This window comes from Camelus dromedarius, chromosome X, assembly GCF_036321535.1.
Source record: "Camelus dromedarius isolate mCamDro1 chromosome X, mCamDro1.pat, whole genome shotgun sequence".
Classification (NCBI taxonomy): domain Eukaryota; kingdom Metazoa; phylum Chordata; class Mammalia; order Artiodactyla; family Camelidae; genus Camelus; species Camelus dromedarius.
The window spans coordinates 91,748,603-91,805,896 of NC_087472.1; the positions used below are offsets into that span (position 1 = coordinate 91,748,603).

General features: G+C 38.0%; 1 protein-coding gene across 1 annotated transcript; it reads left to right on the forward strand.

Annotated features, from left to right (window-relative positions):
• Nucleotides 1-26,033: 26,033 nt before the first annotated feature.
• On the forward strand, nt 26,034-26,789 carry LOC105089302 (ferritin light chain). The gene has a single exon (XM_031445618.2). It carries the CDS (start codon nt 26,289-26,291, stop codon nt 26,748-26,750), a length of 462 nt encoding a protein of 153 aa, XP_031301478.1. The 5' UTR covers nt 26,034-26,288; the 3' UTR covers nt 26,751-26,789.
• Nucleotides 26,790-57,294: the final 30,505 nt, after the last annotated feature.

Consider the following 57,294-nt stretch of genomic DNA (forward strand, 5'->3'; position numbering starts at 1 on the left):
AGAAAACTGTATGAATTAACTATTTTTAATCTTGAAATAATTATGTAAACAGCATTTCCTACGATTCTATTTTCTACCTTGAAATAAAATAGTACTGTGGGATAGGAAATAAGTTCAGTCATAGAGAAAGCAAGTGAAATGTCCATACCTCATCTCACCACTTGGCTTTAAGACTAGAATAGTGGTAGAGACAGTCAGATATGAGCTTCCTGAGAGGGTATTTCTTGATTAATAAGTTATGCAAGCTTCCTTTTCTCCTACTTCTCCCAAAAGGCACCTCTCATCATCTGCATGCAAGAAGGATGACAGTCATCTTCCCCTGTTCACTTGCGTTGTTGATGACTTCTTATGATAAGGCAATTATAACAATGTGAAATCTCATGAGATTTTTAAGCTGTGCATCCTTACATTTCCTTATAATCAGGCAGTTCTAACACTGAATTCTACTGGGGCCTTAGCTGCCCGCCTTCACTTGTCCTTATGAAAATGCAGTTATAATGCTGTGAAACCTTGAAAATTTTTAAGTTGACATTCTCACCTACCCTCAATAAAGAGCTCAAGTGATCCATCAGGAAGATTTTCATTGTGTTGAATTTGTGATGGTTGACTTGGCATCACTGCTTCCAGGCCCTCTGAAGTCACGGAACTATGTTTCTTAGCACCACCTTCACTCTATAGACCTACGGTAGAGTTTACTAATCAAAGGAACTCTTGTGAAAATTGGGAGGTAGAAATTAAACAGAAGCCATTCTTGCTCAATACATCATGACAATCAGAGGAGCAGGTATCTAGTTCCATACCACTCTGCAAACTCTCACTTTGTGCCATTAGAAGTTTCTTGGACTTCTCCAGGATTGGCAGCTTCTACACTCACTCCATGGCTTCAGATTGATGTCACAACTGCTGTTTCTCTGACCCCTCAGCTGCATTCATCCAGACCTTCACTCCCCCTGTTCCCATATTAATCCCTAATTGATATATTAAACCTCTTATTTCCTTAATTCTTACAGTGAATTTTTAAGTTCTTAAACCATACTGATACTCAAAATTTCCAAGTAATAGCAACCCTGTTATCTCAAAAAATGTATATCAACATAAATGATGTTGACAAAAGTTATTGCAAAGATGCACTGTGAACTGTGTCACTAATTATTAAGATACCACACATGTGTTCAGCTTCTAGCCATAGTTACTGCACTAGGTTGTAAAACAAGTGAGACACATTGAAGAGGCATCCAGACATCTCTCTCCCAAATGGGAGTTTCTTTCAGATCATGATCATTTAACAACAGATGACACAGTACAGAGTTGAACCCTATGATATTGCTGGTATTTGACAATTCTGACCTAGAGAAACAAAAATGTCTTATGGTTTAACCTAAGGCTATGACGATCTCTTCATTCTAATGGAATTTCAGTGGAGAGTGTACCATTTTTTTCTCATCTAGGAATGGTGACTTCTCTTCACAGAATCTATACTTTGTAAGCAGGCAGTATTTGCTGAGAGTATGCATGAAATTATAACTCCCTGAATTCAGATGAGAAATCTATGTATTTTAACCCAAAGCAGCAGTGCCCTCAACCACAGGTGATTTCACTTTTTAAATATATATTAGCGTTCAAGGACTGATGCTGTTAGGAAAACTCATTCCTCAAAAATGCTAAGATCTCATCAGATGTCTGTCCCAGGTCAGGGTTTCTCTTCCTTGGCACCACTGACATTTTGATCCAGATAATACTTGTTGTGAATGGGGGATGGGAGGACGCAGGGTGTGGAAGCTGTCCTATGCATTGTAGGTTTAACAGTATTCAGGCATCTATCCGCAGATTGCAGTAGCATCTCTGAGTTTTGACAACCAAGAGGGGATCTGGACATTGCCAAATGCTCCCCCTGAACCAGGGGAAGGGGAGGGGGCAGGAGGGAATCATCCATGGTTTAGAAACACTCTCCCAGATAAAAGAGAAATATTATGTTGAGAAGAGTTTAAGGTCTCTCTACTATCAGCTTGTATTTCAATCTTCTACCTTACATTTGGTTTTCCTTCAGGAAAAACTGAAATCTCAACATCTCAGTAAGGATACTGAATGTTACCAAACTATGTAAGATGTGCCCCCCAAAACTATTTTAAGTGCATTGGCTATAAAGGATCAAAGGAGAGGCCACGTTTAATTGCTTAGGAGTGGCAATTTAGAGTGAGTTCACACTATACACTGCCGCTGCTATTTATTTTTCTTTTAAATTAGATACCATTTTCATCACCAGGAGATAACAGATTGGGTATCAATAAAATAGACTATACAACTGATGAGCATGTAATGATCAAAATATCTCTTTACTTTCAAATTCAGCTATAAACTACTTCTACCTTAACTCACTGAAGCATAATTTACAGGAATTCAAACCAAACACAGTGCCTAATATTGAATCACTGTGCTCCTAACTAAAACAGCATGAACTCCAACTTCTTTGTTCTCTCTCCTCTTCTCCTAAACTTTCTCTTATTTTCTGATGAATTTCAGGCTTACCATGTAAAACATGTAGCACAAGCTAACAGGGAAAACAATCACTGACCTAGCAAGAGAATAATGACACACTACTAAACGGACCCTCTAACACAAGTGGTTCCCTAATCTAGAGAAAGCAGGCCTGTGACAGCCCAGCTGGTCCTCTCATTTCAGCTGTCTCAAAAACCAATACTATTACTACAGCAGAACAGGCTGTCAGTGATTCCATCTGGAATGTACTTCAGTCTTTAACTTTCGTAAGTACTATATATTATCTCAAATAGACAAAATCTGGATTCGTGTATTTTATTTGCGACACATGTCTACCTAAAATAGTATGAACATAAAACACACACACACAAATCTTGCAAATCCAAGTGTTCAGACTACTTTAGCTAAAGGATATAATCACTCTCATGATCTCATTGCTCTTATCACCCTGAGATCTGATCACTATTCTGCAATGCCATTCTCATCATGAATCTGGCTCACCAAACTAGCTGATGAGGTTGAATGTCATTAGATTGATTAAGAAAAACAGTATCCTTTACATTCAAGTAAATCTATGGAGAGGCCTCCATGGATTTGGCAATTTTATCTGCTCAGGAATTCAGCCACAGGCATTTTCCTTGACCTTCTTACCCAACCTCAATGGCATGATGCTGACTGCCCTCTCCACACTCACCAAGGAAAACCTACTATGGGAATGTCTAGGTTGAGAGGAGCTTTATGAAGATTATACTAAACTTGAGAGTCTTTGCCATACGATGTATTATTCTAGTTTAAGGAGACCTCTGAATCAAGAATGAGAGAACAATATTTCTATTTTATAAATGGAAAAATTAAGGAACTATTTAAGGTAAAATCTTTAGCAATAACAACAAATGTACAGAAGCCTTATGAGATAAAATAGAAATAATATTTTCTACCCTAAGAATGAGAAAAAAGTGGCTGTGGGTGAATGTGGTAAATATGAACACAGTCACAATGCGAATGGGTAGGGGACAGAACTGGGGACACATACTTAGAAATTCTGGAAATGTGTCTAGTGTTATTTCCTCCACATCATGCAGCAATAAAAGTGAATGGAGAAGTATGGTGTTTTGGTAAATAAACACTGTACACCTAGCAATAAGGTTTCATACAACTCACTCACCACAGAAGAGAAAGAAACATATCCTGTCTGGATTTCCAAGGGGCATTATCTGAAAGAAAACATCAATTTCCACCTCCTTTTGTAGAGAAGAAATAATTGCATTCATGTAAGCTTAATTCCTGAGAGTCTGACAGGGTATGAAGGTCATGAACAGATCAAGAAGTCAAAAACACTGGAGGGTGATAATTGAATCAGTGGTGTACGTACACGTACACACACACACACACACACACACACACACACACACACACGTATCATTTTTCTCCTCTATCCGAAAGGGAAAAAGTCAGAGAATATTTTACTTTGGAAAGAAAATACTGAGGAAAAAAATGTCTAAAGAGCTCACTCACTTCCGGAACATGCTAAAAATCTAAATGCTGATAAACCTTTCAATCCACAGTACTGCCTTTCCCCATCAAGAGAAGATGAAACCCACAGGAAACAGGGACGTGAGTCAGCATACAGTTCTACAGGTCCTCTGTGAAAATATAAAGTACCTGTTACCTGAGTGGGATCTCTCTTTATAGAACAGTGAGTTTTTTCCGAGACCCAGACAAAACTGTTGTTTGTTGTTTTGCTCGAGGTCTGAATCCACTCAGTAATCTTCAAAATCACTAAAAATATTAACATAAGGCTTTATGCTATTATTCAATGGCGTATTCAGTGATCTGTGATACCTGGTGATCTTTGCCCCCACTCAGGAAACTAGAAAATAGAGCATTTGTCTACATCCCAAAAAGTGGATGCTGCAAGATGAGCTGAGAACTTTTAATAAGGGTATTCATGGCAGAAAGATTATATAATGGTTCAGAGCAAGGCTATCCACTCCAAGATTAGAAAAGATACTCCAGATTAATGAGACTGCAGAAAATCTCTAGAAAACATTGACTGAATATAGTCAGTGTGGATCCCTCAGAAAGGTTAGACTTGAGCCATACAGTTCTACCAAGTTCAGCCTCATCTTGAAGGTGGGGAGTGAAGGGAAATCCTGATAAATTAGAGATACAAGAACGTAAGAAACCTGGACTCCCTTTTCCTGGATACTCTGGAGACTCAGCAAGCTTAAAGAGATTTAGAAATGTCTGCACTGGGTGTCTAGGCCAATGGGACTGAGAGCTCACAGAGTAAGTGCACCCAAAGGTGGAAAAGAACAAGAAGAAAATTTCCATGCATCCACAGTGGCTTAAAAAGAACCAAACTGAAGGTGGCTTGTACTTGGGAGTAGAACTTGGCTATGACTCATGGGGATCAATGAACAGATAGGAACAAGGACAACTTGGAAGATGCCAATGTGCACAGACTACTCAGGCCAAAGTCCCTCTCCTATGTCTCAGCAATATATAATCTCCGTGTAATTAGATTAAACCCTGAAGGAAAAGCAGGGATATGGGGAAGAAAGTGAATAAATTAAGATAAATACCACTACCCAGTAGAAATAAGTAAAACAAATAGGAATAAAGTTCTTCTACCTTTCCAGCACACCTCAACAAACAGACTCAGATTTTTACCTGCCACACCAGCTCCATCGCAAAACAGATTAGTTTTGTAAAGCTGCAAAATAATAATCATCAGCTGCACATACATTCACGTCCTTATTTCTAGCCCAGAAAAGAGGTCTTTTTATATTGATATCAAATTAGGGTAACTTTATGGAAAAAAATTTTAACAATAATTTTGAAATATAAGACTTTCCTAGTTCTGTGTATTAATAATGCCAAAGTATGCACAATTAATTTACAAAGTCTGCATCTCTCAAATTATGTTGCAGCATATCTTAAAGAGATGTAGATGTAACTGCTTGGTTTCCCATTCATAGATCCAGATTTTTACAAAGAATAAGAACTTTGCTGTAGTTAGTGTGCAAAGAGTTTGCAGTTATAGTAACAGATATGGGGGTTATTACAAAAGTTTTTAGCAGATACAACTGACTGAAAGAATGACTTCAGTAGGCCTCTATTCCAATTTGGGGTGGGATTTAATATAGCCAAATTCCCAAAGACTACATTACTTTGCTCACCTCCATTTTATGTCTGCTTCCTTCATAACACACATTCAAAGAGCTGTGTCCTTTCCATCAGAGTAACTATTCAGTGAATATCTGCACCGTACACTAGGCTCTAATTCTACTGAAGCAGGAGCCTTGTCTGATTTAACTCATGCTGGTAACTCCAAGCCTAAGATAGTTAACATTTGCCAAATGAGTTGGTATATTCATTAACTGTTCATCTTACCAGTTTCCTTTTTAAGTACAGTACTCGGTAAGAAATTACTCTCCCTCCACTTGTCTCCCCATTCTCTGCTCTTCTATTCTCGTGGAACAGATGTAATGATACCAAACTAATTCCACAAACCTTTCGTTTTTCTGACTCATTTTCTTTCCTCTGGGCTAAGAAGCCAGAATAATCAGAATAAGATGAATGTCTTGTGTCTGTGTCAATGCCAGTTATAAGTCTCTGAAAGCATTCTCATCTCTGATTGCTCTCTCAGGTGTCTTATTAATACGGCCATTTGGTGATGACACCTATGATGGAGTTCTGAACTTTAATGGTCATCTCAAGGTTGTGCAGCAGGGTACACACTCGACAGCATGTCTTAGAAAAGGACAAGAGTTCCCCAGGGTCCAGATCTGATATTCAAAATTACTTCTGTCTGGCTGGCTAATGAGGTAAGAACAGATCCATCCATACTGATACACTATAACCTCTTTATGGTAGTGTGTCTACAGAAATTGCTCCCACAGTGAACTCCTTATAACAGTGCAGTGGAAGAGGCTGTGACAGCATCTATACAATGCTAAAAACAGCCGTTTGAAAAGTGTGAAACACACAGCAATATCCTGAAGAATCAAAGACACATTTCTCTGATTTCCTAAATGTAGTAATAAATAACATGGAAATACTAGAGGACCTGGATTGAGCTGGTTGGTCAGTTCAGGCATAAAACAAAACAAAAACAAAAAAACTCAATTTGGCTGTTTTGTTTTTCTTACTAAATTGCTGAAATGCGCCAGATGTCTAGGTGTCAAGTAACAATGTACTTTCTAAAAGGTTTGCAATTATATTCTAAGCCCCATTCCTCTGAGGTCTTTCTCTTTTCTTTAATGGAGTTGATCAGCTGTTTGCTGAAATGACCAAAATGACTGACTAGGTGTTGTAGAAGTGAATACACACACACACACACACACCTGAATACATATGTTAATGTTTACCTCCTCTATTTTTTATATATGTCTCTCTATATGTGTATCTACATATAATCTCCCCAGAAAAGATTTGTGATTTAATTACTAGCCCCATGCCTTCCTTGCAATTACCTCCAGGCTGCTAAAGATTCCATCAGGAATTTTTATGATCCCTGTGTGGACCATTTAGGGAACACAACTGTGGCCTTTTAAACAGCTCACTTCACTGCTCCCTAGCAACTTTAGCCTGTGCAAGGCAAAGCTTTGAAAGGCAGCTGGGCAACACCGTCTTCATTCCAAGTGTTAATGTGATATCTGCATAATTTAATCTCCTCCTTCTAAATACCAAACCCTGTTTCCAGAAGTTAATTGGTTTTCTTTCCTTTTTGCTTTTTTTTTTTTTTCCAATTTAGATATATTAACAGATTTTGTTTGCATTTTAATTTTCTGAGTTTTGGCAAGGTCCACATTTCAATTATAATTATTTGGGCTCACCATGGGATTTATATATTTTAAAGATTACATTAATTAGCTCTCAAGCAAAAAATAAATTTTATTCCTCATCAAGAGTATTATCAGCAAGCAAGCATATCCAAATGACTTTCAGGCAGCTTCAGGGCATTAGTAATTTAGAGAACAGTCACGACCATTGTGTTTTTTATTAAGGACCAATTGTATTGGTGTTAATTTACTTAATTTGTAGGACCAAAGATGATTTAGACCTAAATATGCAGATACACAGCCTCTCTATCACCTTCTCTCGACCACACACACACTTACTCTTGGGAATAATTGGTTCTAGCTCTATAATGGTTGTAAGCCATTATTTTGAAGCTAAACAGTCATTATGATAAAAATGGGATAACTCTAACCGGCTAATATAGAAAACACTTGAACTCTAGCTCTGAAGTCCTTCTCCCAACCCCATCATTTGGGGCTTTCTGGAGTAGATCTCAGGAGTATTCATAGGCATCAATGTGGTCTTCTCCATGGCAACATAGAAGTATCTTTTCCCTACAGTAATGTCTGCTGCTGAGACCTCCCAGAATGCCCTTCCCTCCCTCAGCTGCAGCTGTCCCGTGACTGTTGCCACCACCCTCCTGCTGCCAGCACCAACAGCCATGCCTTATTGTCTATGCTCTGTGTTGCCTGGCTGCCACACCTGCTAATATGCCCCTAGCCCTGGAGAAATGGTGGGGACTGTGGATACTGGGCAGTGTTGAGGTGTGACCCCACTGCTGGTGCAGGAGGGATCCTTCCCAACCTCTAACTTTGTGGCATGCTTTATTACCAAGTAGTGCGCCCTGTGCTCCGGATGTCTGAAATTTTTGTGAGAAAACTATCTTTTCAGATTTTATCAGTGGAATTTCTCTCCACTAGGGTTCCTATGTCTATTCATAGGAAGCAATATACACTGTGCTCTGACCAATACCAATACCAATACCACCTTTCACTCTAATAGTAGGAACACCTATAGTGGAGCAAGCTTCTTTTTTGCTCTCCTTAAGACCTGCTGTTTCCCATGAGGCACCTGAGTGCCTCATAGAAATAGACCTCTAAGGACCTGGATCCTGAATACCCTGATGCCATTCCAGAATGACAAAGCCAGCAGACCTGGCTCAAGGTATAACCTGTTCTGCAATAGAGAAACTGTGCAGTATGAAAACTATGTGTGTATATATGTGTGTTTATGCAACATATCAGTGTGAGAGGTAGGTACAGTATAGTGGTTCAAAGCGTGAATTCTGGAGCCAGACCACATGGACCCAAATCCTAGCTCTGTCTACGTGCTAGCTCTGTGGACCTAACTAGTCACTTAGCCTTTCTATGCCTCATGATTCTCATCTTTAAAACTGTGAATAATGAAAGTACCCTCTTTCCAGGGTTATCATGTGATTAGACAATTTAATTCACGTAAAGTCCTTAGAATAGTACTTGGCGCATAAAACAGTAATGGCTCTCTCTGAGTGGTGCAATTATTCATTTTGGCTCTCTAGGTGATGGGGATACAGCTGTGACTAAAATATACAATGACCTTGACCTCATGGGGGGACAGGACAATAAACATATATAATCGCAGGAAGGAATAAATGCAGCAAAACAAAAACTGAAGAAAGAAGAAAAAGGGTACTACGTGTTTAAGGGATAATTTTTAAGCCATTGTCAATAAGAGTGTCATATTTTTGTTTTAAAAGAAGCAACTGTTTTTGCTTCACGTTACCATTTTTAAAACTAACTGCGTTTGAAAATATAGATAAAACCTAGCTAAGAAGTAGTTTTAGTTTCGTTAGTTCATCCTAGAAAAGTACTGGTCCAGCAAACACACTGTTGTTTTCGTGTAGTTCACATAGCACAGAGAACCAGCTCGGAAATGCTCACAGTGTTTTTAGGAAGGTTGGGGATTTTTATGTGGCATTCCATATTTATTTGCTCTTTTACCTATGTTTTCTTGAAAATGTTTCTGCTTCTATTGAAGATTCAAAGCACAGGACTGAGACCAGAAACCATCTGCTTATATACTTAGACACTGAAAACTGAAACCACTTATCCCCATACAACTTACTGTCTCCATTAGGGGTCAGCAAACTACAGCCCACCAGGCCAAGTCTTGCTCCCTGTTTATTTTTGTAAATAAAGTTCGGAACACAGCCATGCTCGGTTATTTCCGTTTTATCTGTGACTCTTTTTGCACAGCAACAGAGTCGAGCCATTGCAACGGAGATCCTATGGCCCAAAGCCTAAACGTTCTCACTATCTGGCCCTCTCCAGACTTTGCCAAAAGCCTATCGAGAGGCGAAACAGCAGTTGAGAACCACTCATGTGCTTCACTAACAATCACTGGCACGCTACTTCTTAGTTGTCTACATTAGCAGAACTTTATTATTCTAGAAGACTCTTGCCTAGGCAAATAATTATATTGTTCATTACAGGACTTTCCAAAGGCCCATCAACTCTTCAATAGAAAACATGAACAATTTGTATCCTCACTTTGCTGTGCCCCCAATCTTAAACAAATATATCATGATCTTCGCTTAATCCAAAGTAAACCTCCACACCAAAAAACCATCTTAAACCGAACTTCAAATGCTTAACAAAAATCTAACGTAGTCCTTCTCTCTCTGAGATAAGATCAAGTTCTGTTAAGGCGGCGATCTCCATTACCATGGTCAGCAGTACATTTAGATCTGTCTTATCGACAGGTTGTATTTAGTGATATTTGGAGTGCCAGCATTCGATAGTATGTAGAAAGATTTCAAATTTCAATGTCTTACATATATAAAAAGGACTTTTCTTAAATTACTTGATTTCTATTCAGGCAATTATACTTAAGGCATCCTTTTCACTTACTAAACACTGTGTTGAATCTAAACTATTTCTTTCACATTTTAGATTTTTAATTACCTCTGTCCTCACTGCTTTTAGATTTAGAATAAATCTAGAAAAAAATACAGATACTATATTCCCAAATGCAATATTTTAATGTTATTGGATTTCCCCAACGAAGTATAATTAAACATATTTGAGAGTCAGTTATCAGCATATTGAATTGGCATCCACCCTAACAAAGAGGGAATTGCTGAGTTCTACTTAAGAAAACTGCCTTCTGCTTGAGTAAATAAAAAGGCAAGAAATACTTTAAGTGATTGGGAAAACTTACCATTTGCCTGAATAAAAAATAATGACTCAAACTGGCCAAACTGGATAAAAATAACTTGGTTTTTTAATCTACCTGAAGCCAAATAATAAGCCTGAGTGTTTTTCTCAGTTTCCTACCAGTTGTTGTAGATGGAGCTTTATGAAATGCATTCTATGCTTTATTCGCTGCTCAATCCTCAAAGTAAAGAATTTCTTCCACGTAGGTGTTCAATAAATGTTTGTTAAATAAAATAATAAAGTAACGTATTCTCTATATAAATGGAAATAAATGAAATCATTTCTGAGAACTTGCTTATAGGTCACAGCCCTCATCTCAACTTCAATTGCATTAACATCTAAAATCTTTAGGCTTCCTATGAAGACTGCCTGCTCTGATGGGATGTGTTCCTGACTGCTTGCTTTTCAGAAGTTTTCTTACAACTCTGCAGAGTCATCCTTTCCAGTTAACAACTTTCATTCCTTTGTCCTTAGTACCCAAACCCCAACTAGAGCTCTTGATTAGGGAGATGCATTTAGTGCCTTGATAGTGAAGAAACAGTAAGATCTCTGCTTCATCTCAGGATGCCGAAAGCCATGAAAGAACAATGATTCTACCCTAACAATGAGAAAAAGTGAATAATTTGCAAAGTCATAAATTTTTGAGCCCCTTGGAGAGTGGACAACAAGATGAACTTAATTCCAAAGGGTGGCAAACCTCTCTGAGGAGGGAAAGGGGAACCAACATTGTTCTACCTTTGACAGAACATGGGAGGAAGAGTTGGCTTTCAATAAAGCTGGTAAGAAGAAAACACGAAAGTTTAATAAATTCTTACATGCTGAGTATGTGTGAATGGGATAGGTCATAATCCTTGGGAATGGCATACACAAGGTGAGTCTGCACCCACTTGCCAACACTTTGTGAACATTCCCCAGAACGTGCAAGGAAAATCGGGGTCAGGCATGAGCTCTGTGATTCTCTTCCTGGTAGAGCCACGCAGGACCTGCCAACATTTGAAGTTTGAGCAAAAGTACCCAGAGAAGCCTATCTGTGTTCCTCCTAGGACTTGCATGCCTCTGAAGTGATGAGCAGCTGCTACTCTGTCATAGACACAAAACCTGACAAACATGCCCACACCTAGAACTCATCTCTGACAGGAAGCAAAGGCATCTGCTAATGAGAAGGGCAGGAAACCTGCCCACATCTGGAATCCGACAATACTTCATTAGGAAAGGCTACCTGCCACCAGGGAAGAAGAAGGAAAGTGTCCCACTCCACAGTGGACAAAGTTTGGCTGCTGCTGGCTGAGGAACAGAAAACCCACTCTCCCAATCGTGCACTGACACTATTCCAAAGCCACCTGCCAATGGGAGAAGGACAGGAAATCTGCTCGTGTGCAAGAATTTACACTGACAGCAGGCCACTGACTCCCACTGCTGGGAGAAGGGCAGGAAACTCATTCATGCTCAAGATGCCACAGATCTTGCCGATACAGAGCTGATGTATAGGGCATTACAGATGCTGCACTGAGTGGGGGGAAGAGATGGCCGGCCACTAGAGGAGGGCTCAAGCACAAGAAGATCCACTTCTGAAGCTGAGTTACACAGGGCATGCCTAAGACTGAGGTTGTAGAAGGAAAAAGGCAAATTCCCCTTATATTCACAAGTCTTGCACTAAGTAACAGCCTACCACTGTGGAGAGGGGCAACAGTACACAGAAACACACCCTTCTGTGTCACAAGCATGCAGAGCTAGCTGAAAGCAAAGAGGGGAGGAGACACACTGAGAGAAACCTTAGAGCAGTAAAGGCATCACACTAAGCAGAAAATGGAAGCAGTGGTCCCCTGAAGGAATAAGTGAGTTGCTTCCAAAGAATGTAAGAAGGGGAAAATACTAACGTTGCAGGGGAGAAAGCTGGCAGATCTCACCTCAACCAAGAGGTCAAGGTCAGCATCACCAGTGATGTCATGTGGAGAGCATGGAGCCCCTGATATGAAGTGATGAGAGGAGCACATACCTCTGTGGTCCTCTTCCTCCAAACCCATAACCCCGTCATTAGAGGAGAAAACTTCAGACAAACCTAAATTGCGAGATATTCAACAAAATTCTTGACCAATATCCTTTTAAAAATGTGTAGATAATGAAAAACAAGGAAAGACAGAAACTTTTATAGACATGAGGAGACTACAAAGACATGGTGACTAATGTAACACAGTCCCCTTGATTGGATCCTGGCACAGGAAAAGGACATGAGTAGAAAAATGGTGGTGTTTAGTTAATAGTCTCAATGTTAATATTTTACTTTTGACAAATGTACCATTGGTGTGTAAGATAATAACATTAGGGGAAGCTAGGTGAAGTATACACGGGAACTCTCTGCACTATATTTACAACTTTTCTATAAAGTTGTTCCCAAATAAAAAGGTTTTAATGTTAAAAATGGAAAGAAATAGAAATAAAGTAACCAAATTGAAGCACAAGGAGAAAAACAAGAAAAATACAACAGTGTGTACAAAAGCTGTGGGAAATCATCAGAAATAAAAGAGGGACAATAGAGCAGAAGAAATATTTGAAGATACAATGACTATTTCCCAAAACTGAATAAAAGACAAACCAGGGGGAGGGTATAGCTCAGTGGTAGAGTGCGTGTTTAGCATGCACGAAATCCTGAGTTCAATCCCCAGTACCTCCATCAAAAATAAATAAATAAACCTAGTTACCCCCCCCCCCAAAAGACAACAAACCACAGATTCAAGAAGCTCAGAGAATCCCAAGCATAATAAAGTTAAGGAAAACAACCTAAGCATATCAGAGTCAAACTAAAAAGCAAAAGTAAAAAAAATCTTGAAGTATTCAAAGAAAAACAGTATGTTTAGCAGGTCATAGCTAAGAATGAAAGCAGACTTCTCATCATGAAAATAACATATAATGATATCTTTAAAGTACTTAATGGAAAAAACAAACAAACAGAAACCCAAACACAGGACCTTAAAATTCTATGAATGGTGAAAACATCATTCAAAAATAAAAGTGAAATAGGTTTTTTGAGACAAAAGAAAAAGCTAAGAGATCATATTGCCAGAAGACATATGCTTCAGACATTGAACAGTAACAGGGGGTATCTGAACAACTCTATTCCAATAAATTTGACAACTTAGATAAACTGGACAAAATCACTCCAATGGCACAAAATACCATCTCTCACTGAAGAAGAAATAGATAACCTGAATAACCCTATATCTATTAAAATTGAAGTTTTAGTCAGAAACCTTTCTGCAAGAAAACTCTAGGTTCACATGGCCACACTAATGAACTCTACCAAACACTGAAGGTAAAATGTGAGGGGGAGGGCAAGGGGGAGGTGGGACCTCACTTTTGACACTAGAATTACCATGATATTAACACCTAACAAAGATGTTACAAGAAAGGAAACTGTAGACCAATACTGTTCCTAACATAAATGCAAAATCCCTAATACAATACTGGGAAATCAATTTGTACAGCATATGAAGTAGATATTATATCATGAACAAATAGGCTTTCTTCCAAGAAACTCAAGTTTCAACATTCAAAAACCAATGTATTTTGCCACATTAACAGACTAAAATGCATACCATATGAAAAATCATTTGACAAAATTCAACACTGATTCATGAGAAAATTCTCATTAATTTGAAAATAAAATGTAATTTCCTCAGCCTAACGAAGGGATTCTACAAGCATAGCTAACATCGTACGTAATAGTGAATTAGAAACAAGTCAAGAGTATATGTTCTCACCTTTTCAATTCAATATTAACTGGAATTTCTAGCTAGCACAATAAGGCAAAGGAAAAAAAGGTATTTGGATCGGAAAGTAAGAAGTATAACTGCTTTTATTATCAGATGTCATGATTATCTACAAAGACTGTCTTCAGGAATCTACCCAAAAAATGATTAGAGAAGTGAGCTTCACAAAGCCACAGGAGAAAAGGTCAGCATACAAAAGTCAAATGTATGTTTATGACCTAGGACAGCCGAAATGTTTTGTAAAATACAAAATTAGAGTACTTATGCTACCTATACAGCTATGTGTCAGTGTCACACTGACATAAGGATAAACACACAGATCAATGCAGCAGGATAGTACAGAAACAGACTCACTTATAAATGGTAAGTTTAATTTTTGACAAAGGTGCAAAAGTAATGCAATGGGGCAAGTAATTTTAAAAACTGTGTTCACTACACTTAAAATGTGTGAGTCCAATAAGAACTTAAACAATGAATCTTCTATGAGAAAACATAGGAGAGAATCTTTGACCTTGGGTTATTAAATACTTCCTAGACAAGACAAAGAACTTATAGAGATTTATCAAAAAAATGTTTAAAATCTTGTATTTCAAAACACAAGACAAAGACTAGGAGAAAATACTTGCAAAACATGTATCTGATAAAACTCTTGTATACAGAATATATAAAGAACACTTGTAGCTCAATAACAAAAAGACAAAATACTCAGTTAAAAAATAGTCAAGATATTTGAACATTTCATTAAAGGAAATATATGAATGGCCAATAAGCAAATGCAAAGATGTTCAACATACTTAGTCAACATGGAAATGTAAATTAAGACACTACTATATATCCACTAGAATGGCTAAAATTTTTATTTATTTATTTATTTATTTATTTATTATTTATTGAGTTATTTATTGAGTTATAGTCAGTTTACAATGTTGTGTCAATTTCCAGTGTAGAGCACAATTTTTCAATAGAATGGCTAAAATTTTTTTTAAATGAAAGAAAAGAAAACTAATGAGCATTGGTAAGAATGTGGGAAAACTGTAATATTGTTAGAATGCAAAATGATAAGTCTCACTAAGAAACAAAACTACCACACCAGGCCTTCGAAATAATGCACTAAAATGTGACTATGAATCTGCAGCTTGGGAAAGGAATACTTATATTTCAAGGATAAGTGCCCTTAAAGGATCAGAGAAATAAAGAACTCTGACTTTTCTCATTTTTCATTGATGTAAGTTCAAATGATTAGTCAATACATTTTGCCTAATCAATGCTCTCACAGTAATCAGGTTCCAATAAAATCGTGAAGACGAAAGGCACTGACTGTTGCACTGTCTCCCTTGATGGGTCAGCAGATTCCGAACTTTTAGATTCAGACACTTTGAAGTCTGAAAGATGAACGTCAAAACAGAAACAGAATCACAGACATAGTAAACAATCTTATGGTTACTGGGGGGAAAGGGGGTGGGAAGGGATAAATTGGGAATTTGAGATTTGTGAATACTAACTACTATATATAAAACAGATAAATGACAAGTTTCTACTGTATAGCACAGGGAACTATATTCAATACCTTGTAGTAACCTATAATGAAAAACAATATATGTACGTATATGTATGACTGAAACATTATGCTGTACACCAGAAATAACTGACACGTTGTAAACTGACTATACGTCAATAAGATGAAATAAAATAAAAAAGATGAACATCAGTAGATATGAACAGAGGCTAAGACCAAGCAGATACAAGATTATTAATCGATGTCTTCCCATTCCTCCATCCCTACTGCTGCTCATTTCCATTCCTACCATCTAGAACTGCTCATGTTTACAGATATGATTTCTTTCCCTTGCCATTATTAATTAACACATTCTGTACCTGTGTTTGCAATAGAAACCCAACTAACCAGTGGTTCCAACAATTTAAAAAAATGTGATAGTTTATACATCAACTTGGCTAGGCTATGGTAACCAGCTGTTTGATCCAACAGCAGTCTATATATTGCTATGAAGTATTTTTGCATGTGCCTAGCATTTACAATGGGCAGAATTAAATAAAGTATATTGTCCTCCATAATGTGGATGTGACCTCCACCAATCACTTGAAGGCCTTAAGAGCAAAGACATGTTTTTTAAGGAATTCTGCCTCAAGACTGCAACACAGAAACCCTACCTGAGTTTCCACCTGTTGACCTGCCCTGCAAGTTTCAAACTTGCCAGTTCCCACAATCACATGAGAGCCAATTCCTTAAAATTAATCTCACTTTCTGTCTTTATGTTTCTCTCTCTGCCTGTCTCTCTGCCTCTACCTCTTCATATGTGTGTGTATATATTTATACACATATATATTTGTGTGTGTGTGTGTGGTGTATGTTCTGTTTCTCTGGAGAACTCTAACACAGAGAATTCTTAATTTTCATAAAACAAGAAATCAGAGGTTATAAATTCAGGAACAGTTCAATGACTTCATGATGCCATCAGGCACTTCAGCTTCTAGCCTTCTGCTCCTCTATCCTTAGCTGGCAGCTTTTGTCCTTATAATTATGGTTGCAAGGTAGTTATTGCACCCTCAACATCATAACTGTGTTCCAGAAAAGAGTAAACTATTAAATACAGATTATGTAGGTGAGTTGAATCTGCCCTTTAAAAGGAATTTCCCAGAAGTCCCATGTAGCAAATTTCACTTCTAGCTTACTAGCCTTAACTATGTCACATGGCCATCATTAGCTGGAAGAGAAGCCAGAAAATACAGATCTTTTAGCTAGGCGTATTGCCCAGAGTTGGGGTTCTAGTCTAATAGAAAAGAATAGATATTGGATAAACTACAAGCAATGTCTGCCACATCCCTTCAGTTCTATGGACTGGTCCTTAAACGTACTCTGGCTCTTAGGTCCACTTATCTTCATTTTAGTACTGGAATATTATGTTCTTAGATATTGTTTTGGTCTTCCACTGTTCAAGGACTATTTGTTTTACCAAAATTATCATCATCTCATCTTCCTCCCCACTCCCTGTATCTCCTCTACTCCACACTCACCCCCATGGAACTGACCCTTTATTCAAAGAAACTAGAAATGTGGGAAGTAGCTAGTATTTCATGGTTAATGGGTCTACTAGAAAACAGATACTTTTTTAATATTGAAGATTCAGGGTTGCAGCTAATAATTAACTTGGATGGAAAACATTTTACAGAGAAAGAGGATGCTTAAGTTTAGAGGACATATGAGTAGCTAGGAAATTCATTTCCCAAAAGATTATTATGATGAGTTAGCTCAAGTCTATTAACTGCTTGAGATCACAAGAAATTAATACATAAGGCACAGTTGCTTATCTCTGGGATATGATACTGTTGGGACTGACTTCTGTCTGTCAGAAATAATCAGTAATTATGAAGACAATACAAAATCAAACTAAGAAACTTTCAAAAATTGCCTTAAAGGGGTATATGTGACAGGTAATTAACTTTTTTTAAAACTATAAATGAAAGCCCATGTGGCAGAAAATTGGTATTAAATCCATTATGTAAATTCTCTATCCTCAAAATTTCAGTATTCATCTTTTTTCTCACAATCTCATTGCCATCCCTTTAGATGAGACCTTCCACATACAGCTTACCTGTATCCCTTATTTTGATCTTATTCTGTCCCCCATACCACTACTACTGTGATCTTCCTAAGTATGAATCTGATCATGTCATTCCACTGCCTAAATCTTTCTTCTACAGGTCTCTGTAGTTTTCAAAATAAAGTCAAATGCATTAGCTTAGTACAAAGTGATGCTCATCATCTGTCTATTTGCTTTTCTAGGCTCAGCTCCCACTGACACTGCTTTTCTCACTCTCCAAACATATAAAGATAATATTCATTCACTGAATAGCTATATATTCACTGAATAGCTATATATTGAACACATACTGTGTGCCAGACACTGTGCTAGGTACAGGAGTTTAAAACAATAGTAATTATTTAATACTATTAGGTCTTATGGTTTTGAGTATGGAATGACTCAGTTTGGTAGCTTTTATTCAGAATTTCTCATGCAGTTTCAGACATTTCAGGGCCTAAGTTTTTGTGTTGTCTCAAAGGCTTCCTAACTGATATGCTTAGGCTGGGATGTCTTGAGCAGCTGGGAGCTGGAACAGTCAATGTTCCTCAGACGTCTCCCCCATCTCTGTGTGTTTGCTTCAGCATAGCAGTTTCAGGGAGGCTAGATTTCTTATATGGTGACTGAGGACTTCAAAGGCACATTTTCAAGAGAGAAGTGGAGGAAGTTGCATCATCTTTTTATGACCTAGCCCTGGAAGTCACATAGTGTCACATCCACTGTACATTATTAGTGAGGCAGTCCCCAAGGCTTGCGCAGGTTCAAGGGGAGGAGATACAGAGGCCATCTTGATGGAGAAGTGATAAGGTTCTGGAATGCATGCGGGTCTGGAAACGTTACAGATAACACAATCTGCCACAGAAATCTTTCCAGAAGAAGCATCTTGTCTCTTCATACTCCTATGCTTTCATAAATGCTGTTCACACTTCCTCGAATGTCTTTGCCTCTTCTTGATTTAAATTACTAATACTCACTTGGTAAAACTTATCTCCAGTTTCTTCACCTTTGAGAAGAAATCTTCTTTGACCACTACTCCTCACATCACTAGATATCCACTTGTCACCCCCATGCTCCTCCCCATATCTCACCTCCTGTATGTGTCATGCCTAATCCTAGCCTTCTTCCCATAAAATATTGTTGTGGGTGATTTCTTAATGCTATAACTGAACCCAAAACTTCTTCAAGGCATAAATCTCTGTTCAATTTTCTGTTCTCAGGAAATAATTTAGTATTTGTTGTATAATAAACACTTAAATGAATTAATGTAAAGGCAAATCAGATTATCTAGAATAATCTATAGCTATGTATAGAAATGTTTCTTAAAAACTTTTTGTTAGGATTTTAGGTATTCTAGATAGGAAGTGAGAACACAAATACAAAGGAGTCAGGGAGGCAGAAAACTAGCTTCTATACCCAAATTACTTGTACTTTCTCTAAGTTATGAGAGGATCATTTTACATCGAATCTATGGCTAGGACAAATGGGCATGTAAAGTGTTAGATGCTTTCTAGCTAAAAGGAGAAGAAAACAAACTTTTTTGCACATTTACTGTGTGTCAGGCAGTTTATGTACATTCACCCCAAAGATATGAGTACGGACTACCTGTATTTTGCAGATGAAGAACTAAGACTCACAGCATACAAGTAATTGTTCTAAGACATAGCAGACACTCAATTATTATTGCTATACGATTTGTAAATGATGGAACCAGGATACAAACTCCTATCTGTCTGAGTGCAAAATTCATTCTTTCACCCATATTATTCTTTGAGTAAGTTCTCATAGCTGTTAATTTCTATCTCAAATGAGGCTAGATCTCCATGATGCCCAATGTCTATTGGTGGCTGTCCTTACAGAACTTTTACATTTTTCACGAAAACAGTTACCACAGAGTTACAGACCATAAGAATATCTCTCTCTGTTTCTCTTCATTTCTTTGTTTCTTATTCTTTCTCTGAGGTTTTTAGGTGCTAGAGTAGAAGAAAAAGAATGTCTGGGTAGAGATACTGAAAAAGAATCTACGACCTTAATTATAGATGAAGGACTCTGACAGTATAATTAGATATGCAATTCTGCTGCTCATCTTAAGTGTTACCAGAGGCATTCTGGTTTAGTCTTATGACCTTTCAACCATTTCTAACATCTCATACTTTTCAACTGGAATTGTAGTAATGACATAGATCAAGCACTATTGTCTTGGTTTTGACTGATTCTTTCAAGGTAAGACTACTAGGATAATTAAAAAGCTCTTTTACACAGAAAATATTAAGAGAATTCATCTTTAGGATGCAGCCACCTTCCTGTATGTGACATTCCATCAGTTATCTACAACTTTTACTCTTCCTAAATTCTGCAAGATGAGACCATAAACCAATCTGAGAGTAGAAAGACCCAAGACATTTTATAATAGTTATAATCAAAACACTACATAACCAATCCAAGCTGATGTCTTTAAATCATTAATAATGCTTATTAACAATTCCTCCATTTAGGAAAAATATAGAAGAGGAAATATCCTTTAAGTCTTTTTCTCTTTATTGGCTAACATAAGAAATTTTTAAATATTTATGCAAATCAAATCTAACTAGATACATATAGTTGATGCAAAAGATCATATGAATTATTGCTAAGTTGAAAAATATATTTTTATCATTAACGATTTAGGGTAATCCTTGTGTCTTCTTCCAGGCACTAACAAAGCTAATTGAGATTGAGTGGATTAAACTTCTTTTATCTTGCTACGCTACCATCTTTTCTAGTGAAGAGCTTATACTTGGCCTATTCCCATAGGAATAAATATTTCAAAACTAAGAACCTCCTAACTCCTCAGCATATTCAGTGTACTAATTTGAGGAGGGACAACAAATCTATTTCAAAATTGTTCAGAGAATATGAGGCTTAACTTTTATAAATTAGAACCATACTTAATAGTCAGAAGAATTTGGTGATTATCCCATTGATAACAAAAAATCTTTTAAAATATGAATGACCACTTCCTATTTTTTGTTTCTAAGTACAGATTTTACTGTTCTGAATTTTCCTAAATTGGGAACTAGCCATTCTTTTTTCAAAAAGCACTAGTGTCTTGATTGTAAATAGTATGAAGAATTCAACTTGTCTCATGAATATAATTGCCTAAATTTCTTCCTATTCTGAGTTTCTATTTCTTTATTTTTTCTTAAAGACAACCATGAAATCAATGTACTAATTACCTTTCCAATACCCTTGCCTATGAATTTTGTTCCACAAATAAAGCTAAATGAAACGACCAGCCGGTCAATGAACTGATTATTATTGAATGCCACACTTTTTAGCTACTTGATCATAATTTGATGGCCATTAAAAATAAAAAGAAATGTTTTTGTGGTTGAAAATATGATACTTCACTCCATAATCTGAATTCTGTTGCCATATTTACATATTAAGCTCCCTTCAGGTTAACTTTTCAATTATTTAAAAATACACAAAATTATTGAGAAACACCAATTAGGCTGAGTGTCTAGTAAAGACTTATTTGGATGTAGTCCCAGATAATGTCTTTGGCTAATGGGAGGAAGGAAAATGAAGCAACATGATTTCCAGTAAATATGATTTAGTCCTGCAATGTGCCTTCAGCCAAAAATACTCTAAATATATGGTAACTCAAAGCTAATGCCAGTGTTCAAAATGCATATAGAAGTGTATGTGTACAGATGTGTCAGGAAATGCATAGAAAATTATATTTCAGGTAAGATACAGAAACTTTCTTTGACCATAAATATTTATCTATAGAAAATGATTTGAAAAAAAAGAACAATAGATAGTCATCACACCTAAACAAAATTATCTATTTTGTTACTATCAAAAATTCATTCAGTGTTCAAGTCAACAGTAGCTGTCTTTGGAAAATGGTACATTCTTATCATTTATCTTTTTTTACTATTTGAAGTTTTATACAATACTTATATATTACTTTTTCACAAATTTTAAGCCTAATTTGAAGGTAATATCTTTTAAAACTCAAAGAAATTCCAAAACATAATTTTAAGACTAAATATTTTGTTAGAATAATAATTGTTCTTTTGAAAAATGAAGCATTGATGGGTCCTGGGAAAAAGTAATTAGATCTAAGTCCATCTCTACAGGATGTCAAATTGAAATGGGTCTTCTAGATTGCTTTAGCTCAATGAGCGGTTTATGCACTGAGAGGAAATTATGTACATACAAACTACAGTTTTTAGGGTTTTCTGTAGCCAACAGAGTCAAACTGAGATGATCTGGAATTTGTGAACTATCAACAAGAAAGCTTTCTCAAATTATCTCTTCAAGTACCTGTTATAATTAATTTACTTTAAAATGCTTTCCAGGTTTTGGGTCTTCTAATATGGTGCAATGAAAACGAATATATGTATATATATACATGACTGGGACATTATGATGTACACCAGAAATTGACACATTGTAAGTGACTGTACTTCAATTAAAAAGTTTGCAGCTCAGATGGAATAGGGCCTAAGATAGATACCTTACGGAACACCAATGAGAATAGAGACAAGCTGAAAGAAAAAGAGCAAGATGACTGAGACATCTGACCAAGCCTGAATAAGAGAGGTCTGCTGTCAACTGCCATATCTTCTGTTTGTATCCATGATTTCATCTCTCCTTTTAGTTTCAGAGGAAGATGTAACCCCTTCAAGCTCTTGAGAATTCTTGGTCCTATATACTCTTCTTTCTGAATACTATTTTGCTTTCATCAACAACTTGCCTTCTGCATTAAATATGCTCAATGACGAGATCTATACATGTTTTTAACCTGTATGTCAATGGCCACAATGGTTTCCCTCCTTGTTGTCTAAGACTTGGGCTGTGCCTACGCACATTGACTCTTGATCACAGCTCATGCTCTGTTCCATGGGAAAAGAGCAAACATTATGCAAACAGAAACTCGAAAAGTGATTCAATATTGGAGTTTTGCCTCTCTTGCTGCTCTTAGGAAACTCTGCAACCATACTTTATTTCAAGGACAAATATCAAGAAACCTGGGGATTTAGTCTTAATCATGCCAGCAACTTCTGCATCAATAAGAAGGCAAGTCACCTTTCTTTAAGCACCCATATGCTTATCCTTTAACATGAGCCAAAATTGTCTTTAACCTGATTCCAGTCCTTTGTCATCTCCATTTTTATTTAATGTCTTGTTCACCAGTATCTGTCCTCTTCTGTGTGGAAATTGAACTCTCGATGGTCACCAATATCTTTGCCAAAATGAATAGTATATCAAACACATTCATGCTGAATTATCTGGCTGTTTGACACAATCAGCCATTCCTTTATTTTCAACTATCTCCCCCACTCCCCCTACCTTTTAAAAAAATTACTATTCTCACTTTTGTACTTCTCTAATTCTTTAGTTTTTAAATGGAGCTCTGTGGAAGTAAAATAGGTTTATATATTGGCTAAACTGATGGGAAGCAAAGGTATAAATATGTGCATTTAGGGGGGTGCATTCCTTTTATCAATTTTCAAAGGGTCTGTAAGCTAAAACAGTCTCGCTCCTTCATTTATTTACATTTACTGAGAACATTTAATATGTCAGGCCCTGTTCTAGGCACTGGGGAGAAAGCAATGATTAAAACAGATAATATCTTTGATCTCATGGTCTTAATTCTATTGGAGGAAGCAGACAATAAAAACAATTATGTCAGACTGTCTGTTTGAGGAAAGCGCTATGGAGAAAAAAGTAAAGCAAATTAAGGAGCTAGAGAATGGAAAAAATTAGTATTTTACATAGGGTCGTCAGGTAGTCTTCCATGGAACTCACATTTGAACAGAAACCTGAATAAATTGAGAAAATAAGCCATGTGGATACCTTGGGAATGAGTAGGATGCTGAGGTTCATCACTTGAGGTAGAAACATGCTCTGTGCCCAGCACCCAGGAGTCATTATGGCTGACCAGAGTGAATGAGAGGTGAGCACTGGGAAGTGAGTTAGAGAAGTACCCAGGGGCCAGGTTAGGCAGGCCTGACAGGCCGCAGTTAGACCCTCAAGAGCACCAACATACTTTCCCTTCCTTCCGTCAAGTTCAATACAGGAATTCTGTCAGCCTGATTTAGTTGAATGAGATTGGGCTTTGGATTATTACACATCTGGGCAACTACTGTGAGAGCTTGAGTAAGTTACTTGTTCCAGTTGAGAACTTTGAGCAAACTGCTTTACCTTTCTGTATTCCAATTTTCTGATCTTTACGAATGGAATTCAATTATCCAGCTGATACAATTATTACAATGTTCTAAGATAGCATATGAATGCACCCACCTTAGTGCTAGCACTAAGGGGATGCTTAATCATTGTTAATTTTCATGCCTCTTTACATAACTTCTTCAAGAGAATGTAAACATTTTCTTGACTTCAACAACTACTTCTATGAATTAATTCTCAGCTCTGTGTCTCTGGTTCCACCATTCACTTTGCTATAGTGTTTTCTTTCATCATTTGCACATGTCTACCTAGGTGTTCCAATAATACTTCAAACTAAAAATCACCTTTCCCCTAAAGCCGTGATCAAAATCTCAAACTGCTCTGGAGTAACATAAACGGATAAAAAAGATTTGATCCGCTGGAAATTGCTCAGTGTCAGCTCCCTGGTCCTTCTGTGCTCAGCGTTGCAGATCTTCAACCTACACACATGCACAGTACTCAGCCACAGGCTCCAGGGAACCAAACCCCTAGCAAGTTCTCCAGCGCTCTTTCTCTTTGTGGCTCCCTCCTTTCTGATACTCTGCCCTGAAATTCTAGCTACATCAGCCTCTGTGGATTCCTCCTCAACTTACAAAAACCACCATGCTCTGCTTGGGTTTTCCCTGTCGGCATCATACACCGGAATGTGCCTCCTGGCAGAAAGTTGAGGCCGCCCCAGGGCTCGCTTCATTTGTTTCCCTTCTCTTGGGGATCTCTGCAATGCACAAAGCTGCTGTTTCATATATTTTACGCCATTTTCTAGTTGTTTACAGCAGGAGGACAAGTTTGTTCCCAGTAACTTCACAAAGACAGAAGCTCACTGCTACTAGTTTAGTAGAAACCCACTGCAATATATAGAGCATGCAAACATTTTACGTATAGATTTCTTACAGGGTTTTTAAAATGAAAATTTTGTGTGTGGAGGTAGGACCTCAGGTGGAGCAATTCGTTCCAGCCTCAGGCCACCCTTACACAACTATACATTCTAGTCTGACAAAGCTGCTCGTCTCACCTTTATGGTATGTCTTATTCATCCAGCGCTGGGGCCTTCGTGAGCCAGGTCCGTTTTGCCCACAAGCAGCAAACCAAAATGCTGAGTTGCAGAGGTTTGGTAAGGCGGCCAAGCCAAGCAGGAAGACCGGTGAAGACATCTACCACCTCGAATGCAAGGGACTGGGGCACTGACGGGATAACGAATAAAGAAGCAGAGCGGTCAGAGGCGTGAGGAGCGGCAACTGGAAAAAGGTGCGGTGACTGTCACTCTGCGCAGGCGGAACTGAGCTACGGGCCGCTGCACCGTCCAAAATAGAGGCTCTGGGCACGACCTGAGGGTGGGGCTTTTGGTTCTCTGACGTCAAAGGGTCACCGGCCACTCACGCATGCCCAGTAGCACAGTCCGTGGTCCTAACCAGTCTTAACCAGCTCAGCTCAAACGAGACACAGCTGACTCCAAGTTCCTGGTGAACAACTCGGGCAAATATCTTATAGTTTATGCTAAGTGCCACTTAGAGGGCATGCAACTCCTTTGTAGCAACAATTTAAATGACCTTGATTAACGAAGGCAGGTGAAATCTATTTGACTAATGATTACCGTGGTTTTAGGGGTACTTAGAAGAAGCATAAAAGGCATTCAAAAATAAGTCTCCACTTACTTGTTCTCTCTTTATTTTCTTCCTTTGGGCCTATGAATAAGCATCTGCCACTACACAATTTTTTCCCACTTTTGAAAGTCCACATTATTTACATTATCTCATTCATTTCATTGTATTTCTTATGACATAATTATTAAAAGATGGCTACTGTTTTCTAGTAAGGTGGCTAAAGCTTATTCAAGCCTTAACTACAATTTGAGAGGTAAGTTTGATTTTTAAAGATTGTTATAAAACTTTAGTCACTCAACCCTATTTACTTGTATGACCAAGAATGCAACTCCAGGCAGTGCGTTCGGTGGTCCCACGGACCTGTCTCTTGCTTCAACAGTGTTTGGACGGAACAGACCCAGGGACGCCCCTTGCTCCAGCTTCCGACCACCCTTCAACCTTTTTTCCAGTCACATCCTTCAGAACCAGCCACTGTACTATCTTCAGCCTCTGGGACCAGCCAACACCGTTTTGTGAGCTTAACTCATTACCCATCAACCATGAGCTAGCTCCCAGATTCGTCAGAATTATTCCAGCGAGGTTGAGGCCTCTGTCAACCACCTGGTCAACATGCATCTGTGGGCCTCCTACACCTACCTCTCTCTGGGCTTCTATTTCGACTGCGACGATGTGGCTCTGGAGGGCATTGGCCACTTTTTCTGCGAATTGGCTGAGGAGAAGCGCAAGGGCGCTGAGCGTCTCTTGAAAATGCAAAACCAGCGCGGCGGCCGCGCCCCCTTCCAGGACGTGCAGAAGCCATCTCAAGATGAGTGGGGTAAAACCCAGGATGCTATGGAAGCTGCTATTGTCCTGGAGAAGAACCTGAACCAGGCCCTTTTGGATCTGCATGCCCTGGGTTCTGCCCGCGCAGACCCACATCTCTGTGACTTCCTGGAGAACCACTTCCTGGATGAGGAGGTAAAACTCATCAAGAAGATGGGCGACCACCTGACTAACCTCCACAGGCTCTCTGGTCCCCAGGCTGGGCTGGGCGAGTATCTCTTCGAAAGGCTCACCCTCAAGCACGACTAGGAGCCTCTGCAACCCAGCGGCCTTTACAGAGCCCCTCTGGTGTCAGGGCTTCTGCCTGAAGCCTCTCTGCAGTCACCAGGCAGCTTTTTAACCATCCTGGAGCCCTCTCCCAAGCCTTGGACCAAATAGAAATAAAGCTTTTTGCCACGGCAAAAAAAGAAAAAGAAAAAGAAAAAAAAAAAAAAAAGAATGCAACTCCAGCAAAGGGACACTTCAGTCTTACAAAAGAAAGCATGAGTGTTAGAGCCCATGTTTTATATTCACAATGTCAACTTGCCTGCATCTTTAGAATTGGTTTATTCCCTTCACGTTGTATATAGTCCAGTGCTTGAAAATATGTTTCAAAAGCTTATTTCTCTTACTATTTTTCAGGTCTTAAATCAGGGTCTTATGAAAAGGGAAAAAAATATGCCTGCAATAGACTTAGGTGGTGATTTTCATGTTGCTCACAGAGAACTGATATTTAGAGTTCCTTCAAATTCCAGACTGAGACACAATCATGAACAAAAGCTCAGAAGAAGCCTCTTTACTGCTAATGCAATTGTTAAGTGTATTGTTTTGAAAATGAAAACTTATGCTTTGCACAAAGTTATCTAATCTGCACTCATGCCACTTTTAAATTGCATAAAATAACAGAAAAATGATAGCATAAATCTTCTGTATGTGAAGTCGTTATTTTCCTTTCTAGAATGCAATGTGTGTATCTTTTTCTTCATACTGAAGTGCCTCATTCAAAACAGAGGCAACTGGACAATAATTCTCACCCAGGATAAGGTTTGTACAATTGAGTAATATCTCTACTTCTCAGCATGAAGTTAATTTATGTAATTTGTTACACTTTAAGGTAAAATAATATATGCACATATCTACCATATCCACATTCTTTTTAAAAAACAAAATTTTAATCCTTGTTCAATGTTCAATCACTTTAAGTTCACAGGGATACATATGCTTTCATTGCAGTCCCGTTAGCGCAGACAGCGGCTTCCTGCAGTGCCGTACAGAAAAGAGAGGGCGGTTGTGTCCTTTTATCCTCAAAATTTTCAGAGATTTTAAGTTTTCTTCAGAGACTTTTTACAGACAGATAAGTGAGAGGAAAGAAATAAAAACAAACTCAAAGACAAATAAGATACTTAATGTTTTCACTTTTTAATTTCTTTCTATAATTTGTAGATGCCTTGCATCAAGGGAAATTCTTTCTTTTCGGTTTAGCTGCAATAATTCTACATTGTTTCAGAAACTGAGCTATCCCATATTGTGTCTTCTCTTGAAATGTGATATTGCACTATATTAAATAATAGTACATACTTTGTCTTTTTTTTCTTTTTAGATTGATTATTTTTTTTATGATTTTTTTTAGTTCTTTTTTTACTGAAGTGTGGTTGATTTACAATGTTATTTTCAGGTGTACAGCAAAGCCAATCAGTTATACATATACATACATATATATTTCTTCAGTTTCTTTTCCATTATGGTTCATTACAAGAAATTGAATATAGTTCCCTGTGGTAGACAGTAGGTGCTTGCTGCTTACCCACCTCACATATAGTAATGTGTATCCGTCAATCCCAAACTCCCAATCTTTGTTTTCAAAGTTAGCCATAAAATTTTATTAAACAGCCACCAATGCATACATACCTCATCCAGATGAGCAAGATTTTCCATTTCTCACAAGACTGAAGATTATAGATCCATTTGAAAACTTCTTCCAAACATTTAAAAGCCAACTGTTATTTTTCATAAATTTATTTAGCATCATTTAAAATTTAGTAATTTAATATTTTTTAAAGGAAACAATTTATCTCATCTATCATTTCTCTCACATATATACTCATCTTTACTATTTTGTTTTTTGTTCTATCTGTTTTCTGTAATCTTTTGGGAAGGTTAAAACCTAAGACATGACACTAATCCAGCTTTAAAGACTCAAGGAAGTCGAACAAATTAATCATTCCAAAATGACTGCTTTTGAAAATAAAATCTTTACTACAAGCGTGAATTTTTTTAAACTGAATCTATCAGTGGGGTTTTGTCTCATGCCATTTATTCATAGTTTTAGTGACACTATGAGAACTCTTGAATGTTTTTACTCAGATTTCTTCCTAGGTCCTTCAGGTAGCTCTATTGTAATGGTTATATTATAGGTAATTGTTTGACTGACTACTGCTTTCCTTCTAAATGATGAACTTTCTGAAGTTAGGGAAAATATCTTACTAGTCATTGGAAACAGGTCCTGAAACACACAACCTTTTGCACAGTAAAGCATCTCCCAAGTATTTGTTGAATAAATGAATATTGCCTAACAAAATCCATACACAATTACTGCTGCTTTTTTGATGCATTCTACTGTCTTAACACGTGAAAGCAGCTCCATTCTTTCCTACTAGTTTTAGAAATTCTGTGATTCTTTTGAAGTTTCCTTTGAAAAGCCCTTGCTAGTATTTTTCCAGTAAAGAGAGACATCAATGAGAAAAGACATCACCTTGTTGAGTACTGAAAATAGTGAAGGAAGGACTTAACGATAGCTTCCTACTTCTTTGGTCTCAAATTGTAGCTTTCTATAAGCTGAGGAAATAAGAAGGCATACAAAAGAGAAACTATGCATCAGACCTGATTTTTAAAAATCCTTTTCTGAGGAAGATGTATCATCATTACCCATACCACAGGAGTATTAATCATATTACTTTGAGGAGTCATGAAGTCTATGTAATTATCTTGAAAGCCACTGCCTGCCACAGGGAAATATATATTATTGCGGGAGTTATATTCAGTTGGAAGCTAGCAGGCTAAGGTGGTAACACTCACCCACCCCCATACTTCCCCATACCTACCATTCTCTGCTCTCTCCATCTTTTGACTCCACAGTGGGAATCAGAAACAGTCCAAGTGGAAAGTAGGTTTTTAACAACAATTACCAAGAATTCACGTGCTCTCAATCCTGTCTACCAAAAATATGACTCAGTGTTTTCCATGAATTTTTTAGCCATGAGTTTTAGTCAAGGCTCTCCAGAGGAACAGAACCAATAGAATATAGATCGATTGATCCATTGATCGATAGATAGATAATAGATAGAGAGATGATAGGTAGATAAATAGAGAGATAGACAAGGATTTTTTACGGAAGTGGCTCACATGACTATGGAGGCTGGCAAGTACAAAATCTGCAGGGTGAGCCATCAGGTTGGAGACTCAGGGAAGAGCCCATGTTGCAGTTCAAGTCAGAAGGCCATCTGCTGGCAGAATTACTTCTTGCTCAGGCTAGATGAAGCTTTTGTTCTATTCAGGCCTTCAACTGATTGGATGAGACCCATTCACATTACAGAGAGCAGTATGTTCTTCTCAAAGTCTACCAGTTTAAATGTTAATCTCATCTAAAAAACACCATCATGGAAACACCCAGAATGTTTGACCAAACATCTGGGTACCATGGCCCAACCATGTTGACACATAAAATTAACCAACACACCACATAATATTTACTGGGCCTTTGCCCTCTAAGTCTTCCCCATTGCAAGTATGGATGAACTTGGGTATGTTGAAATCACAGGCCAACATATGACTGGTCTAAGCAGGCCCAGAAGATATCTGATTTACAGGACTATGCTAAGCTGTCCTGGTGTTGCCAGCACTATAATTTATAATTCTGTTCACTTTTGTACTTACAAACTAAAATGCTGTGTTGGTTTAGTCTCCTACTTCCTCCCATCTCCAGTAAAAAATAAATAAATAAATAAATAAATAAATAAATAAATAAATAAATAAATAGTACAAAAGATATTGAAGGACAAATATATTGGATTAAATAATTCCTAAGATTCCTCAAAGTTCTAAAATTCTATGAGGGTGAAGGAAAATATAAAGTCAGGCCTGTCTTTCTCCGAAGTCTATATTGGGAGATACTAATTCTTATGATGGTGTCTGGAGAGTGAGTGTGTATGTGGAGCAGGGGGGAGGCAGGATTGCAGAGAAGGTAAAGAGGGAGTAAAAAGATCAGTGATTTCTAAAAGGTTCAGGAAGAAGGAGGGATGAACAGCTGAAGCACAGGGGATTTATGGGCAGTGGAACTGTTCTGTATGATACCATCATGGCAGATACATGACATCACACATTTGTCAAAATGCATGGGACTTACAGTGAGCCCTAATATAAACAGTGGACTTCAGCTAATAGTAATGTATTGATACGGGTTCATTGATTGTAATACATGCACCACACAAACATAACATATTAATAACAGGGGAAATTGTGGGTCTGGGGAGAGGAAGAGGGAGTATACGTGAGCTCTGATTTTTTGCTCAATTTTTCTGTCAACCTAAAACTGCTCTAAAAATAAATCTATCAATTATTGAAAACTAGGATCAACTTAAATAGAAAAATAGTTAAATTATGTGTAACTATAGGGTTGACTATTTTGCAATAATAAAAAATGATGTTTATGAAAAAAAAATCATCCCGAGCCTAAACCTAAAGGAGCAAAATCAGGAAGGGGAGGGGGATAACATCCTGAATTAACTTTTTTTTTTTTTTGGAAGGAGGGACACTCAGTTGGGAGAAAAAAAAAGAGTCTAAGCAAAGAGCTAATAAATTTGTTCTTACAACAGTCTAATGAGACATGGACTTGGTCTAGATAAGCAGCAATGAATGAGAAAGAAGTGAACAGATTTCAAATACTGTGAAAGTAGAATGGACCAGACACAGTGATGGATTGGATGTAGGTGTGCTGGGAGAGAAGTGTGTTGTGAATGACTGTGAAATTCTTCCTCATCTCATTTTCTAAAGGAGAGGCTGGAGATCAAGAGTTCTATTTTTAACTGCTTAATCATGAGCTGCTTATGAGGCATTGATGTAGGGGTTTCAAATATACTTACAAAAATCTCATAAAAGTGGCCTAAAGATACAAATTCCACAGTGCTATATGTATATAGATGGCATTGGAAAAACCATGAGAATGGATGAGAATATCAACAGGGGTGGGAGGTCGGGGGAGGGAATGATGACAATAGACATAATAAAGCCATTGTTTTGCTAAGGGAGGAGGAGCTAGTAAAGGAAACTAGGAATGAGTGGCAGAAAAGTAAGGGGAAGACCTTGAAATTGTGGTGTCATAGAAACTAAGAGTATTTCAAAGAGAGAGAGGTCAGCCATGCCAAGTGTTGCATGGAGGTCTGGTAAGAGATAGTGAACTACTTATGAGTCCTGGCTCTAGAATTTGGCTTCTTGGAATCATATACCAATTGTATTCCTTACTAGTCATGTGACCTTGAGAAAATAATTTATCCTCACTGTGACTCTACATCACCTCACTGAGATTCTATTTCTGTAAAATTAGATTACCTACCTCACAGAGTTTTTGCAAGAATGAAATGCAATACCTAAGTTACATGGAAGAGAACCTGGCAAACAGCAAGCATTCAATGAACGTCAGCTATTAACATCACCAAAAATGTATTTTTTTTGATTTGGCAATATTGAGGGTGCTAGTGACACAGTAAAGGCAGAGTTAGCAGAACAGTGGGTCAGAGTGGGCTAAAGGATAAGTGTTCTATTGATAAAATTATTTTCATAGCACTTGGACAAATCCAAAACAAGTGACAAAAGGATACTCATTGTCACCAGAAGCCATGAATTCCATTGGATATGTCTATATATGTAATAGCAATCTAGCCCCCACATTTACCACCCCACTGATCATGGTTTTTGGTCATGGTTTTCCACTAGTATTCTCAGCTCTAATTTTGAGAGGGTTCCTCTTTGTATTGAACCAAAATCTGCCTTTTAAGTCTTTCAATTCAGTGACCATCTGTCATTTGGGGCCAAAGTAACACATAGCCCTAAAGTGTAATGATCATTTATGTCATAAATATCTTTCAATCCTTTATTTACAAAAGCTGTAAACTTCCTTCACATCATCTATTTTAATGGTTCTCAAAAATGCCCATCAGAATCAGTTGGGATTAAAAAATAGATTTTGAATCTCGGGCCTATCAGTATAAAATCTCTAAGAGCTAGGGTCCAGGAATCTATAACTTAAATGCTCCTTTGGCAAATTTGACATACACGCAAGTAAAGGAACAAATGTTCTATTGTCTATGTGAAAAAAGACCTTCACTGATCCATTTTTTATCCTTTTTTCAACTCAGAGATTCCAACATTATCAACTGTCACTTTTATTGGCACCATTACTTTAATATTTGACATTTCCAAATTGCAAACATATTACATTTTGCAGAGATACCAATTACTTCCAATGTATGATCATTTAACAGCTAATTGCAACATACAAGGCTTTGGCACCCAGATGTCACGCGGCTGGGTGTGCCTACTTGGCTACAAATCCTTTTAGTTACTGTGTTTCTTTGCCAAATAGATGCTGTGTCTGGTTGGCACAGGGTAGTGCCCAGGTAGTGCCCACTGTGCTTTGGCAATGTATGCGATGTTCACAGTGAAATGAATTTTACTTTCTTACCATCACCAACTCATAATTCTTGCACTATTCTTTGAATCAGCTGTCGCCAGCTCTTTCTCACCAATAGCAAGGGGTGATGGAAGCTAGGTAGTTAGCTCAAAACCAAAGTCCAAGTTGATTTCACACTTTAAAATTGGAATCATGTTTTTCTTTTTGATAAGGAGGGAACTGCTATAGGCCACCCAGCCCTATGCTTGCTGTTCTGTGTATTTTCTCCATAGGTATTCTGGCAGTTTGGACGTGAGCCCTGGCATCAAAAAGTAAGACAGGAAACATAAGGGAACCAACCAATTTCTCCCCATATTGTGATTGGTTTTTACTTATGATTTATAATTGAACTATAGCATCACTGTCACTGGCATCCTCACTTCTCCTTGCCAAGACCAGCTTTAAAGGCTAAATTTTTCTGTCTTTGCACACTCTGTTATTTCTCAGAAATGCTCTTCCTCAGAAATGCTCTTCCTCTTAGCTATCGTTAGCTCCAATATTTGCTTGTAAGCATTACCTTCATACGTTCTTTTCAACAGAACTCAACATCTGGAAATCAGTCTTTTCAGGATCTTCTCATTGGAATAATATTCACACCTGCAACATCATACACGGCTCTAGAAAACATCTCAAGTTAACCCAGGATCTGTCAAGTGACACTTACAAGGAAGTAGCTTACCACTGGAACAATTAAAACTAGCATACCACGCCAGCACTCAGGCGGAGCACTTCTTGACACTGCCAACGTTAGTTTTAACAGCTCTCAGTAAAACCTGAAACCACTGTTGTTGAAATGATTTGTTTTCCATCTTTGTTTTGCTTCCGTTTTTAATGTGTGCTTTCTCTGGGACTTGTAGAAATTTCTGATGCCTCCTTTAAGTTGCTCCAGATTGCATTTGATTTTAAAATGTCTTTTTTGCTCCAGAATCTTCATTGTCAGGCTCAAGTGTTTGTACCCTCTGAGCAAACGCTTTCACAGCTGAAACTATGCATGTCCCTACAGCAATTAGCACCATCTTTTACACATGATGAATGTGTAAAAGAAACAGCAAATATATTTCTAATATGTGAATAAATGTGCACTTGTTTAGTCGTTCCTTCACTCACTTATTTAACAAATATTTATCAAATCCCAGTTATGGCTAGGCACTGTTTTAGGTTTGGGGGTTTTAGCAGTGAATAAAACAAAGTCCCTGCTCTTAGGGAGCTTATACTGTGGTGAGAGAGACAGTCAATAAGCAAAGCTGTAAATATATGTATCAAATTCTTGTAAGAGGTATTGAGAAAAATAAGGCAGGATAAGGGGGGCAGTGAATTCTAGGGCCCATGATTCACTGTTTTACACAGGCTGGTCTAGGGAATCCCTCACTAATGAAGCAGCAATTGAGCAGAAACCGAAGGAAGGCAGAATGAGGTGTTGAAATTTCCGGGGAAGTGTTCCAGGTAGAGGGAAAAGTAAATGCCAGGCTTCTAAGGGAACATATCTAGAGAATGAATAAATGGATCGTTGGATAAATGGATAATGAATATTGAATAAATTAGAAGAGAGGAATCATTGGAGACAGACCCTCAAGGAATCCCAATGTTCGTATCCTTAACAATCTCCTTCCCTTGAGTGTGGGCAGACCCTTTCGGTTGCTTCTAACAAACAGAATATAGCAAAGGTAAGGGGATGTCACCTCCAAAATTACGTTATTTTATATACAGATACAGATACAGATACAGATACAGATACAGATACAGATACAGATATGCTAACATGCACTACAGAGACTCTCCTCCTGGCCATGAAGAAGCAAGTTACTGGGATGTGGACTGCCTGTGGAGAGAGCCACGTGGCAGGGAACTGCGGGTGGCCTCTAGGAGCTGAGAGCCACAGCCCTATAGTCACAAAGAACTGAATTCTTCCAACAACCATGTGAGCTAGGAAGAGGACCCCAGGATCCAGATGAGAATGCTGTCCAGCCAACACCGTGACTGTAGCCTTGCAAAACCTTGAATAGAGGATGCAGCTAAGCTGTTTTCAGATTCCTGACCCATGGAAACTGTGAGATAATACATGTGTGTTGTTTTAAGCTACTAAGTTCACAGTATTTTTTTCTGTACACAGAAAACTCATATGACAACTAACACAGCTGAGTTTCATGTTATTCAATTATTTTACTCATCCTCTCCCCCAAATTTAAGAGTAACAAATGTGTTGCATAGTTAGTTTTCTGTTTCCCCTCTCCCCCAACACCCAGACCTACCTAACCCTCCTGTCCAGGCTCAGCCTCAGCTCAGTAGCTAAGACCACATTTTACATTGTGTTGTCTTCTAATCTTTCACTACATAACACATTATCCCAAACCTGAGTGGCTAGAAGAACAGTTTATTGTTAGTTCTCGTGATTCTGGGCTCAGCTGGGCAGTTCTCATGTGGTTCAGTTATATAAATGGTGGCTGAGGCTGGAGTCATTTAAAGGTTCAATTAGGCCAGATGTCCAAGACACCCCAGTCTAAATACTGGCAGTTGATCCTGGCTGTCAGCAAGGAACTAGCTGGAGTTGTCAATTGGATTACATGTGACTTTTCCCATGTTCCTTAGGCTTCTTATAGCAGGGGAGCTGTGTTCTGAGTTGGAGCATTCCCAAGAGGATGCATTCTGAGAAGTTATATGTGGAAATTGCCAGGCCAGTTAAGAATTGAATCCGTAACTGAGACAGCATCATTTCTGCCATATTTGATGCCTGTTTCCAGGGAGTGGAGAAATGGACTCATTTTGATGGGGGAGTAGTAAAGTGACATTGCAGAAAACCATGCGGAATAGAAGATAATGTTGCAGCCACGTTTGGAAAATATTCTCGGTCACTGTAATGACTGAGGGAAATCAAGCTCAATTCTATGCTTATCACTGAATCATAATTGAAATCAGAGAGCCTTGAGTTCAACACACGGCTCTGTCCCTTACTAGCTGTATGATTTTTAATTTAACTCCCTGGGACTCGGTCTCTTCATCTGTTAAATCAGATAACAATAACTACCTCACTAGTAGTTGTAATAATTAAAGGAAAAAGATATAAAAAGACATAGCAGAGTTCTTGGAACCTGGTAATACATCTATAAATAATAACTATTATTATTATTAGGAGTAGTATTAGTTTTGTTATTTCAACCCTGGATTTATTCCTGATTCTCATAACTGGAACTCTTTTTTTTATTTTTAAGATATCTTGCACTCTCCTAGTAGTAAATAAATTATGTCATGAGTCTCTGAACCAATAACATTCTCTACACCACAATCATCTAGGCATGGCTTTCTGCCTTGGTTATGCCTACCTTTTTTATCTTCCCAGAGATTATAATATTAGACTGAACCCCAACCAAGGAATTAGAGTCCTATTTTCCACTAGTGGGCTTTCTGGATGGGCATCACCTACTTACTTTTATAGATTTCTGCATGTGGCCTGTTGTGTGATTCTCCACTAGCATGTTTATCCATCAAGATACCCCCATAGGTTTACATTAGACCCTCTGAGTTCCACTGCCCAGCTTCAAGTCTGGGCTTGGTCTCAGAGTTTGTACCTGCCCCACTCCTACAAATCAGTCTAGTTTTAGATCCTGAATTCTTCTCCTGTGTCTCATCCTGTTGGAGGCAGTATGATAGTTTTGGTCAGGTATGATTATGTAATTTTCAGGGTTCTAATCCTTCATACATGGATGCTCTTCTGCCTCTTACTCAGTTCCCCTAAGCTTATTGTCTTCCATGCTCACGTGCTCACTTGTTCTCTCCCACCCTCTCTTTGGCCCCTCCCATGACCCATTACCACACCTCTTCTGCAGGAGCTCTAAGAATTCCTCTGTTCTTTCCCATCTTCCAAACCTAGGGTGACCTTCGATACCTGCATCTAAGAGCATCACTGTATCTCCTCACAAAGTTATATAATAGGGGTCACTGAGCTTTGATTTCTTCTTGAAGAGATGAGCATAGAGAAAGAATCCATCCTCATTTAATAGCAGTTTAGTTCTGGGGAGATAGACACAGCCCTCGATCCACAATGATTTCCCGAGAGGAGTGCTTTTCACTTCAGCATCTACAGGAAAAGACAGTCCTCTAGCAAGTGTGGCAGGTTGATTTACTGCAAATTTGATGTGACGGGGTGACCTAAAGAGAAATAGCACCATGCTCTCACTGCTGGAGATTCACTGGCAAAGAATGAAAAGTGATTTTTACCCCCACTAGGAAGCCATTCAGGTTTTTATCTCCCTAAGGTCTGGTTTCCCTTTCCTCTACTGGAAGCTAATCAGCTTTGGGGTTTCAAGGCTCTGAAGGAGATGTTTTCATGGGTAGGGGGACATAGAAATCTACCTTAAAATAGACTTTCATGTTGAGAGGACTTAGAGGCCCATGGATACAATTAAGCATTACTGTTGGAAAAGCAGTCAGAACAAAGCTTTGTGCTTAAAAAATTTTTTTTAACTGTATTAGATGTAAGTCCACAATTCAGACAGTGCTGGGGTACTGGAGGGGAGGGATGGAGCATGGCTGGAGCGCCTCTGCAGCAGCAGGTGAGGGTGAGGACTATGTTAGTTGCCCAGGGAGCCTGAAAGGGGGGCCAATTCCAAGCTTAGCCAGGAGAGAACTCAGAAGGAGATAACTTCATTGGGATGACCTTGCTCACTTGGAAAGGGAGCTGGGCCAGGATGTCCAAGCCTGAAGAAAAATGAGCATGCAAATGGGACTGGTTTTCTGCAGCTACAAGTCGGAGTAAAACCTGATAGCAGTGAAAACAGTCATGGACTAAGAAACCATGGCCTATCATGATGAGATCAGAAATATTGGGAGTGATGGAAGTGTTAGCTATCTTGATTTTGGTGGTGGTTTCATAGGTGTACACATCTATCAAAATTCATCAAACTGTACATCTGAAATATGTGTAGTTTACTGTACAGGAATCATACCACAATAAAGGTGTTTTTAAAAAAAGAAACACGGGAGACTGTCTTCTTGGGGCTATTTGTGTCTTTCAGGGCTGTGATATTATGCCAGATATTGTCTATCCTGAGTCAGTATCATTTTGACCTTTCTCTATATGTCCCAGAAACAGAAATCGTAGAGATCCATTTTCAGGATCCCTTGCCAGCAGGTCCCTAGCTTAGAAGACACCAGGGAAAAGGACTTGTGTGAAATTTGGAAAATGTGAAAAAGAAAAAGCCATTATTTTACCTCAAGAAGTTGCAGGCAAGGGCTGGGTTGAAACAGGCAGAGCTTTGGCAACAACTTCTCAGCATCTTCAAGGAATCTCCAGGGGCCTCGTGGCTCCTGTAGACACCTGAATTATCAGTGGTAGTCCTCTCTGATTGCTGCATTTTATGCTTCCCTGATGTTGGCAGCACTGCAAAGTTTGTGAAAACTTCTGTTTACCTGTATTAAAAATGTCTTCCAGCTAGAAATATTTATAATTATTTCCACCCACCTTCCTGACTTTACCTGTGACTTTATGAAGGAGGTGAAAGGATGTCCCCTCAAATAAGTGATACTGGACTTACAGGTAGGGACGGGAGCTGATCTTAGTCAACTTGGGGAAAATAATTAAATGTAACATTATTCCTACCTCGTATGCTGTGGAACAATTCATGCTTTTTGCATAATCAAAGTGCTATTTGTAGGGAATTTATTAAGGCAAGTGTTTGAAAGATATAGGTGATAATCCACTATAGCATCTTCTAATATCAAAAATCTTTTAAAATGTCTCCCTTTACACAATAAACACCCATAACTGAGTTTTGTGCTCTAAGTGGCAATTCAGAACTGTTTGAGGCCAGTGAATAGCATAAACAACTACAAAACAGAATTGAGTATGCAACCACCTTCGTTGCAACCATTTCAGGATTTAAAGAGAGAATTTAAACGTAGGGAATAGTTAGAGAAGTAATTAGTCTCTGTAGTGACCAATCTTTACATTATTCATCTTTGACATCTATCATTTTTTTCAACCATTTCAACTAAAATAGAACCCAGCCTAGCTCTTTGGAAGGCAGCTATGCTCACCACTATGTCACCAATGCCCTCAGCCTAGCTCTTGAAATGCAAAGTGGAACTGACTTCAGAAACAATTGTTCCATTGTGTTCAAAATGAGGATTCCCTTAGGTGAAGAGGATTACAACTACAGACTTCCAGTTTTAAAATAAATAAGTCATAAGGATGTAATATACAGCCTAAGGAATATAGTCAATAATACTGTAATAACTTTCTATGGTGACAGATGGTTACCTGATTTATTGTTGTGATCATTTTGTAATTTATTTAAATATTGAATCATGTTGTACACCTGAAACAAAATAATATTGTACATCATCTATACTTCAATAAAAAAATGAGTGTACCCTGTAAAGCCCATTTTAACCTTGCTTAGTAGATTTTGCCATGGCAAGGGCAAATGGTGATGTGTGCAGTAGCGGACATAAGCAGGTTTTTTTTTCAACCACGAGAAACATGGGAAATCCCAAGAGTGTCTCGACTTATTAAAAGAATATATTCTAGTAAAGCTATTTAATGAATCTGCATTAACGTTACTAATACAGTGAAGAATCTGCAGTGCCTTAATACAGAGCCGCCCATATCCTGGTAACATTACTATTGCGGTGCAGAAATGTACCATTAAAATATGTGTAAGTGAAAAAAACAGCATAACTAAAACCCTTCCAATTCTCCTACTAAGAAAGACAAATGTTTTCTGGTATACTTCAGGCACCTGTGAACTTTCAATCTGTCGAATATAATCTAGCTGAAGACAGCAACCTGCACTGTGGTTGCAGCTGCCCAGAGAAATCTTCCCAAGGGAAGCATGTCATCCCCGCTGGAGGAAGTCTCTGTTATGGTAGACTAGCTGTTTTGAATGTTCTTGTGAACTAGAAACTCAAAAAAAATTGATCTTTCAAATTAGTCTTTTAGCCAGTGAAGTAACAAATTGACCTAAAATGACACTCAATTATTTACTGTCTTTTATCCAAGTCCTGATTATATAACACTATACTGAATTAAACTCAATAAGTATTTCTAGAATTCAGTGAATACATAAATGAATAGACTATCATCACATTGATGGATATGTTGAGCTATTTTGGAAATATATGGGAGCATTTTACACTTTAGAAAGTGAAGGAATTATAGATGTTATTCAGTACCACTAAGGAGACCATAATGCATGGTCTCCAAAACAATTTTTATAGTAGCAAGTGTTAGGTTAGAAGGGACATCTGGACAACAGGTGTCAACAGGCACTGTTCCAGGCAAACCAAGATGTATAATCTTTCTAAGCATTTGGTCACCCGCTCCAAGTTTGTTGCTAAAGTGTGAAACATAAAGGTAAGAGAAAGCAGAATCATTTCTAACATGATCTTACTGATTAAAACACTATAGGCTTGAAATAGACCTTATAGCATATGTTGTTTGGGTCAATCAAGAAGCAGACTTCGTACTCGAGTTGGGAGTGCAAGGGGTTTACTGGAGCGAGAAGGAAGATAATGCCAGTGAATGATGAAGGAGGGAGGAAGAGAGAATGGGAAAGGAAAGCTTTCAAACTCCTTTTTAGACCTGACACCTTTGACAAGAAAAGAGAGGAAACAGCATTGGTTAGGGAGTGACCACGATACGGCTCTAATTCTTAGCTGATCCAACGGGGAGCTCTGGAGCAAAGGTTTCCCACTAAAGGAGACCTGTCAGGACGTAGGGCCCCTGCCAGGCTCAGTCACTACCTGGGGCTGCTCAAGAATTGCTGGCCTCAGATCAAAAGCTAAGGCAAATAGGGAGATCTGCACTCTTTGCAACTGAATGATCAGTTTTCTCCTGATGGAAAATCTGATTGGTGCATCTCCAATGGCTGCCTCACAGTGTATCAAATGCTATCTTCTTTGACAAATGAAGACACTGAAGTTCACAGGGATCTTTAAGCCAAATGGCCGATACAAGAACCTAGAGACACTGAAACACCACAGTGATATGTCTTCTTCAAAGAAACTTTTGGATAATACGACTTTCTGAGATCCCAAAGTAGTAAAATAATGTTTGATCACATAGCAAGCAAGAGGCAGAGCCGAGAGGCAGACCTTGGTTTAACTAACTCCAAAGACCATCATTTTACCACTAAGCCAGCAGGGTGGGGGAAAACTGATTTGTCAAAACAAAGCCTTTTAGAGATAACTTCCAGGCCTTCTATCCACTAAGATTCTGCTCACCTCTTCTTACTCTTTCTGTTCAGACGAGTTAGTGAAGGAGGGGTAAAAACACTTTTTGGATTGGTGGAGAGTAGAACTGTAAACCGTTTAAATATAGATGTCATTTTTCATCTAAAAAAATGATTTGTACCCTAAAAGGGGGGATAATGTCCTTTCAGTCAGTCTCTAAGTATTGTAAACTAATGAAGGTCTTTCCAAGGATCTGGATTTGGGGGACACCTCAAATACCCACAGATCTACCAGCATTTGTCTTTTTGGAGTTGCTGGAGGGTGGGCAGGCTGTTTTCTCAAGACTAATTGTGCCTGGGTGAGGGAGACTGTTGAGATTCTAAGAGCTGACTGTAATTCCCCAGTTCAACCTCTACAGAGCTCACAGATTGTTTACCTGAGTGTATAGCCAGGGAACATCAGTATTAAACAGAGGACAAGTAATGTGCGTATAGATATACACTTATGTGTGTGTGTGTGGTGGGTGGCTCTCAATTTTTACTCTAAATTTAACCAGAAAAAACTGCTTTCAGCTATTCTAAGTCATGGGCTCTACCAAAAAGTTCATTTGGAAATTTAAAGAGGGAATTCCATTGCTTTTTAGTTAAAATAATACTAAGGATTTGGGAAAATGCCTAAATTACAAGATCCTATGTCTCGTCCAGCTCTGAAACGTCAATACATACAGCATTCTATCTGTGAGTCTGGGGAGAAATGCCCCCGTTTTTTACGCTTGACCCGTGTGATCTGAGAAACTAATTTTGGCACTTGAGGTAGTTGCAGGCGTATTACAGCAGGTAAAGAGCTGCTGACTCTCTTTCTGAGTAGGGTCAGGTCTGGGAGGAGAGAGAAAAGAACTGAAGGTGCATTGGGTGTACAAGAGCATGAAGAATGTGGCAGCTGCTGCAGGAGCTGTGTGAGATAATTGAGCAAAACCACTGAACTGCACCGCAACCTGCTTTCCCCGTTATTTTTCAGATGCTGATACCTGAATATTGAACTGGGGGAGTTTAAATAGAAGAAATTTTATACTAAGATGATTTAACACAAAGATTTGATATAAGATTATTTAAAAAGCTGAGGTGACTGCTCTATTCATTTATAAACGGGCTTCTCAGCATAGTGACTAGTGTACAGTATGCAATAAATATTTTTAAGTTAATGAGAGTATATCTGAGTAGAAGTCACATTCATTCTATAAGAAGCAGCTATTTCCCTTGAACTTGTGCTTCAGTTTGGGAGTGATATACACTTTAGAAAGGTAAAAGGAGATTAGATGATTAGACTGGCTTGGCTTGGCTTGGATTAGATTAGATTAGAAGCCAAAAAGATAGGTTGATGTTCCAAGTGGTAAATATTAGTGGACTCACATCTTTACCCCTACCTTCCTTTTGATTCTGACTTCTGAGTTTGAACATATGATATGCTTTGGACAATGAGATATTATCAGAGGCTTGGGAAAGCACTTTTGTGATTCTCTGCTCATGGTTTTGTTCTTCTGTCATCGCCCAGAGAACAGGCCCAGGCTTCTGAGCTGGAAGATAAACAACCCTGGTGTAGAGCTAAGTCTCTCCAGTCACCCTAGCCAAGGCTGTCCTAGATTAGCCACCAGTCAGCCAAACCCTAGACATGTGAGTGAGCCCAGCCAAGATCAACAGAGCGGCCTAACTGATCACCCCAGATACATGAGCAGTAAATATTTGTTTTTGCATGCCACTAAGGTTTTCTGGTTGTTTGTTACACAGCACTGGTATGGCAAATGATTACAAGTATGTTCCAACTTCAAGATTACCGCTCGTGAGACACAGAAAACAAATTGTGGTTACCAAAGGGGAAAGGGCAGGGAGGGATAAATTAGGGGCTGGGGATTAACAGACATACATTACTATATATAAAATAGGTAAACAACAAGGACTTACTGTATAGCACAGGGAACTATATTCAAATTCTTGTAATAACATATAATGGAAAAGAATCTGAAAAGAAAAAATATATGTGTATGTATATGTATAATTGAATCACTTTGCTGTACACTTGAAACTAACATTGTAAATTAACTACACTTCAATAAACATTTTTTTAAAAAGATTACCACTCGTGATATTTTAGGCAAGTGTTTTACCTTTGTAAGCCTCAGTTTATCCAGCTGTAAAACAGAAATAATATTACCCCTTCTCACCTCATCAAGTTGTTGTTTAGATCAAATTAGAAAATGTCATAATACAAGTGGAAGTTCTTTTCAAAAAGGTAAAATATGCTCCAAATTTATTTATTATCACTTATTTTATTACAGAGCAACCACCACATAGTCCTATCTCCCTTTTTTTCTAGTGATGATTAGAGGCTTCTCTTACTACCTTGTGCAATCCATCACATTTCCTTTTCTCTTTAATGTTTTTTTTGGAGGGGGGCCATTTAGGTTTTTATTTATTTATTCATTTTAATGAAGGTTCTGGGTATTAACCCAGCACCTCATGCATGCAAAGCACATGCTCTAACACTGAGCTATGCCACCCTGCCCATTTCCCTCTCTCTTATCTGATAGGTGTGGCAAATTGTGTGTGTAAGTATACACTCTCAGCAGAAGCCAATCACAGCTATGGACTTTTCCCATCTTCTTAGAGTCAGTGATGTTTTATCTTATGTTGGAATTGTTGCCAGTGTCAGGCTGTGAATAATGACCTGCTCATCAGCATCAGTATTGTTGCAGTAATTCCATCTGGATCTGTTTTGACCTGTAGTTTCCAAGCTTTTTTCATAAAAGGCCCCCTTTATTCAAACAGTCACCAATGCCAGTGAGAGCTTCTGATCCACATAAGACTATTCCATGCCTGAATTAATAAGATTTCAGCACCAAACAAAGCATATTAGTGTTTTCATTAATCTTTCAAGCACTTTCCTGGATAGAGGTACCATTTTAATTAGATTTTAAAATAGTGAAATATATTAAAATATTGTTTGAAAACCTCAGGATCTCCATTACTAATTCCACATAACCCCTTGGGGGTTCAGAGTTTGGGATCCAGAGCTGTAGATGTAGTTTCTCACTGGCCCCTTCTGGGATTGCACAGGATTATTTTTATGTGACAAGAGTGAAACAGAATCATTGAATTTTAGACCTACAAGGAATTTTAGAGATAGCTCATTATGCACAAAAAGAGACTCAGGTTCTAAGTTGCTGAATGCCAGTGAAAACTTTATACAATCAGTGAGAGAACCAGTCAGAACTGTAACTCAGGCCCTTTATTTAATGCCACTTTCAGAGGCACTACAGGAGGGTCTTGAGACTCTTTCTGCCAATTTAGAAATTCATTTGCTAAATCTGAGTATCTAATTACTAAGAAAGTTAAAAAAACAAAAGCAAAATCAGCAACTGTCCACAAACGATAGCCTGTAAACTTTAGACTCTTAGCTCTCATTTCCCTTCAGAATGAGTGAACAGTCTGATGTCTATAACTCTAAACCAACCTAACTTTCCAGATTTTATATGTTTATCTTTGAATAGACTTGTTTTTCTTCCTGAATTCCATTAAGCCACCTTCTACTCCCATCCCCACAACCACCACCACGTACACCAGCTTCTGTCCTTAGTTCAACTTTCTGGCTAGGCATTTTTCTTCGAACAGGCCATCCATTCCCATGCGCCCTCACCCTCCCTTCCCTGAGGAAATTTCTCACAAAGTTTCACACATAGGCAAGTACTGTCTCCCAAAATCCGCTGGAGCCTCCCTGACACTCTGCTTGATTTCCTGTGGCTGAAATTCCATAGAACCCTCCAGCTCAGCTGATTTACAACCAATATAGTCACTGCTCCTCTGCTGACAAGACAGGGTCTCTGGCTTGATCCTCCTGCATAATCTTTGAAGAGTGGCTCTCTCCTGCCCCATACATCTCATCTGTTGAGACATTTTTCTTTGACCACACTCTGGGCCAGATGATTATCTCCTCAAAATGAACTAGTGAAAAATTCTTACCTAGTTTTTCTATCTCGGGTCTCTCCCTCCTGCACCTCATCTAAAACATGTCTTTCATATTAATCTTGTGAAAACATTAGTGTCATTGAACAAACCTCTCCAATCCTCAAATTGATTCCTTATCTGTCTGTCTCTGTGTCTGAGTAGGGGAATTAATTAAAACCATGCATTTCCTGGCCCCAACCTCTTTGCTGTCTTATTTCCCAATGATGCAAACTAGCAAGTCATTGCCTCAATTGGTCTATTAGAGTCAGCAAACTATGGCCTGCAGAACAAATCTAACTCATCACCTGTTTTTGTATGGTCTACAGAGTGGCTTTTCCATGACTAAATTGCTAGAAAAAAAATCCCAAAGTAGAATATTTTGTGACATGTAAAAATTACAGGAAATTCCGCATTCATCAAATACATTTTACAGTGACACAGTGGTATTCATTGGTTTACCCATTCTCTATGGCTGCTTTTATGCTTCAGTGGTAGAGATGAGTAGCTACAGCAGAGATCATATGCCCCCAAAGTCCCGAATATTTACTATCTGGCCATGTAGAGAAAAAGTCTGTCAAGCTCTTGTGTATGTGCCGTTCTCTGAAACTGTACCTCTGTGGCCATATACATGCCATTTAGTCTTGTTAAGGAAAAGTATTCAAAACAAAAGAATGACTGCATGTCATTTTAATGACATGGTGAAGTATTGCCTGACAGGCTTACCCAATGATTATTTAATTCCCTAGAGGATTTACCTTTGTTTGATTTACTGTTTACTATTGATCAGGATCCAGACTCTGAAGTTACATGTTAACTTGTAAATTTCTATTTAGGAGGACAGACTACTCCAAAAGGTATGGTTTTATTACTCTGTAGGGTATTAATTTTTCATCTATCAGCAAATGCAATTCAGCATTCCTTGGACTTATTGAGTGTCTATATAAATCTGTTTTTTAAACTCTCCTTTGAAGCATTTTTACCATCCTGCTGGTTCTCTCATTAATGAGTTAAATTTCTGATACATATGCATTCTGTATTTGTGTGTGTCACGGTTTTTAGCATTTTGAAAATTATACTTTGATCCACTGTTTGTAATTCCCTGTGCACATCTCAAATCTTGGCCTCCAAGTCCCATGTCAAATGGCACTTAATGTTGCCTTTTGTTGATAACACTAGTTTAAACTGATCACTTTCACGGTATTTATCTTCTTAATGGACATATAATTTCTCTTACAGATCCTAAGATTTTTAAAGTCAGTGAGTACATCTTTTTTATAAGACTGAATTCTCAAAGTGCCTTGGTCATGTAAAAACTCATTGTTTGTAGGATGAATGAGCTTAAAATGCATTCTAAAGAAAGACTGTTGTATAAAAAAACAAATTGTCATTTTTCATATTAGAAGGGAAAGAATAGAGAAGACAGTGCAGGCCAATAATACAGAGCATTCTAAGTGTTTGTTTGGCATAAATTAAGTAGAAAATTAGATAAAGAACTGTCCCTAGGTTGCAGTGAATCAAGACAATGATAAATTGCCTACATTTAGAGTATTCAGATTTCTTCTCTTAAATGTTAGCAAGAATATTGCACATGATAAGGCAGGTCTCATCCATGTAAATATAATTATCAGCTTCTCATATACTGAACATTGATGGAGCAGATTCCCAACCTGTATACAGCACTGAAACATGAATTTGTTCTGTCCTTATTTCGCCTTTATTTGGAACTTAACCACTGTATAATGATTATTTTACAGTGATTAACTTCTAAATAAAGGAGAATTAAATCATCAAATCCAGAGCTCAAAAACACTTTCTACTTAGTAGTTCAGGTGTAGAGCTAAGTTATTCTAATATTTCCCTGAGCATCTAATAGATTCTAAATGGTGTTTTTGCATGTTTGAAAAATTTTACCTGTACATAAGTTGTTAGGAAAATGTTAAGGCATTGGCAAACACACAGGAAAGAAAAATTACTCATAACCCTACCTCTAAAACTGTTCTCAGTTAATCTCCATTGACTAGCCTTTGAAGTAGGCACTAGCATCCTTATTTTGTTGATGATGACCCTGAGAATCCAAGAAGCTCTGGACTTCATTCTGCTGATATTCTAATGAATTCAAGATTATGGTGCTAGAATCATATTTGAGAAACCATTTGAACTGAATCACAGAAAAGAAATGTGATTTTAGCAAAATCTGCTATCAGGACTTCCATTTTCCTTAAGTTACAGCTGACCATCTTGTGGTATGCATCTTTCTAAGTTGACCAGCAATGATCCCCATTTCCTAATATTTACACCCTTGTGTAATCACCTCCTGTTGAGTGTGACCCAGACATAGTGACCTGCTCCTAATGAATAGAATACAGCAAAGGTGATGGAATATTATATCCATGACTAGGTTATGAAGGATTATGACTTCCTACTCTCTCTCTTGCTTGCCATCCCAGCTACCTCACTTTGATAAAGCCTGCTGCCATGTGGGAATGGCCCATATGGCAAGGAACTGAGAAAAACCTCTGTTCAACAGCCAGTGAGAAAATGAGTCACTCAAAACAATCCAGCAAGAAACAGAATCCTGTCAGCAACTATGTGGTCGAGCTTAGAAGCAGACTCTTCCTCGATTGAGCCTTCAGATAAGAACACAGAGCCAAAAAATACCTTCATTGTAATTCTGTGCTAGACTCTGAGACACTGGAACCAGCTAAGCTCTTCCCAAATGCTACAGAAAATGGGAGATAAATGAATGTTGTTTGATGCTCTGAGTCTTGGGGTAATTTTAATGCAGCAATAGATAGCTCATATATTTTCCCCGTGCACAAACGTGGTATTCCCATTCCTCTAATCAATATATCTGGTATTCAGGTTCATCACCTTCTTCTAGTAAACTATATCATAAAACAATTTAATAGATTGATTTAAATCAAGCCACCCTTACTTCACCCAAGGTATTTGTACTTTAATTGAACATGGGCTTTTAGATTAAGCAATGGAACCTCCAGGGTTGGAATTTTAGGCATTACTAAGCTGAAGGGACAGTGGATTTTTATATTTCCCTGTCTGAGAGTCAGACTGTACTGGAGTGGTTAGGGCCTCAGGGTGGTTGATTTCTCCTAAGAGACAAAAGCTGGTTACTCTAATGCCATAGGGAGTATCATAGGATTCTCTCTCATTCTCTATGTTTTGGTTTATTTGAACTGGTTCCCCTGGAAACATTGAAGACTACAAGACAAATTTAGGCTGAAGGTGTAGGAGGGTGGGATTTATGTATCAAAACTGGAAAGAGCATTTACAGAGGAAACATTCATTCATTGGAAGTCCCTAGTGATGTCAAAACACAAATCTCAATGAAAAATCATCTCTGGTTGGCTAATTTTGGAGCTTTCTAGGCACCTCTGATTCCATGCTATACATGCAACCATGGACTTGAATTCAAGAAATGTATTTTTATTGGGAATTATTGCAGTATTACTTGATTAATTTTGAAGAGCACTGCCACTTAAAGGAAGATTGGAAATTTTGCACCCCATCTCCAGAGGCAGCCCGACTTTAATGGCTGGTCTATACTGGATTATAAGTGACTGGCACCTTTGTCATAATATGCGACAACTAAAGAACCATCCCAACTTCACAGTACCCCATGGATGTCAGCTGATTTCTTCCTCTGACTACAGATTAAAATCCAAATTTTACGCCCTCTCCTTATCTCCAGCAGACAGTAGGGCAAGGACAGAAAATCACAAATTAAAAAAATTATATTTGGCAAAGAGAAGGATGAGAAACAGAGGGGTTACTGGTTTTTGGAAATTCTGAAATCCTGGTAGGCAACATTATCAAGATTCCAGCACTCCACCACCATAAATTGGGACTTCTGTGACACTGAGCTACTGCTGAGAAGAACAGTCCAGTTAATAGTTTATACTTTTCTGGCCCGCTCACTTCAGATGCCAACAAATGCCCAGTTTTGACTTCATAGAGTATGGGCGGAAGTAATATATCACTTAGCAATGATGTAGAGGTGGGCTTAGCAATGGGCCTTTTAGCAATGACCTAGAGGTGGACTCCTGCACATTCATAGCCTGTCTAAGACCTAGGGGATGGTAGAGCTATAAAACAGAAAAATCTCAACAATTAGGATTATGTCTTGGCTGACCAGAAACTCCCACAGCAATAAAATTTAAGTGAGTTAAGACACTGGATATGTTAAAACTGCAGCACGTAGCATTACATAACCCACCTAGGTACCTTCTACGTGTCATATCAATGTATATAAACTTAATATTCACAAAACATTATGTGGCAGATATTATTTCTGTTTTACAGGTGAAAAATACTGAGGCTCAAATAGATTAAAATTAATTTGACAAAGGTCCATAAAAAGTTGAGAAGCCAGGATTCAAAATTATGTTTTCCCCATTAAAAGCTTATGCCACTTTAAAAAAATACATCATGTGAGTTTTCATTAAAAATATGGGGAAAAAGGAAAAGAAAGAGGAGAAATATAATTAGGAGGAGGCAGAACAGAATGAGAAGGAAGGAGAGTGGCTGTGTTTGTGAGGATGCCAACTTCAAGTGTGTACTTCCAGTAGTGTGGTGTTTTAGAACCCCTGGGTAAGGCTGTCAGTGGCATGTTCAGTAGACTATAGATTATTAAACACAGTTTAAAATGAAGAGAAAGAAAGGGTTCAAGTAGCTGAGAACTGATACCATCTTTTCACTCTAAAGGAATCATTGTACTAATTTACCCTTTAACCTATAGTAAATAAGCACACCCATTTCCTCATCTCCTCATGACCTCATCAACACTCGGTGCCTCACTTAGTATCTGTAGATTCATTTGCATTTGTCAATATTTCTGAAAGAAATTATTTCAAAATTTTAAGTAAATATTCCCCTTTCTTGAACTGGGCATTTTCTTTGTAACATGAGTGAATTACTCCCACAAGCCTCTACCTTTATCCTTTTATAATCATAACCCATATTTACTTTGAAAATCATCCACAGAATGAAATGGCTGAGCCCAATTTCAAACAAAACTTTGATCTGTATGATCACAGATTTGGGCCACTCTCCTTAAAGGTGTCTCAATTTAATGGCAATTGTATTGCATTTGGAAACTCTCTGGGGCACATGTGGCATTTTGCTAAGACTTCCGGCAGCAGAGCCACATGTAGTTCAGTTGATAATACATACTTCTTGATGGAGGAGTTCGGAGAGACTATTTAATTGTGCTTTCTATTACTTGCTGCTGTGTACAAAAGAGCCAAGTAGGGAAGGTTCATCTTTTCCTCTCTAAGGTGCTGATTTGCATTTAAACATTCCATGGATGCTCTCCCAGTTGCAGCTCAGTGGCTAATGTTTAAGCACATATTTGCATTTGAAAAAAAAATTGTGAAAAAGAGAAAAATATACATTTGACCAAAGAAATGCTAATGAGAATTTAACATAGCTTCAACTTTTCCACTCTTGTACAAAGTGTTAGTATGACCTCTTGGCTAGAGAACTACCTATGGTTCGTTCCCAGTTCTGGGGACTTTATGTAGGACATAACTGAACTCTATATGTTTTAGAATATTTATCTATGGAGTGATCCCTGGGGATTTTGCTGATGGAGGTTTGGCATTAGTTCATTACTAGCAAAAGAAAACCATAATATAAAGCTTCCTCTAGCTAGTTCTCTGTTCTCCAGTAAGCAGAGTAAGTGAGTTTTGACTAAGATAAGAAAGAACTCTAGTAAAGCTGGGGTGGGGGAAGGGAGAGGAAGAGAAGGTTTTCTGCTTGTATGTTTTGTTATATTTAAACTTAGTGGCATTGGTGACCATTTGAGATTAGACAGTTTTGTTTAGATACTGAAGGCAGCTGTGGACTTCATGTCTTTTAAAGGCCAACCATGTGGTAGTTTCATGAGGTGGGACCATGTCCTGGACACTGGGGGTTCAGTCCCATACATCCTGTCTGTCTTGTTGATTTTGTGGTAGTCAGTCTCCAAAGATGGCCTCCGAGAACAAAGCCTTCTGGAATTCAGGTGTTGGCGTGGTCCTCTCCCACAATCAATCACAAAGAATCTGACTTCACTCACTTTAACCAATAGAATGTGGTGAAAGACAGGCTGACCCTTAAGAAGGTCTGGTTGCCTTCACTTTGGCACTTTCGGGAAACTGGAGCTGCCATGCATGAAGTCTAGTATTCAGTTGGAGAGACCACATTGCAGAGACGTTGTGGGAGGAGCCAAGTGGAGTGCAGAGGCCCTGGACTACGTGAGAAAGGAGAGAAACTCAGCCATCGTAGCATTTCAGTTTACCCTCCATATGGCTCCATTCCCAGTGGTAATGTGACCACAGCTGCATGAGAGTTCCTAAATGAGACCAGCAGTACATCTGCACAGCTGATCCCAGTCTATTCACATGAGAGATAATAAAATGTTTATTGCTTCAAATCGCTGGCTTTTGGGGTGGTTTGTCACATAACAATAGAGAACTAAATCAATGCACTTCTCTCAGGCCACCTTCCCCCTGTTTCCCCTTCCCGACTCTTCCCTTGCACGTCATGGTGAGGTGAGAGGTGAGAGACTATTGCACTGGTTCTTGCCCTGATATGTGGGCATTACACATCCATCTTTGGTCCTCTCCTTCCCTCATCCCCAAGAACCATATAGACTCTAACTAGCCCATGGTTCTGATAGAGCTTAGCAAGTCCATAAGCTGAGTATATGTTTTTGGTTTGGTTTTTCTTATAGCTGATTTGGTGAAATACTTAGAGATTTGAGAATTAATGCTCTTAAATACAACCTATTAAAACCCTTCCTGGACATCAGTGATAAACTGTGACTCAAAGGTGTTTTGGACATTAAAAAAGATGGAATGAAAAGTTACCACACATATTTTCATTTTACATTAAGACAACCAGAATTTTAAAATCGAATCTCCAACCTGCTTTCGATAATACTGGCTACCATTTACTTATCACCTATTATGTACTATGCTTTCTATATATTACTTCTAACCTGTATTCACAATGACCCAGCCACGTGGTCTTCCTTTTCTTCCTCAAACACAACAAACTCATTCCTGTCTCAATGTCTTTGTCCTTTGGACTGAACAGCTGTTAATGCCAGATCTTCTCCTGGTTGTCCCCTTCTCTTGATTCAAAGTTCAACCATGATTTTATCTCTTCCAAGTAACCTTTCATAGCCGCTCTGTAAATTAACCTCCTCAGGTAGTCACTTCCTATTGCACCTCCCCAGGTTGTATTGACATTGCATGTTATCACTGTCTGAAATTTTTTCATTGATTCAGGGACTTGCCTTATGAGTCGCCTTCTACCCAAGAGTAAGACCCATGGGTCAAGAACACTGTCTGATTCTTTATTATGTCCCCAGTAACCAGAACAATGCCTGATGTTGATGAATACATGAAGCAAGGAAAGAAGGAACTTTTACAACTTACCTTCAAAGAATGTCTTATTGTCTACTTTCATTTCAGATGTGGAATTCAGAGGTCTGAGAGGTCACAGAATGTGTTCCAAGTCTCCCAACTTAAAGCAAATGACTTGTCTCCTCTTCAGCCTATCCTGCTTGTCCCCTCCAGGGCTTCCATGCGGTTAGGTCAGCAGATAAACAACTCTGTCAAGCACAATCTTAAAGGGGGTCTAGAAAAGACCAAAATAGATGACCTGAGCAGTGTAAACAGCTGCTCTCCTCTGCCGGAATCTCAAAACAAGCCCTAGGAACATTCCTCTGGTGCTTTTTCGCCCATAAATTTTATGAGGTAAACGAAGTCTTTTAATGTTTAAATAAATTATTAAACATCATCAGCTCAAATCAATAGGTCTTAATGGCGTAATGACCTTACTTAACCACAAATAACATGTGACCTAAAAGTTGAAAATTAAGGTTCTCTTCTGAGACTGAATGTGAACAAAGTGCTTAAGGTGATCAGCCGCCCAAAGCAGCTATTTACAAATGGATGGCTGAGGAGTTAACATTCACATTCCAAGTACCAAGAACAAGGCATGGTTATATTGTGATACTTAAAGCCGTATTGTCTAACAGGAGAGTGAGGAGCACCTGGGAATTCAGAAAGAGGAAATATCAGCAATCAGAATTGTCTCTGTCTTTCCAGTTCTGCGTAAGGAAGACCAGGCCCTGAATAGAGACTTTGCATAACAGCTTTATCTCAGTGGTGGAGATGGATATATCAGGACACTTGACATTAAGTTCTTCCTAGTCATTTTCCTCTTTATGATTCCACATTTTGCAAACAAATTTTAGTTATGATTTGGCTTTCCTACAAGGTAAAAAGAATATTCTGTCCACCATTAATAATTGTCATTTGCTTTGAAGATAGTGTCTTCCATGCCTGATTAGCATGAGTCTGTACAAGGAAGAATGATCGTTCTTAGGTCTACTCTTAGACAACTCCAGATCATACTCTCAGACCCTTAACCATGAAGGCCACTGAAGTGCTATCCCAGTGGTCCTATCCTGAGCTGACTCCCTAAATACGTTGACAGTATGTATCATAGAAAAGTTGAATTCTATAACCACAATACGGGCCTGGGACTGTATCTATGTGACCACCCATCAGCAGTGGAGCTGGAATGCTTAGAACATTAGAGGAAGTAAAACAAAACAAAACACTTATGCCCTCTGTGTGTGTGGAGGTGGGGGCAGTTAAATTTAATTTTTGTCTTCCTTTCTTTTTTTTTCCTAAGACAGAGATTAGAGAGCTGGAACAAAGAGGAGGATTCTATACTGTTAATTTAGCCAAATTCTTAGATAAATCATAAGGAAAAAAATACAGGATGTTAATTTATCTGAGTCAGTATCACAACTGCTGAGGAGGAGGGAGAGTAAGACATTAAGGCTCAACTTCTATAGGTTGATGTTTCACTTTTACTTTTATTGATTTAAATGCTCTTTTTCTTTTCCAAATAAATGGCTGTAATACTTTTCTGAGCAACTGCATCCACCCACTCTTGATTTTGGCACTTCCCCTGGGTGCGACCTAATATAGTAATAACTGCAAAGTTTTACACAGATGCTCAACATAGAGATTAACTGTGCATCATTAAGAAGTAGCAATACTTACCATGGGTCTAGGGACATCGACATCTGCAATAAACCAGATATGAGGCTTTCATTTTAATGCCCTTGGCTTCTTGAAAAAATTTTTTACAAAATTAAAAAAAATTTCTGTATTAGCCCAGCTCTTTTTCCACATCCCACAGTGCTACAGGTATGACACCTCATGTCTACAATAAAAAAAAATGATTCTTTTTCTGGGTTTCTTGTCACAAGTCTTTCCAGCAAAGACAGCTTATTTTCAGTTTCGACATTTTTTTTCTTAACTAGAAGTTCATAGAACCTTCTTAAAACCACTTACTGGATAATAATTATAAAAGCATAAATGAAAATACACACATCTTATCTGGGACTATTGTCTTCTTAAATGATCTAGCCTCTCATTTTAATCTTCAAGAGACATTTTTAGCTTTGTAGATATTCCTTCATCACTAAACCAACTCACAACCACATTTATAGATTTCAAAACAGGCTATCTAACTAAATACAGGTACAGTATAAGGACATATATATCTTCTGAGACTGAAAAAATTATATGTGTATATATAAGCACACCATTTTTGTAAATATGTTCTTTCTTATAAGTCTTGTAATGTTTTTAGCCCAAGACATACATTCACTAATAACCAGGTACACAGAGAACCTTTTATAAATTCAAGAACTTTCTTCATATATTTGTTTTGATGTCATAAATGTGCAATAAGAAGTATGGGGTGCTATTAAATTGTCTCACCGTTCTTAATTTTAGAAAATAAATGTAACTCTAGACTGAAGCGTAAAGAATAAAAATTCTCCTAAAATCAAAACCCTTTTTATATTTTTCGTACAATGGATATATGCTCATGCATCAAATGGCAAACCACATTGCTTATTATTCCTAGCATTATATTCACAAAAATGGACCTTTGCTATTGTTTTCTTGATCTACTGGCATTGATTAAAAGAAGTTTGCATACGCAACTTATTCACATTGCTTTATTTCTGTTGGTGGTGGTGGTGGTATTGTTCAGTTCACAAAAAAAAAGTACTTCAAGTCATCATATCCTTGCATTTAACCAGTGAAAGAGTAATCTTGAAAGAAAACATTTTACAAACTGGACACATACCCTGTTTATTTTCTCTGAAAAATGCACTCCCAATAAAGCAAGTCCATTTTTTAAACCTTTCCCAATAGTATACAAAAATATTCTTACGCAAGTAATAAATTTATCTTTAAACATCGAACTTTTTTTGAAATTTAAAGCAGTCACACCAAAAGTTATCATTGTTAAGTTTTAATCTAAACATAGAACACCTTGTGCTTATTATACAAACTGCTGTCATCATGTGCTCATATACTCTGTGTACATGGATCTGGCAAATATATTCTGCCATTATGCATTAAATTATGTAAAAAAGTATAATCAGTGCAGAACTTGCCTATTTTTAAACAATGTTCTTTAACCATCCTCATCAATACTTGTTTATAGACATAATTTCTTTTTGGAAAAAATTTAAGGCAAGTGCAATCAAAATTACAAAACCACTAGCTCTATTGCTAACATATGCAGCATTCACATTTAGTGAGTGATCTCCTTCCCTCTTAAAAATGAAAGTACAAAATGCTAAGTATGTTATACTTGCTACAGTCGGTTTATGCAGTCTGAGCTAGAAGCCATAGTTAAAATCTGTAGAGATATCAACACAAACGTAAACCTCTTTGGAGATCTTTAAAGATATCAACACAAATGCTACACCAACAGGAATCTGCTATCCCCTTCCTGTAATTTCTCATCGCATGTCCAGTTTATTCACGAAAATACACAGCAAGTTATTCAGATGCCCATTTTGAAGATGACTATGAATACAAGGTCACCTTATGGTGCAGAATGCTTAAGGTGCAATACTCCTAAGATCATCAGTTGTAAACTCATTTAATTCTATTGTGTTTCTATTTCATTTCAGTGATGGCACAGATTCTGTAAAGTAAGAGAAAACTTAAAGAAAATCTTATCAGTAACTGTATTTCTATAGTTAGGCTTTGCTGAGGACATGTTATTTGCTAAGGACATAATTTAAATGGAATCTGAAAAAATAAGTTATTTCACAGCCCTGGAAAAATAAAATCGACTAAAAGATAGGAAACTCATGGTAATAACTTTGGTGCTTTCATAGGCTTTCTTATGATAGTTGCTGAGTGCAATGCCTCCCCCGTTTTTTATAAATAAATAATTCAAGGCTACTATGTAATGGAAAAAGTAGGAAATGGAAACAATCACAGAATTTTTATGGCAAAAGCAAGAATGAGCTGACTCTCTCCTTTAAGATAAAATGCACCTTTTAAAGAAAAGTTAGTTGAACAGAAACCTGGGTATTTATCTTTAGCCTGTGCAAAAATGATTCACTGGGTAATTTCGCAATGGAGTACATTATCTTGGGAATTCATATAACTGTTTATTTAATGTAGCACATGTATTGATTAAGGTCATTTAAATGTAATGCTAGTGTGTGTTTTTTATTAGAGTGCACACACATTACACATGCATGCACAGATGTTCACTAATTTAGCACACTAAATACTTTATGTTGTCAAAGTTGGTAGTTTCGAATTGTTGTCCAGAAAATGTTCTGAAAATAAATCCAGCTCAATTGGTATATTATCTCTTTCAGTTTAGTGTAGAAAGATAAAAGGCTATATTGCAGTCAATAAAATTCTACTGTTGAATATTAATTTTTGGATGTTCTAGTGTAATAAAACTCTAGATAATAAGAGGGTCTACAGTGGCTGTGGAAGTCACTAGTATATGGGTGGAAAAACTTAAACCAATTCTCTAGAAACCCTTTGAGGTGGCCACACCACAAAGAGTG

Bases quoted from the DNA above. Each gene is read 5' to 3' on its own strand.
- LOC105089302 (XM_031445618.2), top strand. From the start codon at position 26,289: ATGCATCTGTGGGCCTCCTACACCTACCTCTCTCTGGGCTTCTATTTC.